Source organism: Solanum verrucosum, unplaced genomic scaffold, assembly GCF_900185275.1.
Source record: "Solanum verrucosum unplaced genomic scaffold, falcon-dt-bn FXZP01000199.1, whole genome shotgun sequence".
Lineage (NCBI taxonomy): Eukaryota > Viridiplantae > Streptophyta > Magnoliopsida > Solanales > Solanaceae > Solanum > Solanum verrucosum.
Window position 1 is genome coordinate 495,877 of NW_026020049.1, and position 72,089 is coordinate 567,965.

Genomic DNA, 72,089 nt, shown 5'->3' on the forward strand with positions numbered 1-72,089 from the left:
TCTTAAAATATTTTCTTAAAATAATCTATATATAATATAAAGTTAAATGTAGATAAGGCGATGTGACACCTCTCTAAGGCCTCTATTGCTATTTATCTTATTTTACCTTTTTGATACTTTTTTTCTATTTTATCTTATTTTTCAATTAAAAAATTAACCATATTCCATCTTATTTATGAAGTTGCATTAATTTTTTAATGACCATACTACTTTATTGTCTGTAATAAGCTATTACATTAATTGTTAATTATTATAAATTTTATTGAAGAATTGCAAAGGTCACCATGACTTCTCTTTGCTTAATTTCTTACAATTACTCCTTTTTACGTTTCCAACTCATCCTCTCTCTTTTTTCTCACTAGATTTTGCCTCTTTTTCCTTATTTTCTTGCCTAAATATTTTGTAGAAATTAAAGATAATTTTATTTATTTTATTCACCATTTCAGCACTATTAATCATTTTTTTCCTAAAATCTTTCTCTATTTCTTCTTAAAAGTATTACTAAATTACAATTAAGATACTAATTACCAATATAAGTTACAATTTTATTGATTACTACATTACTCTTTTAATTTATATTATTCAATAAGTTAAAAGTTTATTGATTACTATAAATACTAGAGCATGTCATCTTCACCAATGCAATGATTTCTTCGTTTTTTTCCTTTCTTCATTATATTTATACTAAAGTACATCACATTGGTTATGTCTAATTTTATAATATATAGATTATTTGTGACTAACTTCTATTGTTTACAGTGTGGAAGATAAGATAATTGAGCATATGACAATTTTGAGAATTCAAATTCAATCTTGACGAGTACAATATCTAGTTTATGTTACCAAAGTACATCACTTTGATTATGTCTAATTTTATAATATATATATTATTTGTGACTAACTTCTATTGTTTACCGTGTGAAAGATAAGATGAGTATATCATAATTTTGAGAATTCAAATCCAAATCCAAATTCAAATTCAATCTTGATGAGTACAATATTTAACTTATGTTACTCTTCTCATTTTAGTTTGTTTGATGTCTCTTATTTATAGTATTCTTTCTTTTTTTGTTGCTTTTTTCCTCATTATTGGTGATTTTACCGTACTTATTATTCTATGCATATTTTTTCTTTAAATAATCTTTATTGTTTATAGTGCAAGATAAGATGAACATATGACAATATTTGGGGATTTAAGTTTAAGTTTGATGAACCCACTAGGAAAAAGAATCCTTACGTTACTATTTTGTCCATTAATCTTCAATGGTGTAGCGAATATTGATCGTCTGTACAAATTAAATATTAGAGGCTAAGATAATTTTCTTTGGTATTCCTACAAATATTCTTTTATTTACTTGTTTAATTTTAATTTTCTTTGGTACTCCAACAAAGATTCTTTTATTTATTTATTTATTTAACTTTAAATTTATTCTTACACTAAATAATATTTTTAAAATTTCGGGTAACTGTAAAGGCTTGAATCGTTTTGTTCATTATCCTTCAAGATTTTTTTATTGTTTCAACATAGTATATGTTTTTTTTTCCTTCACAAAAGTGAAATTAATTCTTGTGTTCTTATGTAAAAATTGTGAATAATGACATCAATTTTGACAATTAGGAAATTCCACAATTTTTGTTTATGTTTATTTTTTAGAATAATTTAGAAATATTAACTAAAATATAGATAAATATAAAGGAATATTTTTAGTTAATACATATAAATAGTTTGAGTTTAATTTATTTGAATACTTTATATTCTTTGCGAAATTGAGACTATGTATTTTTCAATCTATTCATTTTTATATAAATAATAATAGGTGGTATATTATAATTGTAGTAAAAAATAGTCAAGATAGAAGGTGATTTATAAATATTTCATAAGCTAAAATTAGAAAAAAAATCAATTCATTACTAAAGAAAAGAATAATATATATATAGTTGATATCATAAAAATTTAAATCTTTGTTTAAAGGAACAAAAAACAGATATTAAAAAACACCATCTTTTCGTAAAAAAATTTATTAAATATATTTACATTAAGCTTATGTATATTTCAAAATAAATAAAAGAAAAAAATATGTATAGACAAACATATTCATAAAGAGTTCAACTTATTAAGTTAAACTTACTTTTCTTATTAAAAATAAGGAGAATAATTTTAGTGTAAATTTTTTTTTCATTAAGATCAAAATTCTTAAGTGATTTAAAATTACAAAAGGTATAAAATTTAAGTACTAATAATAAACTTAATGAAGTCTTAAAATTTGATATATTTGAATTAAACACTATAAAAAATCTTTAAAATATTTTTAGCACTCCATTATTCTAGAAATTAATTATTTGATAAATTTAACAAGTTATTTATGATCGCACAAAATGCGACTAAGTTCACAAGTGAGTATATTACTATACCTCAACAAGTCACTTATGAAGAGGAAATGGTACTAGTATGAGTGCATTAATTATGACAAGGAAAAGAAAGCAGGTAAGAAGCAATATATTGAAATTAGAATACGAAGAGTCAGAAATAGTAATAGAAAAACATAACACGTTAAATGAAAGTAAAAACTACAAGTTTAAATTAATAAATTTATTTATTTTCATACTTATCTATGGGGAAAAGCGATCTACGCAAGCAATGAGTCATGTGAGGTGCATGGTTGTAAATCAAATCAACGAAGGGAAATGATTTTGCTAAGCAGAGTGATTTATTTGTTCTAATTAAATGGAATTCCTTTTATCGTCCTAATTAATTCTAATAATTATGTTCTTCTTTATTGTTTCTACTTATTCAGTTTTAAAATTAGAAAAAAATATTATTTAAGTTTTTGATTTATTTTTATTATTAATTATAGTTATTTTTAAAATTAATAAATTTATTATATTCAAAAAGAAATATTATTATTTTATTAATTAGTACATATTAAATGGCGTATCAAATTAAATAGGGATAAAATGAAATTAAAAAAAAGTAAAGTAGCTTATCTTCATCACTCTTTGACAAATATGGCGCATTAGTAAAATTTTCAAACTGCTTTCATTTTTATTTTTTTCTTTTTCCTTCATATTTTAATCTTGTTAAAAAACAAAATATTGAAAATAAAAAAAACATAACGCTTAACATGATACAGAAAAACAAACTAAAGTAGGCATTTAAGTTTTTATAAGAATATGACCTCTAGACATTTTACATGTTTTCTCACTTCACGATTCTCATCAGTAATCAATTTAACAATTTTTTTATTAAAATTTTATGTTATTTATTAAGATAGATAAAAATGATCTAATAGTATAAAAGTTATTTAAACTGATTGTACATATTACTCCACTCTATTTAGACATTTAATGACAAAAATACTAATTAATTGCTTCCAACAAATTTATTTATATGATACGATTAAAGTTATTTTTTGTTGAATAGAGAAATACTGTGCAAACTATTTTAATTTAGGTATTCTCACATTTTTGTAAGAGAATTGTAGTTTATATCAGCGTTCTGAATATATTTTTAAAATATATAAATTTCTTTTCGAATTAAGGAATTAACATCCAAATTAAACGAAAACTCAGATGACTTAAAATATTTTCATTATTTTCTTTAGATAATTTTGTGAGAAACATCAGTCTTATGTATTTTTTCAAAATATACAAAGTTATTTTAAATGAAGGAATTATTATTCGAATTAAACTAAAAATTGAATGAGTTGATCTTCATGCTCTTAATTCCATTACTTTCTTTAAAAGAATGAACAATATTATCATATATTGTACATTTGTTTTTCCGTCATAAGATATTTATTATAAGATCATATATTTCAAAGTTCATGAACAAATTAAATATGAGTTAATATCTCAAAAGGTCACTCAACTTTGAGAATTTATCTAGTAAAATCATTGAACTTTGTTTTGTTTCAATAAAATCACTCAACTTAGACATTTGTATCAGTAAATCACACTTAATGCCTTTTGACTTGTCTACCACAATAAACCTCTAAATGTGAATTTCTTTCATCTTCCTCCTTCCCCCCCCCACAATTCTTGTCAAAGCTAATGAACTGACTAAATGAATCAACTTTTAACAAACGTTAAAAATCAAAACTATTCAATTCATACTAAATAAGGAATATTCAAGTTAATAATTTGACAATCTATGACGAGATCCCGAAATCCATCTACAAAGATCATCTCCAAGACAAGCCAAATAAAGCTCTTATATACTATTCTTAATTTTAATCTCAAACACATTTTAGCTGAACTTCACAACATCTTTTCTTTTCATTTTTGGGGTCTCTTAATTTTTTAATTTTTTTAAAATCTTTATAACTAAATTAATCATAAGCAAACCAAAAAAATATTAATTCCATGAGCGACTAAGTGAGCTAAAGTTCCAATCAAAATACAACAGTTAAGGTAATGATAGCTAATTACTTAATAGATGACTTACGTAAACAACGTAACAAATTCATGGGATTAACTAAAGAAAATTTATAATACTTCAATTCTAGAGGAAATGATATCTATATTGCAAAAGTTGTCAAGTCAGAGATTTCATTGAATTAAATAGGTTATCTGGCACTGTACTTGGAAGAAAGTAATTTATAAATTCACTCTTAATACTTAGTATTAAGAGTGATTTTACTGATAAAAAAATCTAATTGAGTGATTTTATTGATACAAAAATCTAAGTTGAGTGATTTTTTTTTATACAAAACAAAGTTCAATGACTTTACTAGATAAATTCTTAAAATTGAATGACATTTTGAGATATTAACTATACAACTACTTTGAATATCTTTTCCCACAGAAATATCTAACGTGGCCACATGATAAACACTGTATTTGCAAACTTTAACCCAAAGAGACTAAACAATATTTTTTAATTTTAAAAAATAATATAAAAAGTCACCCCTTAAAATTGTTTAATTAGGAAAGCTGATCCTAATTAGCCATTGACCAATAAATTAAATTATCATTCTGGTGCGTATTCCTAGTATTAGGTATACTTGCTTTAATTTGCATCTAGCGATTAGTGTTTGCATTGGGAAATGTGTATACCTAATTAAAATTTTAGCTAATGCTTCCAACTATATATTCCACCTTAATTATTTATTTGTAGTTGTACATCATGTGATTAAGTTACAGCGTGAATGGTTGTACTATTTAACAAGCATACGCAACTCTTGACTTCAATAATATATAAGACAAAGTATGGAATAATTTTCTACGAAAGGTATTAAAAATTGTCTGATCTCATAAATAACTACAATCTACAAATAACATTTTATAAAAATGTGAAATTAGCTAATTACCTGAAAACTAATAATATAACTATGCAAGTTACCTGCTACAACAATGTCTAGGTTGCAAATGATTTAAGGTATCAATATATACATTTGAGTTAAAACCTTATTTATTTTTGTTAAATTCATTCACTACCAAATAGTAGTATATATAATTGATGTAAGTGATACTTTATTTTTTCATAGTGAAATCTATTTACAATTAGTTAAAGGTTTTTGTAAGTTCAACTTAAAGAATGTTCTTGCAAGCTAAATTCTTGTTAAATTTTCATTTATAAAAACATTAGTAACTAGTTATAAATAATAATGTCTGCGAAATTCATTAGATTTTGTACTGCTTGTAGTTTGCCTCAAGATCATTTCAAAGTTAGGTTTTCAAAATTCTTACTATATAATTTACTCCTTTTTTTAAAAAAAAAAAACTATTCTCACATGTAGGTTAAGGTTACCTTACCAACGTTATCTTTTTTATTATACCCTTATTTATGTTAATTTCTTCATAAATGCAAACTAATAATTAGGATTTCTTCTTAAATGGGTTTTTTTTCTTCATAATGTTGTTTGGTGATACGTTAGAATTAATTTTTAATATGAATTTGTTTAAATTTGAAAAACTGGTTGAAACCTTTTCCATTCATGTAAAAAAGAAATTACTAATAATGTTTAGCATGCAAAGGCTATGTGAATCATTTGGCCTTTCATAATTTTTATATTTAGTAAGTTGATCCCATGAAAGTAAAGACGTGCACATAATTATGGAAAGGGCACTTGTGTAACTTCATCATCATGCGTGCCAACAGGACTACCCCGGTATGTCCATTGTGAATTCGACCAAATGTGAGGGGTATTTTTGTCATTGAATCAGCCGGCATCAAGGGCTATAGTTGAAATCAAGAAAAACGGATATTCGCATAACATATATAGAATAATTCCTTACGTGCAATGTGTATTTTTCTGATTGGCTGGACCCACACGATCTTACGTGGCAAATCTGGTGACATGTCAAGTGGATGACATGGAATTTCTCTTGGCTAGTGTTCTACGATAAAAAAATATATTTGACACACAGACATATTTTACTCTACCATGAATGGTGGATTTGTTTAATTAATCAAACGATTAGTTAATTTTATAATTGCACCACTTAGTTTAGCATGGTAGGTATTAGTGACATAAGAATCGGTGGAAAAAATATTCATGGGTACTATTACAAAATATCAATGAAATTACTTGTCTAAGATGCAAGGTAATCATTGTCAATATTTTATGTACAAAACCAACTTCACTTTGTCATATCTTTTTTGTCTCAATTTACCTGATACGTTTTGAATTTTAAGAGTTAAATAAATTTTTTTTTATGATCGTAGTATTCGGATCAGCTTTCGCGCTCCTCAACTAATTTTATGAGGTACCTGTCGGCTACCACCACCTTCGACCAGCAGATATTAGGTAACTTTGTCCACCAATGCTAAGATAGATGAGAAGAATCACCTAGTGTTTTTTTTTTTTTTATTGCTGTTGAGTTTTGAAAACCACAAATCAAAGATTTTCAACCACTTCATTGATCACTAGGACAAACCCTTGGGTACGACACAAACAATTATTTATTGATTGTTTTTTTAAAGTCTATTAATTAAATATTTAAATTAATAATTACTTTGGTCTATAGTAAATTTTATATAGCTTTTGAATATGTAAATTTTATTTTAAAAAATTTAAAAATTTCATATCCGAATTTATCGTTTAACTAAAACTTTAACTTTTGAAATTTTACAAATATCACATAAATTGAAATTGAATATCTACTATTATCTAGCTATTTTTATTTTTTTTTTGGTTTCCCACTTGGTGTCCGAAGTCCACATTGGAACTCCGACTAAATCCGGATCACACTCTCCAGGGTCCATTCAGCGGTGGCACTCCCAACATGATTTTTTTCATAGCCAAGGCTCGAACCCGAGACCTCTAGTTAAGGGTGAAACATTCCTACCAGTGCACCACAACCCATGTTGGTTTATCTAGCTATATATTCAAAAGTAAGTTAATTAAGAAAATTGAATAGGAATGTACTAAAATAATTTTTAATCTTGTGATTTTAAACATGTCGTATAACATGCATGTTTAAAATGTTATACGACATGTTTAAAATCACAAGATTAAAAATTATTTTAGTACATGTCGTATAAGTCCTTCGGGATGGCTCAGTTGGTTTGGAGGGTGGTTATTCACACGGATGACTCGAGATCGATCTCCCCCTCAATGCTTTCTAAGTCGAGCATGTCGCATAGGGCTTGCCTGGTGCGTTTTACATCCCCTGTGTGGTTTGCAGGCTATTACACAGTGGGGGGTTTATCCGGTGCGTATATAAAAAAGTAGAAATAAAAAGAGTTATTAAAAAATGAAAAATATTTTTTTTCAACGAATTAAAAAACAAAACAAATAAATTGAAATAAATTATCACACTTTATATTTGTTTCAGTTTGTGCTTTTCTCAGAGAACTTTCTTGTAACAAAATCTCCATGTCAATACATTATGGGCCTCAACAGCACTTTCTTGTCTTTTTAGGACAAGACAACTCTTTTTATGTGGGCATTTCCATCCATTCCAATCTCTATCTTGCTTAGATCTAGTGGGCATATCGTATATAAATTGAATGCAATTAGGAGTGTACATGATCGAGTTGGTTCGGGTATTTCAAATATCAAATTAAATTATTGTGTCGAATTTTTAAATTTATAAATCAAATCAAACTAATAAACCTCGGATTATTTCAGATTTTTGGATTTTTTCGGTAAAGTTTGCATACAAACATATAATTAACTTGTGCTCCAAATATTTCTTTAGTCCAACCAAAATACAATTATCTAAGGTGTTTCTTAAGAAAATAACACAAAATATGAGATGAGTATTGATGACACTAAAATATTCAATAAAAAGTAATGATGAAATCATCATATAAAATAAATATTGCAAAGTCATAATGAAAATGATCATAATTTAAAAGTACTAAATCATGCTAAAATAAGTTTAATAAGTATTAGTTACATTACTAAATATTTAAGAAAAAATAAAATTAGATTATGTATTTTAATTGTCTAAACCAATGTAAAACTAAAGAACAAATATTCAATATTATTGTCATTCTTAGTGTGAAATTGATTTTCTTTTTGCATTAGTACTAATTTGATTTTGATTTAAGTTTTATTATAATTATCAACATCTATGAACTATAATCTTTATTAGACCATTCTGAATTCTAAGTTTTAAACTTGAAATAATATATTAAAGATAAAAACTATGAAATAGTATAAGAAATATTTTAAAATTATATCAAAGTAAATATTTTTATGTATAAAATAAAATTTTAAAATTACATATATAATGTCGGGTTGGTTTGGTCTCGGGTTGGTTTTTTTTAGTTAAAACCAAACCAACCCAAATATAGTCGGGTTTTTTTTTTCAATACCAAGCCAAGTCAAACCAAACTACCAGTCGAGTTTTTTTTCGGTTTGACTCGATTTGCGATTTAGTTCGATTTTCGGTTCGATTTTGTACACCCTAAATGCAATTAACTCTTGGAGGACCAAAAAGTTTTTTAAATTAAAAAAAAAAACAATAAATAAAACTTAGATGGTACGCATCCATCCGTTCGATAAGTCAGCTAGTCATCATCTTATCTTGAACCAATATTTTCGTTGAGTTACTGGTTGTATTTACACATATTGGAATAATCACATTTGAAATTACGAGTAAAAGACGTGAATATTACGGATAAAATTATCTTGAAATTGAAATTCTAGAGCCACCTTGAATATCAAGATCTATATCCATAGATAATTTCCATTGATAATATAATTAACATGAAAAATCTATATCAATCGATAACAGCCCAGACTTATATCTGCATTTTTGTTCGTACATCAAATCGACCCCATAAAATTGCAATCAATTGTGGGTACATATCTATTAATTATATATTATGTGGTTTGTAGTCATTTATCAAAAATGTCCATGATATTGTCTCACGAAAAGGACATATATGTAATTTACTCCATTGCAATTCCGATAAAACTCGGGGTATTTTTGTCATTGAATCAGCCGGCATTTGAACCAATTAAAATTGAGAAACTGAGGGTCATGAGTGATTGCCAAATAGATATTTTTTTAATTACTATATTTATTCTGTGCGAAAACGGATATTCGCATCCACAAAATGCATAATTCCTTACGTATATTCTCTGATTCTTCTTCCAGCTTGGCCCACCTCACTGATCCTACGTGGCAAATTTGGTGGATGATGTGGCAAATCTGATGGATGACGTGGATGTTCTCTTGGACCAAATTTTATTTACCATCCTAGTGGAAAAACATAAATATAATAAAATAATAGTTAATGGTTGTCTAGTCAACAGATTCGTCAACTTTGTGTTTTTACTTTTAATTAGTGGACCAATTGAATAACAATGGTAGGTTATTGGTGGCTATAGAATCAATGAACCTAAAATACAAAGTTCATGGATTCTCTTTACAACAAATTGAAGTAGCACATTGAATAAGTGAACAAGGATCTCTTTACACCAACCTCAACTAGGATAGAAACCGACAATGAATTTACGAAGGCTTTGATAAGATCTATTAATAATGATAGAGTCAAAAATTTACACCAAAAAAAATATTATTTTACCCTATTTGTGTAGTGCATTTTGGTGTAGTAAGTTCAATAGAACTGCCTTGTCTCTCTTTAGGTCCACCACATATATATTTCTGAGGTTCAAATAATATACTTCATCCCTTCTTTTTTAGTTGTCATGTTGCACTTTTTGAGAGTTAATTTAACTAGTTTTCAAAGCTAAATTAGATTACATTAATTTGATATTTTTAAAAATAAATTTTAGATATTCAAAAACTATACGAAAAATACTATAAATTGCAACTTTTTTCATATCAATATGATGAAAAAATACATCTTAAAATGTTGGTCAAAATCCATATCGTTTGGCTTCCAAAAAGGAAACAATGACAATTAAAAAGGGACGGGGGGATTTATTACTCTCTGCATCCCAATTTATATGAGTTAGTTTGAATTGACACGAAATTTAAGAAAAAAAAACTTTTGAAATTTGTGGTCTAAAATGAGACTTGTATTTGTATGACTAGAAATCATTTCATTAATGATTAAAATGAATATATTAAAATTAAATCGTTACTAAATATAAGTCATTATTTTTTAGACGGACTATAAAGAAAGTATGTCATATAAATTGGGATAGAGGAGGTATAATTAATCATTTTTTTTGTCTGGTTTGAAATAATTGAATGGTATGGAGGAAAAGAAGTAGAAATTTCGTTAGCTTCAATCGCTTTCAGTTTGGGCTTTTGCCAGAGTTTTCCTTACTAATCCCAAAATCCCTACACCATTAAAAATCAGCAGGAAAATGGGCCTAAGAAGCAGTGGTAGTCCTTTCAGTACGAGTCGATATACTTCAACACAAAAAGAGAAATTTAGTGGCCAACATTCGGTGATGATTGAGTTAATGTCTTTGCGTTTAAAGTTGGTAAAATCTTTAATGATATATATATATATATAGGGCTGATTAAAAATATCTATTGTTATTATTGCCGCTAATTGCTAAATTTAATATATAGCAAAAATTACTATATTATTACAGCTAAATAATCGGTGCAAAATCCTTTTTTTGTTGGAGCGATTTGTGCGCAATATGAAAAGTTCTTTGTTGCAATCAAGTGGGGGACATTGTAACAACTTGCTTGTGGTTTGAACTAGAATATCCAAATACTTTCATTCACTTTCTTTGAAAACTTGGAATTACGACAAAAGGATGGAAAGAGATAACTCATTATTCATTACACTTGTTATCTTTTCCATATCAACCAATCCTAAGTAATGAATGAAATATATCATTAGAGGCCACACAACGTGTATTACCTTTATGAAAATCCAAGTTGTAACAGGGATGGCTGGAGAAGCACTTATTCAACATAATTCAATAACTTTTGATCCAAACATTGCACATATTTATTAAGAATTTACTAAATATGTACCTCTCATGTTACTAAGATCAAATAAAATAGGGGTGTACATGGCCAGGTTGGAACGGATTTTTCAAATATTAAACTAAACAATTTGTGTCAAATTTTTAAATCTATAAACCAAACCAAACCAATAAAACTCGGGTTTTTCAACTTCGGATTTTTTTGGTTTTTTCAAATTTTTCGGATTTTCGGGTTTTTTTCCGGAAAAGTATTCATATAAACACATAATATACTTGTACTTCAAGTATTTCTTTAGTCCTACCAAAATACAACTATCTAAGGTGTTTCTTAAGAAAATAACACAAAATATTATATGAGTAATGATACTAAAATATCCAACAAAAAATAATAATAATGAAATCGCATAAAACAAATATCGCAAATTAAGAAGTCATAATGAAAATGATCATAATTTAAAAGTACTAAATCATGCTAAAATAAGTTTAATAAGTATTAGTTACATGACTAAATATTAAAAGAAATTAAAATTAGATTATGTATTTGAATAAATCAATGTAAAACCATAGAACAAATATTCAATATTATTATCATTCTTAGTGTTGAATTGATTTTTTTTTTGCTTTAGTATTAATTTAATTTTGATTTAAGCTTTATTATAATAACCAATATCTGTGGACTATAATCTTTATTGAACCATTTAGAATTCTAAGTTTCAAACTTGAAATAATAATATATTAAAAGATAAAAACTATGAAAAAGTATAAGAAATATTTAAAAATTATATCAAAGTAAATATTTTATGTATAAAATAAAATTTTAAAATTATATATATAATGACGGATTGGTTTGGTCTCGGGTTGATTATTTTTAGTTAAAACCAAACCAACCCAAATATAGTCGATTTTTTTTTTCCAATACCAAACCAAGTCAAACCAACCACTAGTCGAGGTTTTTTTCTCGATTTGCAATTTAATTTGATTTTCGGTTCAATTTTGTACACCCCTAAAATAAAACATGAAAAACCTCTCATGTTACTGGTTGAGATGAGTAAGGTAAAAAGTTCATAGTGACGGACTTTGTCTAATCAATTAGGAAATAATGCGATCCAAAAAAACTCATCGTGCTTTAATTTTATAATGTTTTTATATAATGAAAACCTGCAACACCATAAATACTCATGTGACAAAATGGGAATCAATGTTAAAACTTGCATTCAAGTGATTGAAGATACACAACATGGTCAAATTTTGTGAACTTGTAGATAAATTCAAGGTGAAGAGCAAGGGGAAACGAGAAAAAACTATGAAAGGTCGCTAGATATGAAAAAGACTTTGTTTGCCTATTGAATTTTTATACCACTAAAGTCTTTATCAACATTAGTTAATTGTCCGTGGATTCAATGTCACTATAGGCTTACCTGAATTGCAAATTTATGTGGATATCTTCAATCCTGTAACCTGATTCAATCATATGGATTATAGTATTACTCAACCATTCCCAATAATTTCTCTATTCTTAAGACAAATAACAACCAGAGAGAATTTAGTATTTCTTCTCTTGATTATAGCTCTGAGAAAAAATATGATCAAACTTAGAGTCCAACCCCCAAAATGGACACTTTTTTAACTCTACAAATAAAAAATAAAAGATATTTCTCAAAAATATTTTTCATTCATAAATCAAACACTACAAATCTTTTCCAGGAAAACATTTTCTAGGAAAACATAAATTATTTTATATTGAAATGTTATAGGATTTTTTTTACTTTTATGATACAATAAAACTAAATGAAGCATTTTCAACATATTTCATCTAAAAAAAAGACTACAATATTATCTCCATGTTGAATTCTTAAGTAGAGTACTATTTACTCATGAAAATATGAGTAAAATATGGGTAAACTAGTATTTTACCCAACCCATTTGTTACCCAATCCATTTTTACCCATATCAAATATGGACGGGTTGAATTATTACCTATGACCCATTTCCAACCCGCCTAAATTTGACCCAACCCGCCCATTTGCCACCACTACCCACAATTAACACCCCCTCACTAACATGTTATAATTAAGCCAAATAAGGAAAAGGTTACACAACAACAAAGTGATCCATTGATGATAAACTAAGATTTAACAAGTTTGGCTCTTATGCTTGTCATCAATAGTGGCCTAGCTCTTACCATATCCAAACTAATTAATATTCGGATAACACACGTTAAATCTCTATCAAGTACCATACAGTTAAGTCTCAATCTTTATACCCTCCAAAGTCCAGAAACAACAAATTTTTACTCTAATGTAATTTTTCGAAAGGGATTCAATTAAACTCCTTCAAAAAAGATAGTTACGTCCCTCTTGCGTTATAAACTTTTCTTGATAGGTTTGACAAATTCATATCAAATAGGGTTGTTCTTTCTTAAACGGAGGTCTTAGGTTCGAAAAGTTATATCAAAAAATCTTTTTCAAGCTGAAATCAGAATAGTCTACTTTCAACTTTCTTTTCATGGAAATAAAAAAAAATCCATATCAAATGACAAGATAGGGTGACATGTTGCGTGCACTTCAGCTTATCTATTTTTATAAATATATATTATAGCATATAACTAAACTTATTACTAAAGTCAATGGAAGCCATAATAAACAATACTGTAACTCCGTCCCCACTAATTTGACACTTTTTTGGACACTTAGATTTGTTACGCCCCTCACGTGCGGGCCTAAATTTTTTTCATGGATCAAATATAAACATATTTTTATTATTTAATTATATTCTCAACATCATTATTATTTATTATGAAATAAAAATGCAGTAACAATTTTTTCCCCGAAATTGTATGTTTTTAGTTTTATTTCCAAGCTACGATTAATTTTTTGTATTTCAGCACGTGTCTTTCTTATAAGTTAAAACTGCCATAAATTACCATTGTGTATCAAAAAAGTTACGATTAATATTTACAAACTTTATTATTTTAACCTTTTCACTTAATAAAAACTCTTATTTCTGGTACATGTTATTGGTGGGAGGCGATAGATATTCAATATAATTAGTGAAGGTGTGTAAAAGTTGGCCCAAATACCACAGTCATAAAAAAAAAAACTCTATTAATTCTCTGGTCATTAACATTAGAAATGCAGCAAAAATACTTTCCAATTTAAGTTTTTTCGAATTTTCTACATTAGAACTTCACTTAATATTTTAAAATTTTAAACTAAACTAGTCAAATATTCGTATACCAACAAATTTTTTGACAACAAAAATCAATGTAATATATTGAAACAAATGATTAACATTTTGTTAATTTGAAGAAGCATTACCTAATATAATAACTATTACTATCAAATGTCTAACATGAAGCTATATATCATATCAAATTTGAAAATCAATGTAATATATTGAAACAAATGATTAACATTTTGTTAATTTGAAGAAATCATTACCTAATATAATAACTATTACTATCAAATATCTAACACGAAGCTATATATCATTTCAAATACGAATACTACAATTATAAACTATGAACCCTTCAACAACAATGGTTGTACTAATTTCTAATACGTACAACACATATATTAACTAGGAAGAAGAATTTTCTTATTAAGGAATTAAAGAATCAAATTAAGTTTACTCATTATTTCGTATTTTAAGACTTAGAATATGTTTTAAGCTCTTACTAGACAAATAAAATAATTATAATAAATAAAAAATGCATTTGTAAATCATGTGTATCATAACCATTCAATACTATCATAGCAATAAGTGATATGTTGATAAAAATAGCATTAGACAAAAGTTTAAGTCTAATTAATTATATTGGTGTCATAAATCTTGTAAGTTAGAATAAGCTTCAAAAGAAACAAGTAGACCATAGTCCTCGACTTTCACATCATTTATCTCCATCCCATTTATCTTTGTATCAATAATCACCAAATCAATCATCTTTATATTATTCATATTTTTGTAATTTTATCATCCAAAGCTTACCCAAATGAGATTCCATCTTCTTATTTGATACATTCTCAGCTTGTATGTGTTGTTTCCTTTACCCCTTTCAACAACACAACCCTAAAGAGATTTAAGATTGAGCCTAGCGTGATGCAATTTTTACTCTTTAAAAATAGAATACACATCACATAAAATTGTAATTCAGTTATTCTTAAGAATTCAAAATCAACTAAAATTTAGATTATTAAGTATTTCCTTATTTGAACTATGAAGTTTAAATATTTATGACTTTAAAATAAACCAAAAACTTATTTTATATAAATCTTTCTTTTATTTGACATTAATATTTCTGATAAAATTGATTAATATTTTCTAAAAATTCAACTATTGTTATTAGTTATTATTATTTTTGTTAGGAAGAGAAGTGAACGTTTTTCGTGAAAGAAGCTTTATAAAAGTAAAATTACAATTTGTTTTGTAATCCTATAAGAAAAATACAACATATAGAAAAGAAGGGAGTAGTCCGGATTTGAAAATACAAATATGAACTATCACATAATTTTGGGAAAATGCATAAGTACTCCCAACCTATGCCCGAAATCTCAGAGACACACTTATACTATACTAAGGTCCTCTTACCCCCCCCCCCCCCGAACTTATTTTATAAATAATTTTCTACCCCTTTTCGGCCTACGTGGCACTATCTTCTGGGTCCCGTGCATGTTGACAATTTTTTCATTGATAGTGCCACATAGACCGAAAAGGGGTAGAAAATTATTTATAAAATAAGTTCAGGGAGTAATAGGACCTTAATATAGTATAAGTGTGTCTCTGGGATTTCGGACATAGGTTAGGGATACTTATGCATTTTCCCCATAATTTTCAACAATTATTTTTTCTTTTCCATGACTCCGTTATAATATTGCATTACAGGGTCATTTTATTTGAGTATGGAAAGAATTAATTTCAATTTGATTGTCTGGGTGTTGGGGATAGATTATCATAAAGGTATCATAAATGTTTCTTAATTTTAAGGTATTTTAAGACTAAATGGTGGAAGGGGAAATATTCTTGAACCAAAAATAAAGTTTGGGTGTACTTTTAAATCAAAAGATGGAAGAAGGGATATTTTTGAGCTATGTTCAATAGATTTGAACCAAAAATAAAGTTTGGGTGTGCTTTTAAATCAAAAGATGGAAGAAGGGATATTTTTTTTTAGCTATGTTCAATAGATTTGAGCTATTCTTGAACCAAAAAAAATAAATTTTGAGTATTTTTAGACCAAAAGATAAAAAACAAGAGTATTTATGAGCATTTTCAGTATTTTTTATTGCTCATATTTTAATTATAGAAGTTATCTCAGATATTCTATCAATATTTTTTATTTTAGTCTTGAAAATAATATTTATATTCTTTTTTAAAAAATAGATTAAAAAAAATCATGATTTTAAAAAAAGTGAAAAGGAGAAAAAGATGATACTCTATGAGTAAAATAAGTCTTTAGAAAAGTCAATTAGAAAAAGGGAAGGAAAAAATCAATTATTCAAATTTGAGAGGAAGATGAAGGAGAAGAGTTCGATTTTCAAAGTAAAATTGAAGGATAAAAGTAATTTTAACCCATTAAATATTGCATGGATCAAACTATTCGAAAGACAAAAATGCCTTTTTAAATAATTAAATATTCATGTATAACATTTTATGAAGTATTATTTGCCACATAATAATCTTTATTGAGCTACTTAAATAGGATTACGATTCATCGTCATTTTTACGATTTTTTTAAATTAAAAATATTATATGATTCATATTATATTATTTAATAAAATATTGTACAATATTTTAAAAAGAATTATAATTGATTGACATAGCCCATAGGTACCCTTCTCCAGCTGTGCCACTCTTCAGAAAATTTTAAATTTAGTAATCATAAATTCATAATGTAAGCTAATTAATAATTTCTAAGAGTCAACAGACCAAAAATTGGCATTTAAAGCCAAGAATTATGCATTTCTCTTTCCTAATATGATTAGGAAATAACACTCACCAACAGGTTTTCTCATAAAATGCCAGTGGAGTTTATAACATTATGAGCCAAGAGTAGGAATCATATGTTAAGCTTAAGACATTGTGTATCGCTTGGTTCAGTTCAGTTTTAAGTTTTATTGTATTAGTTTTCGATTTTTAAATATGCTAAATCGATAACCAAATTAATAAGATATTTGTTATCGATTTTCGATTTATCAGTTAGCGAAAGTCATGGTAGTTTAGTTCTTAATAGTTGGTGAAGAATAGTCAATAAGTCATTCAACGGCTAATAAAGAGAAGCAAATGAGATGTTTTACAGACCACATCTCATATTACTGATTGAGCTGAGCAACGTAACAAGTCCCTGACCGCAGACTTCGTCTAATCAATCAGGCGATAATGCGACCCAAAGAGCGCATCATGCTCAACACTTAAGGGTTATTTGGGGTAAGGGATAAGAATAAATAGTCCTGGAATAAAAAAAGTAGTCCTGGGATAAAAATTTGGTGTCTTGTTTGATTGTCATGTTTGGGATAACTTGTCCCACCATTTATATCATAGTGATGGGATAAGTTATCCCATATACATAGTGAGACAAGTTATCCCAGGATAACTTGTTCCCAACCAAACGACTTTGGTTTTTTTATAATGACAACCTGAAACACCATAAACATTCCATGGGAATCAATGGTAAATTTGCACTCAAGTGAAAGAAGATGCACAACAGCTTGGTCAAAATTTTGAAACGGGGAAATAAACAAATATTTAGAAGGTTGCTAGACATAACAAAGGACAGAATGACTTTGTTTGCCTTTGTCTACTTTATGTTATGACTCTTCTGCAATGTCACTGCTCAAGACACTGATGACATAACAAAATACATCCCTCATGGTTTTTTTTTTTTTGCTATCTTACATACCAAAGAACATTAGATCACTACTATGTAAAATAATTCACCTCTGCACTTTATTATAATTCATAAAAGGCTAAAATTTAAGAAAGTCATATCAGAATCTATTATCTTACAAGAACGATCCATGTTAGATTGCGCTAAACTTGAATATTGTGTTTCCCTTGTTTCTTCGGCATAATGAAGTAATCAAACTACTACTAGAACACATTCTTATTTTTTCATAGTAATATCTTCCATGAATTACAAAATTCTATTGATATCTTCTGTCGAAGAGATTATAGAATTACTCAAACCTTCCCAATAATTTCTCTTTCTTAACACAAATGACACGCATCTCTCTTCATGAGATTCCTACGTTCCTTTCACCGGAGAGTTTAGATGAACAGCTCCTGTAGCAAGTGGAAACAAAGATAGAATCTGCGCTCTGACTAAAGGACAAGGTCAAGCTATTGGCTACAAGAGTTTTGGACAAATCAGAACATGCATGGTCCAGAGAAACAAGGGTTTTGGACAAATCAGAACATGCATGATCCAGAGAAGGGTAGTAAAACAAAGAAAAAAGGAAAAATCTCAGGAAGAAGATACAGGGAACATGAGGAAAGCAGGGCTATAATGTACACCCAATTTCAGAAAGAAAACCAAGGTTTGTAAAACTTGAGCTAACATTTGTATTCCAGTAGCTTAGAGAAAAAATACGATCGAATTTTATACATTACAAAATTAGTCACAGATACATTGATATAAAAAGGATTACAAAATAGACAACCAGAGAGGCAGAGAAACAAGAGCTCATCTTAAAAAGACAGATAAGGTAAAGACAAGAAAAGAAACCCAACAGATACGGCAATTATTAGAAGAGAGAAAGCAGAATAACAAAAAAGAGAGTTGAAGAAAGACGAGAATGTTGGGGGAAGCGAAGGAACAGATGAGTGGTACCGCAAAGCAACCAATGAACTGCTGGGAAGAACATAAAGTGATAAATGAGAATTTGGTCACTCAAAATTTAGTAAATCCCAGAAGAACCTTCTCCGTCCTCCAAACTCACACTTATTATATAGTTAATGCCAAAATAAAAGACTAAGCGTGTGAAATTTATGATACAAATATTAATCTCATTATCCTTCCATATGCAAAAGTTAATAGAACAGCAAGTACATACATATTCTCTCAAAAGTGAGTTTTAGATCAAAATCTAGACCTGTTCACAAGCAAACAAGATGAACAAATTTGATTTTAAACTTGGCACAAGGAAAAATTGCATTTTATCTAAGCTTATTTTTACAAATAAAAGAACATAAAAGCAGCAATGAGTTTACCTCGTATTCCCCATGTGAGAAAGCATCCTTTAATCATAGTTTTTAGGCCTTTCACGAAAGTAATGTCCTTTTCCTGCAAGAAAAGGCGGAGGAAAGGAATCGAGCCATTGTGTTCTTCAACTTTAGGACTTAAGATAGTCAGACAGAAAAAACCACAACAATTTTGCAATTTTTGGGAAGACTTCTCAGGAACCTGTTTATGACAATGATGCATTCACTGATGTGAAACATGAATGCAGTAATTAGGAAACTCCCTTGACAAGAAGAGGGTGCTGGTAGTGAACTAACAGGCATGGACCACAACCAAGAAGTCTTTTATATAAATGAGAAACACACTGCAGAAAATATCACATCATAGATACCACTTATCATGAAAATCTAACATAAATTAATTAGATGAGGAGGAAAATCTGGTGTGCTTAAGCTCGGTTTCCAGATTAAGACTACATAACACGGAAAGAATAATTTGATAGTATCACCATCAAAAGGTTTTCTTTAAAACCCATTTCACCAAGAGACTAATCAAGGAAAGCCAGAGTGAAGCAAACAACATTAATCTTTCTCAGAGGTAAAAAAAAATAACTTAATGGGATTATGCATACCTCAAACTGCAAATCATGCTCTAAAAATTTATAAACTAAGTTATTTGGAGAAAGCAAACCTCAACGCCACAAAAGGTTGTTTATTGATGTTGAGGGATTCAATATCCAGTTTAGTATACAACTGGTTTACAAAAAGTAGAGAACTCATTGGTCTCAAATAATACCCAGTTGCCTTTGTTAGCAGGAACCTAATTGGTGCACCAAATTGACTAGGAACAGACACCAGACTTTCATCTACACAAGATTATTTTCTCTCCCAAAGAAGGTTCTATTTCCTTCGTTCCAAAGTAAAGGAGCGACATAAAGTCCAGCTAAATCATACATTTTCAGCACAGTCCACCACAGCTACTAGGACCTGGGATGCAATAATAGGTCATTCAAAATCATTACAGTTTCAGAAACTGGATCCATTTTGATGAGGAAAATAAACCTGCTACTCACGTTTTGGGAATGCCACCTGCTGAGATTTTCCTTTCAGCTGCTGTGTTCAACTACAGCGCCCGGATTGTGCCAAACGGGAATGGCATTGGTGCCACGTGTCTTATCTATAGCACTTTCAGAGGCCATAAATACCACAACTTGCACCTTCCTCTAGGCTCTAACTCACTCTTTAAAACATCAGCATCAATGTAGAGGTGTTTCTGTGGTCTGTGGATACGTTCGCAGCAAACTGATGGGAAGATGAAGAAAAACAAATAAAATTCTATTACAAGGTAACAGCTTGTTCATGAAGTGCACTTTCTCCCGCTCCATGACCTGTTTAATGCCAAAAAGTCAACCACATCACATTATACTACCACGAGTAAGATAAATACAGGGACCATTAAAAAAGGAAGCAGCTTTCTTTCATTGTTACAACATATAAAACTACAAGAAAAAAAACTTTTAACGAACGGACATTCAGTCACTTGAAGTCCAGATCTGATCGATATCAATCAATTAAGACTGAAAAAATGTAATTGTCACCGGTCGCAAAAAGCCCTGCTTTTGCTTCAGTAAATGTTAATGTTATCCAGTCATTATAAACTTTTTGATGGCTGTTTCCTTAAACTAATTGTGTGAACTTTCAATGACCACACATTTAAGGGTAAAATTTCTCTTCGCTAATTGCCCATTTAGACATTTGATCATCCTGGTTGATATAGAGTTTGAAAACACATTTCTCCTTGTTAATATGAAACTCTAACAAAAAGGGAGTCCCAATTTATGTGATGTTGTTTGGTTTGGCAAGGGGTTTAAGTAAGAAAAAGACTTTTGAAGCCTGTAGTCTAAAATAAGTCATAGATGTTTGTGTAGCTAGCTATAAATCATTTCCATCAAGGATAAAATACGCATTTTAAAGTTAAATTGTTACTAAATATAGAAATGTGTAATTCTTTTTGGAATCAACTAAAAAGGAAAGTCAGTCATATAAATTGATATAAATTGGGACAGAGGGAGTACACTGTAGATTCAAAATATTGGAATATTTACTGATACAAAATACTTTGGAATAATTACACCAATCAACCAAATGTAGCTTAAAGAAACTTTTTAAGCTATAGATGCACATTAATACACCAATTAGAAACATAAATTTAGCTTAAATACGTTTTTACACTAACAAAGATTTCTTCACAAAAGAATCAAACACCAAAATAGGAAGTTTCACTTCATATGACAGCAGTAGTAGCATTTCACTTCATCTTCTGGTAACCATCAGCAATTCTGTAATCAACCATAAAAGCAACAAAAGAAGTCCCACCGAGAGAAGTAATAACAGCCATAAGCAACCATACCCAAAAAGGAGCAGCAACAGCATAAAAATAAAATCAAAAGCAGCACTACTTGACAGCAGAAGATCACACATCAGAAAAAGAGAAGCAATAGCATCTAAACCCAAAAAAGCATGGCTGCCCTTAAAACAGAAAAATCCACAACATATCATTTTGCTCATTGAAAGCTTCAAAGATCAATGATAGAAAACAAGGGGCCAAATTCAGCATTAACCATTGCATCAAGATAATACAAGAACAAGCAAAAAGGTGTAAAACGAACTAACACTGAGCTAGAAGTATCCTATAAGTATGACATGGCTCAATAATAAAGAAATGATACAGATAAGATGATTGCAAATGTTCTCAATCTGGTAGAGATACAAACATGCAACTCACGGTTAACTGAACTAATGTAAAGCAAGCAACCAACCATCTTCTCTTTTCTGAATTGTAGTCCAAAGATCAACAACCTTCAGATTCATCTCTTTGCACAGCTCTATAGAAGCCTCTGAATACTATCAACAGAACGCATTTGTTTGGATCAGTTCACTGCTATATGAACTGTTTGTCTAAGAGATGAAACACTTGTCTCAGTAATAAAAAAGGAAATGCAATTCAGTGACAAGGAAAATTGGAAACAAGTACATCCAAAAAATAAAAAACTTGACGCAGATGATAGGCATTGAGTTACCTTGTATTTTCATGAATTTAGCCTAATCAGCTGGTGGGCATCTGAGAAGATAATGTGATTATTCTCTGCACACCACCTCAAAAAGAAAAAGGAAGGTCAAAGACAAATTGACATACAACAAACAAGTTTGTTTATCAATGTGAAAACCAAGACAAATAAGTGACACAAGTCCAAGGTTTTTGGATCATTATGTATCTTTCCAAATCATTATGTACCTTAATGTCTATATGTAATCTTGAGCCAGCTATAAAAATTCCAGCTGGTCATAACCATATATTTTCAAACTAGGGTAGAGGGTCAAATGCCCCTAAACTCCGCGAAATGGTCTAGATATGTGTGTTAGCATGATGGACAGCTCATAGATCATGAATTAATAGTGAATAATTGTATATATTAATGTAACTATATAGTATTGTATATTAGTGTGATCATAGAGATTTGCTGTAGTAATCAAAGAGAATAAATATTGTGATAAAATTGCAGATTTGGAGGAATGATATAACAGATTTACAGGGATAGAATAGTTGATCTTAAGAAATATAATTTGTATACTTTCTATTTAATTGCAAGATTCTCAATTTGAGAGGCATTCAGCAGAAATTTGACATGGTATTAGAGCCTTCTCTTGGCTGTCTTGTTTCATAGAATCCATGTTCCTTCCAAAAAAAATAATTAAAATCTTGGTTTTGTTGACTGTTCGTCGACAATCAGTCTTTAACACCTAAAACTTCTGGTCTTCGTCATTCTAGTTGTTTTCTTGAGTCATATTGTTTCTAGTTGTCATAGCTTTTTTTTATTATGATGTTTGCATAGCTATTTAGGAGCATGATGAATTCACATCACTTTTGGTCCTTCAGTGTTTGTTTCACTGAAAAATTATTCTTCCTGGGGATTTCAATTTCAGTTATTTGTCACCGGAAAAGAACTATGGGGTCATACAGATGGAGGTGATCCTGCTCCAACTGATCCTGCTCCAACTGATCCTACAAAGTTAAGTAAATGGAAGACTAAAGATGCTCGGGGACACATCAGTTTCTAGTAGAAAAAATGATGCATCTTGATACACCAACATCAATTTGAGGGGATGTTAGCATGATGGACAGCTCATAGATCATGAATTAATAGTGGATAAATAGTATAATTAACATAACTATATAGTGTTGTATATAAGTGTAATCATAGAGATTTGTTGTAGTAATCAAAGAGAATAAATATTGTGATAGAATAGCAGATTTGGAGGGATAATAAAAGCAGATTTAGAGGGATAAAATAGCTGATATTTAGGGATAGGAATAACGGATCTTTAGGGATGTAATTTGTCTACTCTCTATTTAATGGCAAGGCTCTCAATTTGAGAGCCATTCAACAAAAAATTGACAATACACTCTGTTAATAGTTGGAGTCAATCATGCTCTTGATGCTATATACTAACACACATTTGACCGTATTTTCCAATCCAACAAACGGAATCGTTAAGAAAATAATAAAATCCAATAAAACAAAAATGAAAATAAAAAATGAAATAAGAAAAAAAAATAAAAAAATGCCTAGGTGTGGGAAGAAGACTAGGTTTTTCAATCTGGAGCGATTTTTAGTTTGTCCATGACAAAAATTATTGCCGTTCCACCATAACATTAAAAAACAGTTTATAACTATACAAATACAGGGGTTAAAGTTTAGTGACCACACGTGAAACTAACATGTTAATATAACTAATAACTCATCTGCCAGCGGAGCAATTAAATTAAACAAAAAAAAAGGAAGAGAAAATTACAGAATGTACCAGAATTCAGTAGTCCACACAGTTATTTCTTCAAATATTTGCTTATACTTTATCGAAGTTGGATATTCACTGTCAGGTGATGGTGCATACAGTAAGATGTCCAGCAACAAGTCTGACAGGACCTGTTGATTTTCACTTAGACACCATAGACTATTAATGGCTTAATTTCCTCTGAAATATTCCGGATAATACATTCAGTGAGCAATAACATCACCTTGGCCAACAACAGCATTCTATTACACTCCCAAGAAAAATTCTTCTTTCTCAATGGTCAGCGAACCATCCTCAATGTTTTCCACAGCAACATTCAAGTGATCTTAGACATCTGCCTCCCACAAGCAGCACTTGTCTCTAGATACTGCTTCTGGCTTTCTGTCAAATATGAGGCCTCCAACAATGAGTTTGTAAAGCACATACCATCCAGAGGATTCTTTATTTACTGACAAATGGATGCCAACTCTTTCATCCGAGATTGACACTTCTTTTTCTGTTGCCTCTGAACTCGTAGAGCTTTGCTGCAATTCAGGATCAGGAAAAAAATAAACGTGACAACTGAAAATGATGAAAATAAGATAAGGAGACTCCTCTTTTCGAAAAGAAAAACAAATCAAATTAATTAAGCATTAATATACCCTCTATAAGATTTACATTTTGTTCAGTATCTAGTCTTCTTCCCAATGGCAGAATTGATCCACTAACTTGTGTTAACCTATTTGGGTACCTATGTAGTTTATCCAAAAATCTAAACATGAATAATTAGGAGAACACACATATCCAGGATTACCTAAAGGTTGTCAACTGCGCATAGCATACAATCACCTCACAAATTAGACATGACCAGTACATAGGAGCCGCTTATCATATTCCTGAAAAAGGAATAACAAATAGGATTATGTACACCTGAGAATCTCCAGGTCAATAGGTCATCAGAGAATAATATACTAACTAGAACTGTACGCAAAAAAACTAGAGTTAAGAAATACAGAGAGCCGGTGGCTTACAACAAATAACAAATGGAATTCTGAGTGGACACAAGCTACAATGTGCAGCTCCATACAAAAGTCCATATTCTGTTGATACACACGGACAAGGGAAGGAAGCCCAACAATATCAGAGAGATCATACCCAGCCTCTAAGCTTGTGTTCATCATAAATTTTCTTTCTTAAGAAGCAAATCATACATAAAACGAGCTTCGTGCCACTTATTTTCTTCACCCAGTATACAAATCAACAATTTAAGATTATGGCCACAAGGGACATATTTATTGGCAAGCATATCGTGACATATCTTCAGTGCATGAACTCTCCAATTACTAGCACAAAGAGAACTGAGAAGACTTTCATATGATGCCTTAGAAGGGGCCAATCCTTTTTTGAGCATAGTGTATGAGAGTGATAGAGCATCCATGAGCCTTCCGTGCTTGCATAGACCTCTAATTAAAGTGTTGTAGACGATGTTATCTGGAGGACAACCCTGTGCATTCATTCTGTTGAAAAGACTAACAGCACAATTAATTTCACCACTTCGGAAATGCCCATCAATTAGAATGGTAAAAGTAACTTGATTTGGTTGGATGCCTTCATTTTGCATCGTATGAAGGTGCTTGTATGCATCTTCCATACTCTCTGCCCAGCAAAACCCAGAAATTATGCCATTATATAAGTACAAATTTGGCATTAGGGGAGTGGCCTTCACTTTATTTATCAGCCGAAGTGCAAGAAATTTTATTTGTTCCTGAGAGCTAATTGAGATTTTCAAACATTTTTCCTTAGGCAACATAGCACTCTGATGAAGTAGGCGGAACAACATTTCCTTAGATTCTTCATACCGTCTCTGTGGAACAAGCCCTTTCCCATCGACTGACCTAATATTTCTAGAAACGCCACTGACCAATGTAATATAAGTTACCAAGTCTCGCTCAATCTCACTTCTTTCCATCAAATCAACCAACTTAAATGCGAATTCAAACTCTCTCTTCCTTAAGAATTGTTTTATAAGAGAAGTATAAAGAACAGTATTTGGCATGAAACCCTCTTCTATCATTTGCTTGAGGTATACACAGCCCTTTTCTATCATGTTTTTCTTAACTAACCCATTTATAAGAGCAGTATAAGCATAGTGGCTTGGTTGAACTCTATCTTCCAACATTGTAATGAAGAGCTCATGGGCCTGAATAGCTCGCCCATTTCTTGATAGAGCATTAATCATTGTCACAAACAAAATTTTATCAGGATAAATTCCAGCCTCGAGCATTCTCCGGAAAACTCCAAGGGCCTCGTCTATTCTCTTTTCTCTACCCAAACACCCAATGACAGAGTCATATATAGCAACAGTAGGCTTCAATCCACTCTCTTCCATTTGGTCCAGAACTTCTAATGCTGATTGTATGTCACCCTGTTTACAGTATTCATTTACCATAATCAAGAATGTTGCTTGATTTGGAACTTGACCTTGATCTTGCATAACTTCAACAAGGAACTTGGCATCCTCATGTAGTCCCTTTTGGTAAAGGCACTTGATCATGGAATTATAAGCTGACAGTGAAGGCTGAAGAGAAAGGCTTGACATCTTATCCATGCAAAGCTGAGCAGAATCAAGTTCTCCTCCTAGACACAAAGCAATCATATATATATTGAAAGCAACACTAGCCAGAGGTAAGTTTCTTGCCACAATTTCTCCCAAGAGACGATCAATATCAAGCATGATATCTGTAGTAACTTTACGACTGGTAGGGCTAGGGATGTAAGAGAGGTCAATACCACAACCGTTCTTGGCAATAGCCCGCAAAAATGTGCACGCTAGACTAATCTCTGACCCTCTTGGATGATTGCTGATCAAGGTAAAAAACAGAACATGGTCAGGAACCAATCCAGTGTACAACATCTTCCTGTATAAGTCATCTACTTCAGCTAACCGATTCTCTTTATAAAGTGCAGAGATCAAAGCAGTATAAGAGTGAACACTGGGAGGAACGTTGCACTGATTAATGTCATCCAATAGCGTCAATGCGCAATCAACTTTATGGTCCTTGCAATACTTGGCAATCATGATTTGGTAACTTACCGCATCAGGTTCTAATCCAAATTCAACCATCTGCTGATTCAGCATCCAACCCTTGTCGAACATGCCCAAGTTTATAAACCCATTGATCAGCGTGTTGTAAGTATACTTATCCGGTTCACAGCCTAACTTACGCATTCTGAGAAATAACATCATAGCCGTTTTCATTTTCTGGATCTTGGAATAACCGTTGATGAGAGTCGTGTACATGACTTTATCCAAAACAAAACCATAAGATTCCATATCCATGCTCAACAATTGCGCTTCCTCAACTCTGCCTCTCTTAGACAACGAAAGAATCAATGTTTTAAACAAATGAACTGTGGGTGGTACCCCTCTATCACACATTTCGTCAAACACATAGAGTGCTTCATCTAAGTACCCACGGAAGCACAAACCATCCACTAACTTATTGTAACAACTGAAAGCCAGTAATACCTCTGAATTAATAGCTTCAACAAAAACATCAAATCCATCCAAGATTCTATCTTGGCCACAAAATCCCTTAATAAGCTCATTACACGTGCTACTACAAGGCATGAACTTCATATCCACAAGTTTATCAAAAAGCAACTTAGCTTCCTCCAATTTACCTAAATTACAATAACAAATCGCCATGGAATTCAATACAGAATGGTTCGTCTCAATACCTCTGTTCAAAATGCAATCTACATAGAGAGCCTCAGCCTTCAGGGTTTCTCCAGATGTCACAAGTTGCCGAAAGAGAAAAGCATAGCTAGTTGCATCAGGCTCAACTCCACGAGAAATAGAAAATTCAACAGCAGAGATAGCTTCAGAAACTGATGAGGAATGTTTGATGATTCTCCGAATTACTTTCTGAGCTGAATCGAACAACCCACGAACTATTAAACTCTCTGCAAGTGAAAAACACAAGGTCTTGTGATTAACTGGGGAAGTGTGAACACATGATATTGCTTCCGAAGGTAAAGGGGAAGTAGTTAAAGGTCTCTTTGTCCTTGAAAGATGGAAGCACGAGCGAGTGTGCAGTCCAAGTCTATGCTTGGTCATTCTAGAGTGGAGAATGGCGTTGTCAGGAACTGAGAGGACCACCGGCGGCAGGTCCTTATGATTGTATTTTTGAGCATATGACGGTAGACAGAGAGCTAACAGCCTCTTCAATTTCAGTCTTCCTTTTGTCTGCGGGGCAGCAAATCATTCAAACCGGTGCCCTCTGCACAAATGCCTTTTTTTAGGTCACTCTTTTAAATCAATTGGTTAAATTTGTAAGCTACAAGAAAAAACTTACTCCATTCAGCAACTGTTTTTTAAGGGTGAAATTTAAGTTAATTAGTCAGCATAGTTATAGTTTTAGTTAATTATCACCCTAGATCAATATTCAGTAATAATTATTTGGACTGGGGTTTCGAGTTTGTATAATTCGCACATTTATATAATATAATTTGTATAACTTTTGTATAATGTAATTTTGTTTAATATAATTTATATAATTGTTTAAAGTTTAGATGTTTGTGTTTGTATAAATTCATTATTTCGAGTTTATACAAAAATAGTTCAGTTATACAAATGTACTCGTGAATTATACAAACGATGTAGTTTAAACTGTAACTACAGCTCGTAAATATTCAAACTATAATTATAGAACATAATTAAGTTTATAACGATGGCTATTTAAAAAATTTCCCCAAATTTAACTCATTAGATTAACAGGGAGAGTTTAAAGAGGTCCACAAAAAAGGCCTTGGCACAACGGAACTGTTTTCTTGTAGGCCTCCGCAATATGTAGAGGCTTGACAATCGGACTAAGAAAATTTGGCATGGTGTACCAATTAAGAGAAGAGATTGGTAATATTATTTATTAGCTTAATTTTGAAAAAATGACATAAAATGACTCTTTTTTTTAGCCAATAAAAGCAATAACTAATGATTCATATTTTTTTTTCCCTTTCTCCTAAAATATCTCTTCTTTCACCTTTTAATCTCTCCTCGTAAAATCTCTCTATTTTAATTTGTAAATTTCTCAAATTAATTCACAAAGAGTCTCTACATTGTCCATATCTTGGTTAACCATATGAGATTTTATAAAGAAAAAACAATTATTTTCAAAAAGAATTCTAGGGCTTTTAAAAAGATTTTTTTAAAAAAATAATTATCAAAAATCAAGCTAGTGATTCCGATTTTTAAAGATTTCACATCCAAAATTTCAAATTCATCACATGCATGATCTTCTCAGACCTAAAATCGAAGTAAAATGAGAGGAAATTGAACAAATTATTTTTCATAACCAAGCATTGAAGTTTAAATCACAAATAGAGTTTTGAATTACTTTTTTTAGGAAATTTCATTTCGAATTTATTTACTGTCTCTATCTTTTATTGATTGAATAATAATGTTTATATCTTTGTAGATTGTTTTAATATTCTATAATTCTGTTGATTTCGAATTTTTAAATACCTCATGGCTTGATATACTTTTGCTTATTGAAATTTCTATCAATTAATCATCAATATAGTTGTTGACAAGTATGATGGTGAATATTTATGATATACGGGGATGAATTTGAATGTAATACTGAGTGTTTTGGGACAGAAGGAGTACCGCAATTTGAGTTAATACACCTAATGTATATAGTACTGATTGTTGAATTTTCTTGCAATCTAGATTTGTATACATATTTATTGTTGTTGCATGCATTTTGTTTTTCTATTTTTACTATGGAAGTCATTTTCCTTATTTTTAAGGATAATATTTTTTCAAGAATTTTGATCAATCGAGCATAGAAAAATTGGAAAACATTTTTCAAACTCCATACAAAACACACTCTGAATGGTGGTTTGAAACAAACTAATAGAGCATTTTAAAAACCAAACGAAATATGTTATGATATGCAACAATGAATAAATATTGAAAAATCACGTAACGCTCCAAGGATTTCTGTTTTAACATGTTTATTAGATATTCTCGCGAAGGGTAAAGTTAATTCTTCAGTGACATAGTGTGGGAGGAATCACCAGCTCTTGAAATTGTTGGGTAAACCTAAATATAAAAATAACTTTTGCCCAAAAAAAAGTTCGCCAAAATATTTTATTTATTATGTTGTGACTATTTCTTCAAAAGGTATTAAAAAAAACAAAAAAACTGCGTATATAACACCTAAAGTTATGGCAAGGCTAATTTTTCCTTTTAAAAATCAAGAATAAATTTATGTGTTGATTATTGAATCAAATTCTATTATTGGAACTTTATTATTTTTATCTAAAATTTGTCAATCAATTGCTTATAAAATTATGTTAACAAAATTCTTTTATAATTGCTTTAGCAAAAGAATGTTTTTCAACATCGAAATTTATAAACTTTTACCTAAAATTAACAATAGAGAAAAATTATTCAAACAAATCAATAATAAAAATATTATTCAAATAAATCAATATATATAAATTTATTTGTTTAGATCATGCAAACTCACGCTCCAAAACCTTTAAAAGGTTTGCTCTGGAAGATTTAAGCCAACTCCGTCTTCTCGGAAATCCTCCAAAAAAAAAAAAAAAGAAAAAAGCTTTCTAGCCCAAAACTCCTGAAAAAAAAGTAGTACGCTGAACTTCATGCTTGATCTCCGTTACTCTTGTTGAAGGACTCCAAAGGAGATGCTCATATTGGGTTTGTGCTCAGCACGGACCTTAGCCTATCTAGTCTAGACACAGTTTCCATAGTTTCACCGACAGACATTTCTAGAACTTAGTCAGAGCTGAAGATTCCCATCTTATGTAGATACCTATACATGAATGAAGCCTGCAGGTACTAACCCAAAGTGGACAAATATGCATGTGTTGATGACAGTTATTACCTATTGAATGATCGGTTGTTGATTGCACATTAGAATCATTAGCTGCCTTATGTCCACAATGGTGCCTGCATGAATACAGCTCTATACACAAGAGGGTAGAGGGACGGTAAGTAAGTCAAAATAGAGGGTTACCTATTAGAGCTTGGATGATACACAAACTACATGGAGCCTTTCATATATATTCATAAGCTCATTGACACGCCAAATATGCAATAACAATTAACACTAGAGCCATCTGAATAACCAAATGAAAAAGATTCTGTTTTATCATCTGAATGACCAAAAGATAAAAGGAACTAAACCAACCATGGTCAGCAACTCATTCCGCAATCCGGAATTAATAAAATTTGTTACCTCACTTAAGGAGTAACCATCCAACGATCTCCCTCTAGCAGCATTATCCATGCATAACTAATGAATCTGTTTTTTTAACTTCATGAGAATAGGTGACCCCAGATGAGCGGGGATCAGAACCTCTGACAACGTTAAACCAAAATAGATCATTAAAGAGTCACGACAATGAAGTTATACCTACCGCTAATTATAGTGAAGATAGAGAGATGATATAGTCTCAAAAAAACATTTTCACACATGATGACAATGGCACTTCGGACTCCAACACATACATTCATGAATTTGGTGAGTTATAAAAAAGTCTACCTCTTCAAATTTCAAAGTTCAGACATCTACGTTTTATAATCCTCTAGTACTTGTGAACTGGACTCCTGGACCTCTTGGAACCATGTCTAATAGGAGACCGTGACCGGCTTCTAACACGTTCCCGGTATCTCTCCCTGCTTCTGTTTCTCCCATTTCTGGAAGTCCCATGTTTCCAACCTGAACCCCTATCAAAATCACGCCCTACTCTGCCATTTCTGTCAAGGGACCTGTCAGGGTCACGATCTCTTCCCCGGTAGCGATCCTGTTCCCTGTCATGATCTCGATCTTTGTGCTTGTCCCTGTCAGATGAGTCACTTCTTCGTCGTCTGCTATCATGTTCTTTCTCCCTCAGCTTTTTCCTTTCTTCTGCTTCTTTCTCCCTGGCTAACCTTTCCTCTTCCCTAGCTTTCTCTTTAGCAGCCTGGAAGCAACATTTACAGTCCATTGCATAGAATATCATTTGTAACTAAAAGGCAGAAAAACAAAGTTGCATTCTGTGGTTTTATAAGGAAACAAAAAGGAAAATTTGGTGAGAAAATACCTTGAACTCGGATAAGAAATCTCGAACCATCCCATAACCAACATGCTGCTTACCAGTGACGTGAGACTGAGTTCTCTCTGCAGCATCATTTGCGACAAGAAAGGAACCACATGTCTCGCACAGAGCCATCTTTTTCTCTGGTGCAATCATTAGTGCACTGTTCTGCAGGGATTGCTGAGTCAAGGCAGTCTTTTCAACGTTAAGCATTTCCACCTACATAAATATCAAGAAGTTCAGATACTGTCAGAAGACTATACCATCACGATATTGCAAAATTCAAGACAAAAATGAATAGTAGGCCCCTCAGCCAAACCTTTCTCATGAGAGCTTCAGCTTCATCAACTTTCCCAGCTTCACCAAGAGACTCCACTTGTTCTAGCAAGTTCTTAATCTTCTCCTCCAAGACAGATAGCTGCTCAGATTTTTCTGCTGATATTGGAGGAGGTGGGGGAACTTCAACCTCCTGAGCAAGGCGTTCTCGACCACGCCTCACTTTCTTATCCAAGTCCATCACCTATAAAAACCACAAATTAACTATATGGCATATTTATTCAGAGAACACGTTGAAACAGCACTTTGAAACTCGTCAGTCAATAACCTACCAATTTCTCACAAAAATGGGCTAGTTCTGCTTCAAACTTGGGAACATAAGAATCATGTCTTGGAGATTTCTCAAAACTGAAGAAGAAACAAAAAACTTTTAGAACAATGAAATAGTAGTGCACAAATGAGAAATCATAATGCACAAAAAAATGAGATAAAGCGACTTTTGGAGAGGCAGGTAAAACCACTCAAGCTACAGCACTAGAAGATCTCCATACAAACAGGGAAGACTAGTACACCAGCAAATGATTTAACGGGTCGTTTGGTTGGGAACAAGTTATAATTATCCTGGGTTTAGCTATCCTGAGATAACTTATCCCACCATGTATATGGGATAAATTATCCCATCACTATGGTATAAATAGTGGGATAAGTTATCCTAAACATGGCAACCAAACAAGACACCAAAATTTTATCCCAAGACTATTTATTTTTATCCCTCGCACCAAACGACCCCTAAGAGATGAAATTGTGATGAAGTACCAACTGATAATATATGTGGTATAAGCTGGTACTTCCATCATAAAGGAGACCAGTGATCAAAATCTGCCAAAATGCCTTGTGGTCAAGTAAAATGTCAAGGTCATGCTTCACGATGAGCCGGCAGTCAAAACACGCAGCTGCATCAATACCAAAGCTGTAGCATAAAATAAAAAATGCTGGATTTGCTGATTGTCCTTGATACAGAGCAACAAACAAGGAAGTCATTGAGATTGGCAATACACTGGAACCTAAAGGAAATTACTACTCTTTCAAACAAGAAATAGCATTGGAACCTAAAGGATGCTGCTCATTTAGTCATACAGGACTCATATAATCCTATATCAGTTTGCACTGGTCTTTGACCTTTCCATTGTACTATCCTTTTCAGGTATGCTAACTGATGAGCGTGAACAAGTTCAAGCTCTATGAGGAACCTTTTCAACACTTAAAGAATTCTAACTGCTGCTCTCAGTTACCTACAAAAAAAACTAGCTTTGAGGCTTTCATTTCACTCTTTCCAGCTCAAGTACAGCTACTGTAATGCGAGTATCATAATTCCAACATAACTCACAGATTATGGTTGTTAACATGAAAATGTAAAACTTATGGTATGATGATCTTACCAGTAACCACACACAAAAACTAATCTGAAACTAGATGTACAAGAAGTTCAACCTGCTTATGCTAATTACCACAAGATTGAAATCTTGTTTGTCTGTACATAATTTGCAGCTTCATTAAGTTAAGCTCTGAGAACTAGCAATCCTTTTAAAGGAAGTAGCAGAGCATAACTTCACATTATTTATTTTGAATCAAAATATCATATAACAGTCATATCCATTAAATGTTGCATCAGAATTTGGTAATCAATCATCTAAGAAAGGAACTTAGTCTCTATGAATTTCAGGCAGACAGCCAATTGACAGTAGATTTCACCAGCCATGTGAACCATACTGAGAAAAGAGAAGAGTATCAAGCTCCAAGAATCTTGGAACCATCTGGCTGAACTGTAGTTCAAGAGTTCCAACTTGGAGAAGCATATACAAGCTGGAAGCCTGGAACCTATGGGAAGTTGACAAGATCATCAAGAACTCTGGGTGATGATACCAGCAGTTATTTTTTTGGTGTTTGTGGACTAAACGGAATCGGATACGTTTGATGGAATCTCAACTCTGGACCATTCTAGATGTTTGCTTATCTTTTTTTTGTTGGACTAAGATTACCCCTCTAATTACATTGACCATTTTTTGGACTTCGTTAGTTCCTTGGTATTAGATTGACACATAGTAAAGGGGCTGACAATTCTGTGCTTTTGGTCTTTCGTAATTTGCATCTCCTTGATGCCTTTTGAATGAATAGTCTGTTAGATCAAGCTACCAAAATCTGCTTATTTTGAAAAGTACTTCACAAACCACAAGTACATTTCAAAAAAGTAATTTTGGAGAGTTGCAGTTTCTCTTTGGCTAATCAATTTGAAAAAAATTATTTCGCCAATATTAGAGCAACAAATTATGCTTGACCAAGCTTTCAGAAAATGCTGCTGTAGAGAAGCTACTTTTCTTTCCAGCTTCCTGGAAAACTACTTCTGTTATTACTCAAACACACTTATTTTTCCCTCAAAGCTTGTCCAAGCACCTCGATTCTCTAAAATAAGCATTTTTTAAAAAAAAAAAAAAAACTTTTGCCTTCCCAGAAGTTTTAGCCTAACAGGCAAGAAATACCTTAATTCATGAATAAAAAAGTTCCAGCTAGGAGAAAATTTCAAGACTAGGCAGTAAACAACCTTGGTAAATTAAGACAAGTGGTATCTCTATGGTTAAAGACCCCAGTCTCTTTTCTCTCTTACGAAAAAGTGTCCACGAGACTAGGGATAAGTAGCACTCAGCCACCCACTATTGTTCCATTTCCTCAACCCTTCTTAAAAAGTTTGGACGTGCCAGGAACAGCGGCGGATCCAGGATTTGGAGGCAGTGGATGGTCACTTTATTTAACATAAAATTGCTAGTGATCACAAAGTATAAATGTATAGCAACTTGAGCACATCAATGAAAAGTACATGATAAAACAACGATTAATTTATCATCACCAAAAATAACTTATAAGCACAAGTTACGCTAAAGAAAAAGAGACCAAAAGTTTTTAAAAATAGAAAAGACTAAAAAGGTAAGTGACACTGCATAAAATCAAAAAATAAAAAGGAGAGAAAAAGAACGGAAATTTTTTAATTGAAATAAGAAAAGGTGCATAAAATATGCTGCTAGAGATATTCGAACTCGTGACTAGTAGGCACTTACACGCCTTAACATTAAAGCCAGAACCAAAGCAGCCACTACTTTTCTTTGTTTAATGGGTGCTTATTTATTTTTTATACCCATTTTTTCATATTTCTCTATAGGTATAGAATTTTTTTGTCGGAGTCAGTGTGTTCTCGAGCACCCAGAATGCTCCATGTAGATCCACCCCTGGCCAGGAGTACCCACCAAGTGAAGTTCAAGCTTTCAACATTTATTTCTTCATCCATCATGTTTAGACACTTCGTAATAAAAACTACTCTTTTCATCCTAAAACCAACGAGAAGATTTGACTATAGGGTTAAACAATCTTCTTCTTCGACAAGGTGAATTCATAAATTACTCTAATTCTATTTAAAATAAAACTTTCATTTGTAGAAACTATATAAAAAGAAATATAAAGCACAAACTTTTAGGATTAAAAATATTTTGAAAATGTTCGCAAAAATAGTAGTCAATCAAAAGACCATTTAACTCTTACAATAATGGTAGTAACATATAAAATCGGATACATCGAGTAACTTTTTTTCATTCCTGTGTCTTGATGAACTTATTTGACCCAATTAAGTTAATATAACAAATAACCATTTCATCATGTGCTTCGCGTAGAAAAGTAGAGGTAGAAACCTCAGAAGTCGTACTGGCAGATAACAGTATATCAATGTTCTTTTTAAAATTTGGTTGGGGGAAGAAGTGTTGCAAGGAAAACTAACTAATCTTATGCATGAAGGCCTGAAATATATCTCAGTTTGAACAAAAAAAATGCACAAGCATTGCATGCCCCAGGGAGATTCAGTCTTACCTTTCCTTCAACTTCGCTTCATGAATTTTCGAGCAGGGTCCTGTATAAAACAACAAGTAAAAACAATCAGGAGTAGTTTCAAGATTACCATATCCATGATTAAAGAAACAATTTTTTTCAAACACAACAAAAGATTTTTTTTCTTTCATCAACCAAATACAGGATTAGGATTTCGGAACTGACCCAAATCACTACGAGTATTCACGAACAGATCGTGGGGGCAAAATCGAACCATATAGTATGCACAGACCTCCTTGTCATCCCATTTCACTTCCTTGAACCCTCTCCTCTCGTCTTCAGTTAAATTCCGAGCTACATATTCAAAAATAATAACATATCAAAATTGGTACTTTTCTGTATATAAACTATCTCTACACAGCAAATCAAAGATAACTAAGCTTAAAACTAAACAAATGATTAAAAAATAACTCATTCTATGGGACACCGATTTCTTCAATTAAGGTTGAACAAAGCATACCTGAGCCCATCAGTTCATCCAACAAAGCTCTCTGAGCGTCCATGGCTGAAAAATCTGCAAAATCTTGGGGCTAACTGCAATCAATTGAAAGACTTTAGATCAATTGGATGTAATTCTTCTTCGTTTATATGTTGGGAGTATAAATTAGGGTTTCAGAGTAGAGTTTGATGACAAGTCGGAGCCGACAGAGGACAAAGGTAATGTTTCTCCGAGGAGGGCCTAATTGGGATTTGCTTGCTTTTTTATTATTTTCTACTTTGCTCCTCCAACTACAACTGAAAAATTACACTACTCCCCTTCTATTTTAGATTTAGGGAAAATATACTCTTAAATTTGCAATTTAGAGTTGATATACATGATTTTTTTTTCCCTGATATTCACGTATGACATTTGTTTTCTATAATCTTTATTATTTATCATATAGGGGAGATGTACTAGACAAGTCTCGTGCAATGAATTTGATCAAGTAAGCATACAGAGGATTTTAAACCTGAAAATTTCTCCATCTTTTATCAAGAGATTTTAAGCTCGGCCTCTGCATATATTTTCTTAACTAGAAGCGTCACCCTTAGAAAAGGTCATACAATGCGAGTTTAAACTAGTCGAGCTTCAGTGTTGATATTGCACACCAGCTGAAAGACAAATCAAATATCAACTAGGGCTATGAGATGATTGGGATCCCTTCATCTCTAACCAAGGGTATGTGGTTGGGATTTGAATTTTAGGTATGGAAATATTATTGTTTGGAGCGTCAATCTCAAAAATAGATCTTGTAATATGTGAATTCAAATAAATGCTAAAAAGCAATTGCAATTAAAATAAAATAAAAGGTAATTTCATTGATTAATTTTGTTAAGTATAATTTTATTGCAGTTCAACATACTAATCAAATTGTAAAATGATCCAAACCTCATAGAGATGTATTTTGATTGCTTGAAATGTGGAGTAGCGCTTCATCATTCCAGATTGATCTCCAGAAGAACTCCATTGACCACTCATTTGAAGAACCATGCAGTCGATGATGATATTTGCTCCAACGTTTGTTGAATTCATAGAAATTTATGTAATCTTTAATTGATAGTTACAAGGAGTGTGCAATTTTAAGTGTGAACAAACTTTCTTCTCTTAGTCAGATTAGTTCATGTGTATCGTCAAATTTATCATAAATGTTATATGCTCAAGTTGCCCTTGATTGGTTAAGACAATTCATTTTGAACACTTGGCGGCTTGTGATAGGTCATTAGTTTGACTTAAAATTGCCGCATCATTTGAACACGTGGAATCCTCTTATCAGGGTCGGAGCTAACTTTACCCGAGGGATGTCAAGCGACACCCCTTCGTCGAAAAATTCCATTATATATAGATCAAATTTGATTAGATTTAGTGTAATGATTAAGGGGTTATAAATTTTACTTAAGATCATGAGTTCTACCCTTGCTAGCATCATAATAGTACTTTTTGGCAGCAACTATTTTTTCCTTTTTAAAAATTTAGTGTATTAGCTTTCTTGTATATTTACTTCTTTATATTTTGACACTTCTTTATTACACTGCCTAGTAATTACGCTGATATGTTTGTTTGTCACAGTGTAATTACAAATGTACTGTTTGGATGTACAATTGCAATCATAAGATTATTTTAAATTTTAAAAATAAAAGTTACTTATTTAAAATTTATATTAGACAAATAAGAAACTTTATAAATGACATTAAATTAAATATTTAAGATATATATTGTCTTTTGAAAATATGTTAATTAATAAACATATGTTGTTAACTAATATTATGAAAAAATAATTAATTTATATTTTTCAAATTAGTATATTTCAATTGAATTAATCATAAAAACTAAATGTACAAGATTTCTATGAACATCATGAAATGCATGTTTGACAAAAAGATTAGTATTATAAATAAAATATCACAAATTATTAAAATATTGACAAAAAAATAATCTGTCAAGTCTAACTAAAAAATAAATAACTTGTGAAGTGTCAAATCAATACTACTAGAACAATGAAACTGAAAATATAACATAAGTTCTAAATTCAAAACAAAAAATTTAACATAATACTCTTATGTCAAATTTCAACATAACATACATAAATATAATTTAAAATAAAATAAAAATGTAAGTCTATAACCTTACTCAAGAATGAATTCTACTTTAATCTAAAAAAAATAGAATACTAACGAAATTATGCTAATGAAAAAAATACACATGGCATAAAAATAGATAATACGAAAAATTGCATGGAATCACATGAAGTAAAGGTTAAAATGAGAAAGAAATGAAATATAAAAAATAAAATTAAAAATTATTTTTTTAGTAAAAAAACAAAAAATATTTTCTTGATGAAAATAATAATTAAAATAATAGAAATAAATTAAGATGAAAAATTAAAATAGAAATAAAAAGAAAAAATTAAAAAGTAATCATCTTATAATTACATCAGGTAATTACCAGCAATTCACTGCCCCTCCCTGAGAATAAGAGAGTGTAATTACCCTCTGCCAACTACACTCAATTACATGTTGACCAAGTAATTAGCCAACCAAACACGTCAAACAGTTTAATTACACTCAATTACACAAAATCTAATTACTAGGGTGGCTTTCCAAATAGACCATTAATGAAAATCTTGATTCCGCCATTACCTTTTATTAGGCTTGAACTTTACTGACTGAAATGCCACATTATTTTGATATGTGGTATGAATTTACGCCTCAAAATGAAATGAACTTTGTACTTGAATTTAATAAAGAAAAAATTATACCGTATAATATATGGGAGAACATATTTACCAGTTTTAGCCCATATATGATTTTGTTATCTAATTTAGTCAATATTTTAACAATTTGAGAAGCTGGCATCCTAGATGTCACTTGTTATTCACCGTTGATGTTAGCTAGTGACATAATCTTCAAAATTATTTACAACAAATATGACATTCGATAGGAAGAAAACAAAAATAGATTTACTAAAATTTAATTAAGAAATATTAAATATTTTATCGTAGAGTCTCAAATCAAATTGTACTATCCAGTATCCACATATTTCAACTTTGACAATTATAAAATCGGGCAAGAGCAAGAAGTAGAGTCTTTTCAAGTGAACACAAACTGCACATTTTATATTGCATTCAGATACACAATATTAAATGTGACCAAGCATATAATATTGTTACAGATAAACAGAAGAAATAAAGAAAAATGGGATCAAGCAGATAAAAATAAATTATAGTACATTGTAATGGAATAAATAAATATAATTGAAAGAGTATATATTATTTTTCTCTTATATAGAAGAGACGGTTTTTCAACTTTCAACATGACTGTTTTTTGCCATATTTAGGAAGCTTAAGGGTAATTTGGTCCAATTTTTAATACTTTTCTAATGAACAATATTGTACTTCACTTTTTTGTAGTTGTATTTTTAAAATTTGGGACATAAAAGCCTTTCCACATTTTACTTTTCAGCTACAAAATTTTTTTGCCTACTTTCCCTACATGTAGGCCATTCTTTTTCTCCACTTTCCTTCTATTAATTAATGCATATAATATAGGTCCCACTTCTTATTTCCTTTTCTTTATTTATACCTCATAACTTCTTTCATTTTATTTTTTATGGCAAAATCATTTTTTAAAATCCTAATTGCTTTATTTGTTTACCAAATATGGAAAAATTATGTCTTTTTTTTAGTTTGTTATATACCTAAAAATTGTATAAATATAAATAACACTATAAATCATAATAATTAACAACTTAAATATTTAAAAGTTATATAAAAAATTTAATTGACTCTAGAAATTCTATTGGTATCAATTTATAAATCACAATAATTAACAATTTAAAAAGTATAAAATACATATAAAAAATCACTTGACTCTAAAAAAATCTTATCAGTGCTACATAAATTGGGACAAAAAGAAGTAACATATATGATCTGAAAATTACGTTAAATATACATATAAAAAATGATTAATTTTTGAAATTCTATATATGCCACGTAAATTGAAACAAAGAGAGTAATATATATTATTTTTAAAATTATATAAAAAGTACTAACAATTTAAAATCTTTTTAAAATTATATAAAAATTTGGCTAACTTTTCAAGTTCTATGACACTCCCTTCGTCCCATATTAATTGACTATTATTCTAAAAATAGTTGTCTCATATTAGTTGATCATCTTACTAAACCAACAAAACATTATTTAAAATTTTCCTATATTATTACTCTTGCCGTTAATTCCTTTTGAAAGTGTCACATTTGTTTGTAAAATTCTCACAAAGTTTTTTAAGGGTTGAATTAGTAAAGTTATTTTCTTATTTATAATTTCTTCAGTACCGTGTAAAATGAAAAGTAATCAATTAATATGAGACGAACGGATATTGTGCCCCGTGCTGGCACAGGGTCGTGTATCTAGTTTTAATAGATGAAGAAGTTTGTATAATGTAATATAGTTTTTGTATAACACTATAAAAATATAAAAGTATGTATAAACACCTCTTATATACTAATATATATTTTAACAAGATTGATATATACATGATGGATAATGTTATGTCATATTATAAAAATGAATGATTTCTATCTTTAAAAGTAAGTTAAGACTTAAGCTTGTTTACTAGGCCGGGACGGATACATCGAATCGGGCTGGACCCAGTACTCCAATAATGATTCAGGCCGATATCTGGCGGAACAGTAAATTGTGGAGGAAAAAACCGGCTTGTGTCCGTTTAAGCATTTTTACTAGTTTGATGGGCCGGGTTCGGGTTTCGGCTCATCGGCTGGGCCTGATCACCATTTTTTAAAATCACCGTTTATTAATTATTAAGTCAAAAGTTTGAGTCAATTATCAATATAGCGATTGTTATCTATAGATTGATTACATTTTATTATTTATATGTACTTATAACATAATTAAAAAATACACACAATATACTATCTAAATAATAAAATAGTTACATTATATATATATATATATATATATATATATATATACTTATATTATAACTAAATATACTTATAATGTATACCAAATATACGCACTATATACTATATCTATTAAAGTAGAATACTTATATTATATATACTTATAATGTGTACTAAATATACTACTTAATAGGGTAGAATACCGACATTATATTATACATATGCTTCTAATATATATTAAATATAAACATAATATACTATCTATCATAGTAGAATACTTACATCATATTATATATATACTTCTAATATGTACGAAATATACGCACAAGATGTAACACCCCGACTTTTCAAAACGTCTAAATTAACTCATATCTTCGTGAAAAGACAAGGAGGGTGGGTAATAAATTAAGAATGATGTGGTATGTCATATTTTAAGTGTTCAAGGGTTGTATCTCAAGTTTTGAAGTTAGGTAAGAGGCAAAATAAAAGTTAGCGAAAGTTATCGTAAGTTCCTTTTTAAAGATTTCTCTGAAATTTGGGTCAAATGTCTTGGATATTTTCTCCCAATATATAAAGAGTTAGAAGGCCTATCACCCATTAGAATTCGGGTCGAGTAAAAAATATGGTATGTCGGCTTACTCAACATTTTAAGCCATGAAAACATTTCTTTTCACTTCCAAACCAGAGAGAAAGCTTAAGAGAGGGTTCCTATGGAGTTCTTGCATGATGAAGGTTAGTTTTTGACGATTTCTACCATTAAACGTTGCCCCAGTGCCTAGAAACGTGATCTCTACATGTGGCAATCGTTTTTCCCTTCTATTAGCTGCGTTTGGAGCTGGTTTTTAAAGATATAAATTTGTAGTTATTGGTTTTTCTTCAATGTTTAAACTTGGTTAACTAAGGTAATCATCTCAGGACTCTTTTATGATTGTTTTTATGAATTTCTACGGACGTTTCGACAAGTTGGGGCAATATGGCAAATCTGCCGATTTAAGATTAATTATGAATTGTTTATAGGTGCGTACCAGTTGTGTATATATAGTGTTTGTGAAGCTTAGGACATAAGGTACAACTTTCATAAAGGAACTATGGTCTTTCAAGCGTTCATTGGAAAGGTATGCTAAGGTTATTCCCTTCATTCGACACATTTCTTTAGAGGTAGTTAATGTTGGTGATCTTGTAGATATAATTGTGAGTGGCTGACTGATTGAGTGGTTATAAACCCTCATTTTAGGGACTCATAATCTGTTAAGAACGACCCTTAAGTTAGGAACGACTTGGAGATTATTCATATATATTGTTTATAGCTAAATTGCTTGCCTTTAGCCTATTCAATTGTTTGTTGTCGCCCTTGAGGTATTGGTGGTTAGTTGTTGAGCTATAAACTGCCTATGGGGGCTATGATGTTGTCTAATAAGACTATGTTATTTCCAAAGAGGGCTATGTGTTTCCCACGGGGCTATATTGATGTCAAAGAGTGTTATGTGTTGCCTACGGGGCTATTTTGACACTAAAGAGGGCTATGTGTTGCCTACAAGGCTATATTGATGCAAAAAAAGGCTATATGCAGCCCATAAAGCTATGATGTTTCCTAAGAGGTCTATGTGCTGCCTACGGGGCTATATCGTTGCCAAAAAAGACTATGTGACTTCTTACAAAGACAAGGGGCTACCGATAGGGGTATGTAGATTGATTTGGCACCTTCTGGGCTTATGGGGGCCTAGGTAGGTGGTATGTTGTTTGTACCTACCGAGCTTATGGGGGCTTGGTTAGGTTGATGTTTGATCATTTTTGTATTTTTTAGATTCAATAACGGGTTAGCATGCTTATCTAAAATTTTGATTTCCTTACGTGATTGCTTTTGGTATATTATGATACTTGCTCACTTAGTCTATAACCTTTCATACTCTGTACATTATTTTGTCCTGACGCCCCATTGCCTTGGGGGAGCTGCATTAATGCATGCAGGTCCCGACAGACGACCCAGTAGACCTCCTCAGTAGCATGATTGACTTTTATCCGATTGGCTGGCCCTTTTCCTTCGGAGCTGCCAGAGTTGGGAGGTTTGTTACCTTTTGTTGTATATAATTTTATGGGTAGGCTGGGGCCCTGTCCCGCCAATCTTTACTACTCTTAGAGGCTTGCAGACTAGTGTGTGGGATGTATAGCTAGTGTGGACCAGTTTTTGAACCTCCGACAGGGCAGCATGAGTGTCTGAGAGTACGAGCTGAGATTTGATTCATTGGCTAGATATGCACCAGCATTTTTTGATACGATGCATGATAGGGTGCGTAGATTTGTGGGAGGGCTCGACTCAGACTATATCAATGTTTGTTCTACCACTGCACTAAATAATAATATGGATATCTCATGAATTTAGGCTTTTGCACTAGGCATAGAGGATCGCCGACATTTACAGTATATAAGTGAGAAAGTTGAGAAATAGACAGAAGAGGGCTAGGCCCGCTGGTTCACTCGGAGATTTTTAAGGTGGTCCCAAACCCCGATATTCTATTAGGCCACCTAGACCTCCAACACAGCAGTTCTAGGGTAGTAGATTTCATCGTCAGGGACAGTCAGGCCCAGGTGAGGGTTAACGAGCATCAGGCTCTCAACAACAGAGGGGTTCAGGCCAGGCTAGGACATTCATGCCGCATTGCGCTACTTGCAGTATGATGCATTTCGGGAGGTGCAGACAGGGTTTCACATGTTGTTATTCTTGTATACAGGAGGGGCATGAGTGGAGAAACTGCCCAACCATATGTCAGGGTGGTATAGGTCTATCGACCAGGTCAGTAGTAGGTTCCTTCTCATCAGCACAGTGTATAGGGCGTGGACCCCAAACTTCAGCAAGTAGAGGTAGAGGCGGAGGCAGAGAGGGAGCATCATTGCCAAAAAGGGCTAGTGACTTCTTACAAATACAAGGGGCTATCAATAGGGGTATGTAGATTGATTTGGAACTTTCTGGGCTTATGGGGGCCTAGGTAGATGGTATGTTGTTTGTACCTACCGAGCTTATGAGGGCTTGGTTAGGTTGATGTTTGATCATTTTTGTATTTTTTAGATTCAGTAGCAGGTTAACATGTTTATCTAAAATTTTGATTTCCTTACGTGATTGCTTTTGGTATATTATGATACTTGCTCACTTAGTCTATAGCCTTTCATACACTGTACATTATTTTGTACTTACGCCCCATTACCTTAGGGATGCTGCATTCATGCATACAGGTCTCGATAGACGATCCAGGAGACCTCCTCAGTAGTAGGATTGACTTCTATCCGATTGGTTGGCCCCTTTCCTCCGGAGGTGCCAGAGTTGGGAGGTTTGTTACCTTTTGTTGTATATATCTTTATGGGTAGGCTGGGGCCCTGTCCCACCAATCTTTACTACTCTTAGAGGCTTGCATGCTAGTGTGGGGGGTGTATAGCTACGTTATGGCCATACTAACTTAGTTTGTTGGTTTACTGAAACTTGTGAATTGTTTGATGTATTGTCTTGATATATACATGCTTTCAGTTTTGGTATAGATATCATAGTGGCCTCGACGGCCCAATCAGGACTTATGTGCTAGTTGGCTATTTATTTATATGATCTCCTGGGAGTAGCTGTTTCTTTATAAGATCAGTTGACAGGGGCCTTGTCGGCCGACAGCTTAGTTTTAAGCTGAGATATACTTGTTTGTTTTCTTGATTGCGTGTGGCTGCCATGCGCTAGTAGCAAACGGTTCAGCACGATCGGCTCGGGCCTGAGTTTTGGCATTAGGAGCCAGTTGTGCCCCTCGAGTTTGGGGTGTGACAAATATACTACTTAATTTAATAGAATACTTATATATATATATATATATACACTAAACATACACACAAAATACTATCTAATATAGTAGAATACTTACATTATATTATACATATACTTATAATATATACTAAATATACTGCTTAATATAATAAAATACTTACATTATAATATAATGCTTAAAGTATATAATATATTTAGGGTACATCGGTGGGCCGTCTACCAGCCTCTTACCGGGCCAAGGCAAAAAAAAATTCGAACCAGCTCAGTCTACAAAGTAAGGGGGTCGGGTGCCTGTTCGGGCCTAATCGGACACGAATCGTTACCAGGCCGACCTTAGTGGGTCGAAGTTGGACGAACAACCCATTTGACAACTTTAAACTAAGTTCAATGATGTTTTAATGATCTCATATGATTATGAACTATGCAATCACCTTAAATGTAATGATATCACAATATGTTTGTTTTTACTATGCATGAACTATGATATTGTATATGTTTCCCATGAATGCAAGTTATGATACTTGAACTATAAATTTTATGACACGACATGAACTCAAGTTATGAGTTACAATTCTTGAAACTTATGAACATGTGCCTTCAGGATAATTTATGGTCACATGAGCTTAAGTGAGTTAAATGTTAGATCGAGAAGGCACAAGTCTAAGTGATAAATGTCTGAAACTACGTGTGTTGATGTAGGTTATAGAGAAATTCTTCTTTTGTATTTCACTGTGTGTCCAATATTCTGTACAACGCGATATATATAATAAAACAATTGTAACTGCCTATACATTTGCTCCTATTCTATTGGTTCCTGTATAATATAATTATTCTACAAAAATAAATGAAAAGTAAAATGTATATACAAGGAAAGATCTGGAATGTAGGTTTTGTAGATGCTCTTTGTTGATATGTATAACATGGGCCTCCGAGACGTAACAACTCAAGGCACAAAAGATTGTAGGCCCAATCTGCTCAGAGACCCAAATTAGAATAACAAAAGCAAGTCAAACAGTAGTGGTCCTTATGCATTTGTACCGATAACCTCACTTTTACCTTCATTTTCTTTATATCTATCTGAAACTGAATCACCGAAAATAATGTCGTTAGAAAAATACTTTTCACCAACACCGCCCCTCAAGTTGGAGGGGACGGCACGAACACCTAACTTGCCCAAAAGACTTCGGTGAGAAAGACCAGATAAAGGTTTAGTAAAGAGATCCGCAAGCTGGGAAGAAGAAGAAACAAATGAAAGAGAAATTAAACCGGCCATATATTGTTGACGCACAAAATAGCAATCAAGATCCACATGTTTGGTACGCTCGTGAAAGATCGGATTTTTAGCTATATGAATTGTCGTCTGGCTGTCGGAGTGAAGGGAAGCAGGCAAAGAAGGGGGAACTGATAAATCCTCAAGCAATCGAACTAACCATATGAGTTCCGCAACTACTCGTCTCATAGAACGGTATTCTATTTTGCAGAAGAAAGAGACACAGAAGGTTGTTTCTTTGATTTCCAGGAGATAGGACTGCCACCTAAACTTATGAAGAAGCCACTGACTGAACAACGAGTCTCAGGGCAAGATGCCCAATCTGCGTCACAAAAAGCAAGTAGCTGAACGGAGGGATTGGAGGACATAAAGAGGCACAAACCTGGAGTACCAAGTAAGTAGCGTAAGACATGAATTGCAGCAGAGTAGTGTGAAGTACGAGGAAGCTGCATATATTGGCTTAGGTGTTGAATGAAGAAAGCAAGGTCGGGACGAGTGTGAGTCATGTAGTTCAACTGATCAATCAACCTCCGATATGAGGTTGGATCTGATAAAAGTTCACCATCATCTGCTTTCAATATCAAGGACGGATCCAAATGTGAACTTACAGGTGTGAGTTCAAGGCAATTATACTCAGAGAGGACCTCAAGAATGAATTTTCGTTGATTGAGGATCAAACCAATAGATTCACGTAGCACCTCTATCCCCAAAAAATAATGTAAGCTTCCCAAATCTTTAATTTAGAATTCAGAGTGCAAAAAAGATTTCAAAGCTTGTAATTCTTCAATGTCATCCCAGTCAGCACAATATCATCCATATAGACTATTAACAGGGAAATAAGAGCACCATTGCGTTTATAAAAAAGAGAGTAATCATTTAACGAATGAGCATAACCTTTGAACTCAAGTGCAACGGTTAACCTTGCATACCATTGGCGGGAAGCCTATTTCAAACCATAAGAGATTTTCTCAAATGACAAACATGATGAGGAGAAAGAGACTCTATGCCAGGAGAGAATTTTATATACACTTCTTCCTCCAAATAACCGTGTAGAAATGCGTTGTTTACATCTAATTGGAACAAATTCCATCCTTTTTTAACTGCGATGGCAAGAACACATCTGATAGTGGTAATCTTAACGACTGGACTGAATGTTTCTGTAAAATCAACTCTCTCCTGCTGCATATCCCCCCTAATAACAAGGTGAGCTTTCAACCGCTCAACTGATCTATCAGATCGTAATTGCACCTTATAAACCCACTTACAAGGTAAGGCTTTATGACCTGGAGGAAGACGGACCACATCCCAAAGTATTATTGGCTAACAAAGCATCTAATTCTTTTGCCATAGCATCTTGCCAACCGGGGTGTAAAACTGCCTGGGAATAACTATTGGGCTCATGAATGTTAGATAGAGAATTAAGAAAATGTTGGTTAGGGGAAGAGAGGGCATTGAAAGAGAAAAAAGGGGCTTGAACAGAAGATAAAAAACAAAAATTAGAAACATCTGCTAGATGTACAGTGCTGCAAACATAATTTTCCAAATAGGCAGGAGTTTTGAGAGATCTGGTAGACCTCCTTAGGATAACAGGATCAAGAGATGGAGATAGAGAAATGTCTACAGGAGATGGACCAAGATCAGAAGATAGGGAAGAAGTAGATAGAAGAGTACTTGGATTCGAAAAAACTAGAAAATATAAACTGGAAGGTAACGAGTGATCAGGGGAAGTGGGATTAGAGACACTGGAAACTTCAAGGTTCATAGGAGAAGGAGAAGTAATAGGAAAAATAGGAACTGAACTATTGATAGCTGTGAAGGGAAAATTGTTCTCATGGAAGATAACATTCCGACTAACAAAAAATTTATGATTCTTGAAATCAAACAACTTATATCCTTTCTTTCCATGAGGACATCCAAGAAAAACACAAAGGGTAGCTCTAGGATCTAACTTAGTTCTTCCTTGAGGCAAAACACAAACATCCAAACACCCTTAAGTGATGGTAGGAAGGGGGTTTTCCAAACAAAATATCATATGGGGTTTTAAATTTTAGAAGCTTTGTGGGACATCTATTGATTAAATAGGCAGCTGTTAGAATAGAATCACCCCAAAATTTTAATGGTAAATGAGACTGAAACAACAAAGATCTAACCACCTCTAGCAAATGCCTATGTTTTCTTTCAACGACACCATTTTGTTGTGGTGTAGCTACACAAGAAGTTTGATGGATAATCCCTTTAGATAAAAAGAATGAAGAACCTTCTTGACTGGAACCAAGTTCCATAGCATTGTTAGATCTAATGATTTTAACCTTTTTGTCAAATTGTCTTTTTACCATAGCTAGAAAATTTTGTAAAGTTGGAAAGGCATTGCTCTTGGTAGATAATCGGAAAACCCAAGTTCCCCTACTATAATCATCAACAATGGTAAGGAAATATCTATATCCATTATAAGTAGGAGTGTGGAATGGTCCCCAAGTATCAATGTGTATAAGATCAAAAATTTGCTTCCTAGAAATATCACTATTCGAAAATGGAAGCTTGGTTTGTTTAGCTAAAGGACAGATATCACAAGGCTCAACAAACTTAGATAAAACAGGAAAAGGAATTTCATTGATATTCTTCATATTGGACAAAGGTATGTGGCCTAGCCTATCATGCCACAACCTAATGATTACATCAGGCTGAGAAACACTAGATAGAGCAGCCGAAGTGTTGTGTTTTGATTGAAAAACTGAATTGGAAATCCTAGTACAAGACCTACTAAGACTAGAAATTGGAGGTTGATCATGTTGCATCACATATAGTCCATTTCTGGATTCACCAAGCACCATTGGGCTCTTCATTGAAGGGTCCTGCCTGAGACAGTGAGAAGAAGAAAAAATTAATAGATGTTGGAACTACTCAGATAACTTATGAACAGAGAGTAGATTAAAGTGAAAACTTGGAACAAACAGGACATTAGAAATGACAAAGTTAGAAAAGAGTCTCACTGATCCTACATGTGCTACTTTAATAGTTTGAGAATTGGGAAGTTTGACAAATGTTGCTTTAGGCAACAGATCAAAAGAGATAAAATATCATTTGTTGAAAGCCATATGTTGACTTGCTCCTGAATCAATAATCCATGAATTTGGGCTAACAAGGCTGTGATTTGTTTTAGAATAGAAAGAAAAAAGAAGTAGGTTTATACCAGCACAGTTGGCATTAGCTATGACCTCAGAATTGGTGCTTTGTTTCCCAATTTTTTTCTTGTTGAAGCAATGACATGATCTACTTTAGTTGGTCCTGTGATAAAAGATTTCCTGACTCTGGTAGATCCACATTATAATAGAACTGGTTTCCTGCTGCCTCACCTGTCATAGTTACATTACCGTGAACAGAATTAAGGGGATTTTTGTTCTTAGAAAACTTAAAATTAGGAGGAAACCCATGAATTTTGTAGCTTTGCTCGATGGTTTGCCCTATTTTCTTGCAATATCTGCATGTTGGAGCAGACTTCTTATTCTCATAATAGTTTCCTCTTGCAGGTTTGTACTCGGGTGCTCCAGGTCTCTGTCCAGAGGTATTTTGTCCAAATGCCACAAAGGAAGAATTCTCCCCAGGGAATTTGGGGTTCATATTCATCTCCCTTTGCTTTTCCTCTTGAATCAACAAAGCATAGGCATTAGACGTAGAGGGTAAATGAGAAATCATCAAGATATTACCTCTGGCTGCACAGTAAGAATCGTTTAGACCTATGAGAAATTGCACCAGACGTACATCATGTTTTGCTTTCACATTCTTTTCTTTTGCTCCACAGGAGCAAGCACATCCACATACTGTGAAGGTATCAAGTGTGTCGAGCTCATCCCACAACCCCTTCATCTTTGTGTAGTAAGAAGCAATGTTAGAGGTCCCTTGAACAAGCTCATTGAGCTCTTTTTGCAGCTGAAACAACTTCGCTCCACTACTTTGCCCAAATCTAGTCTCTAAATCAGCGCAGAGTTCATTGGCCGTGGAGGAATATATTACACTATCTGAGATCTCTCGTGAGAGAGAGAGTTGAGAAGCCGGGAGATCACCATATTATTAGCTCTGCTCCAAGCTTTGTGGTGATCGGTGCCTTTTGCAGGTTCACTCGTGGATCCATCAATGAAACCAGATTTGTTCTTTGCAGTCAAGGCAATCATTATGCCCATTTTCCATCCTGCAAAGCTTTTTCCATCAAAAGGAGTATTCACTAGCAAAGTACCTGGGGAATCAGTTTGAGAGATGAAATAAGGATAAGAATATAAAGAAAAATCAGCAATTACTGTAGCTGTTTGGACTGCAATGGTAGAATTATCACCCATGATTGAAAAAAAGAGAACCACAGTGAAGAGAGAAAACAAGATTTGAAAAAGAGAAGAATCAAGGATTTAAAACCTTGCTCTTGACACCATGAAAGAATTATAGAGAAAATCTTCTTTTGTATTTCACTGTGTGTCCAATATTCTATACAACGCGGTATATATAATAAAACAATTGTAACTGCCTATACACTTGCTCCTATTCTATTGGTTCCTGTGTAACAGAATTATTCTACAAAAATAAATGAAAAGTAAAATGTATATACAAGGAAAGATCTGGAATGTAGGTTTTGTAGATGCTCTTTGTTGATATGTATAACATGGGCCTCCGAGACGTAACAGCCCAAGGCACAAAAGACTGTAGGCCCAATCTGCTCATAGACCCAAATTAGAATAACAAAAGCAAGTCAAACAGTAGTGGTCCTTATGCATTTGTACCGATAACCTCATATTTACCTTCATTTTCTTTATATCTATCTAAAACTGAATCACCAGAAATAATGTCATTAGAAAAATGCTTCTCACCAACAAGGATCGTACCGTTGATTAGGGAGGCTCCTCAAATAAGAGCTAATTATGGATTCACATGACATGTACGTATGTCTCATATCCGACAAGATATGAGATGGTTTAGCTAATCAGGTCGAGATTAGCCTTTATGCTCTCATATGACGATTTATATCAATTATACTATTAGACTCTCACAATAAATTAGAATATGATGAAAGACTTAATACTAAGACAACCTAAATGAGTTGAATCTCTTAGCCCTTATATGTTATGAATATAACTCTATTGGTTGTTTATACGTACATTCATGTTTCATTCTGCCATTTTACATATTCTACTATTTTATATGTACTTTCGTCCTTTTTATCGGGAACACTACATTTACAGTTTTTACTTATGCAGACTCAGGTACCAAAATAGACTGCTCGCTTGGATCTATATCTTCTGCTATTAATGATCCCTCTCTATTTTTAGAGGCTTAGTATGCAGATTTTCTAGTATTTTATGACTATTTACTTAAGGTCTATTGAGAGGCCTATCCCGATTGACATTTCTCCATTATGTTTAGAGGCTTCATAGACTTACAATTAGCTATATTCAGTTTTGGGTCTTTGTGTCCCTTTTCATAGATTTCAATATTATGACACATCTTTATGATAAGTATTTCTTTTACAAGGCTTGTCTCTTCAAATACTTTTAAAAATTATGTTTTCGTCCATGTCTAGATGTATGCTCATATTTCATGTCATGTTAGAGTACGCTTGGGCCAACAATGACATCAAAGTTGGTCTCGCCTAGAGCGTGATAAGTGTCTGTGTGTCTTTTTGGTTCAAGGTTAGAAGAAATTTTGGTGTTTCTTTCGATTGGTAATCAAACACTCTTATGTCCCTTAGATAGGACAAAACACCCATTTGGTGGTAGCGATAGTTCCGCTTGTGGTCTTTTAAGCCATTGATCTAACATCGCCATTTTCTATTTTATTACGACTTCCAAAGGATATACAAAATACAAATAATTATGGTTTGCACCAAGTATTACTAGAACTAGAAGGCAAAAAAATAATGTCCAAACAAAAATTCTTGGATAAAACTTCAATTTGTGGCCATCCTTTAATATTCCCAAAATGTAACAATAACAACTCTTCTATCGATAGAAAGAAGATAGCACACTTAACTCTCTGTCCAAGCAGAGCAACCAACAACAACAACAAAAAACTTCATCTAATCTCCCTACCTCTATCTTATTACAATGAATGACACAGTGGACAAGCTGGTAATTTTCTTAGCAAAGAGAGATGGAATCGACAAGCTTGTCAAGACTTTCCAGTACGTCTCCAAGCTCGTAAATTGGCACGTCGAGACGACGTACCCCGACATAGCCACTAGAGCCAAGCAATGGGAAGTGGCCTCTGGCCTCAGCCGAAAAGCCTTTAGGACAGGTCGATCCCTCACAGGATTCAACGCTCTCCGAAGAAGCCCCGGGACTTCCCCGGGTTTCAGGTTGCTAGCAGTTCTCGCCAATTCAGGGGAAATGGTTTATTTCTTCTTCGACCATTTCCTCTGGCTGGCGAGAATTGGGGTAATCGACCCCAAATATGCAAAAAGGATGAGCTTTATTTCAGCGTTTGGTGAGTCTGTTGGATACGTGTTTTTCGTTATTTCGGATTTTATTCTCATTACAAGGGGATTAAAAGCAGAGAGGAGGTTATTGATTGAAGAGAAGGATTCTAAAGAAACAGAAGGGGAAATTAAGAAAATTAGAATGGATAGAATAATGAGATTGATGGGTGTGGCTGCTAATATTGCTGACCTTATAATAGCCATAGCTGAAATTGAACCAAATCCATTCTGCAACCATACAGTTACTTTAGGCATTAGTGGTTTAGTTTCTGCATGGGCTGGTTGGTATAGAAACTGGCCCTCCTGAACATAAATATGATGAAAATTTTCAAAAAAGTTATTATATGAATGTAACAAACTTCAGTTATTATATGATGAAACGCTGCAATTTACTATTCGAAAATTTTGTTGCATGACTTTATATTCATTGCTTAAGATTTTTTACATTATCAGATCGTTTAAACCATCAATAATTAAGAGGAGTGGTCTATATTACGCATCATCGTGAGCAGTGGCGTAGCCACCCTTATTGGACACCCTTCGTCAGAAAATTATATACTTAGTATATACAAGTAAAATGATAAATAAAGTGGCTAAATAACATATTTTGGACACCCTTGACACAACAATATGATGTAGCTTGGTAATTTTAGGCGCCTTGAAAAGTAAAAATACACGAACTTAAATTCGAAGCACATTCACATGGATTTATACACTTTGTTTTTGGCCTTTCTTGTTTATTTAAACATACAGAGGACCAACAACCAAAACCTATGTATAATAAGCAATTTTAACTAAAAGTTTACACATCCACTACAAAAATATGACATACACGGCTCTTTTAAAAAAAAAACATGTGTGGAAGAAGAAAAAGGCCTCATTTTCCTAATTTACATAATTTTTCTCCTAATTGAGATTTGGGAGAAGAAAAAAGGCTCCCTTTTCCTAATTTTATTCGGTCACACAAATACTATTAAAGTAGAATTTTCACAATTTCCTAATTTGACATTGTTTATGCAAAACAGATTTTCCCATCAACTCTTTTTTTTTTCCTTTTTTACTTCCTACTTCAACTAGAACAGTAAAAACCTAAGCTTTATAAATTAAGCCCTTCAAACCTCTCCAATATTATAATTATTCAAATCTCTTTTCAATAATAATCTCAACAAAACAAATTAACATCTCTTATTCAAATATATATTGATCATCATGTCTTCTTCAACAAAGTTTTTAACTCTAAAGACCTGTGATGGTAAGGAATTTGTACTCGACGAGACAATAGTTGTAAGGTCACAAACTATCAAGAATATGGTTGAAGACAATTGTGTTTCAAACGTCATTCCCCTGCCTAATGTCGATAGCAAAACAATGACCAAAGTGATTGAATACTGGAAGAAACATTCAGAGGAAGACGTCTCCAAAGACATGTTGATGGAGTTTGACAAGGCTTTTGTGAAGGTGCACCACTTGATTTTGCATGCTCTTATCTTAGCTGCTAATTTTCTTAACGATAAGGAGATATTGGATATGATGTGTCAAGAAGTTGCCAATAGGATTAAAGGAAAAACACCAGAAGAAATACGTAAAGAATTTGATATCAAGAATGATTTTACTCCAGAGGAAGAAGAGGAGATCCGTAAAGAGAATGCTTGGGCTTTTGAATGATTTTATAACATTACTGTTATTTTTTGTTCTTTTTTTATTATTATTTTAGAATTAAAACGGTCTAGTTAGCTATATCTTATTTTATTTTATTTAGTTCTATATTTTGTTGTTCATTTTTATAGAATTGTTCTTTGAATTTGATTGATTTATAAATTATGTTGAAAAGAAATTAAAGCTATTTAAACAAACAACTTAGTGACTGAACATAGAGTCTAACTATTGAACTTATAAGCAAACAAATTATTGATTATGCTAGAAAAATCAATAAAATATCTATTAGCTAATTTTACCTAACCATTAAATTAAGGAAAAATTATGCGGTTAAGCAAACTTATACTATTTAATTACTCATCATAGCTATAATTTGCTATAATTATCACTCGCGATTAACATTATACATTAATTATGTGGGCTGACTTCGAGTTTGTATAATTAGTCACGTTTGTATATGTATAATTCCCCACATTTGTATAATTCACAACTAACAATTCTTTGTTTGATTTGTATTTGTATATGACGATGATTTTCTTTGGTTTTTCAGTTTTGTCATCATATACATTCAATCTTTTTGTGTATAACTTTTTAAAGTTTGTATAAACGTGTAGTTTTTGGATTTTGTATAATATAATTTATATAATGTAATTTGTATAATATATTTTGTATAATTGTTTAAGTTCATACGTTTATGTTTGTTTCAATTCGTTATTTCGAGTTTTATTATATTTGTATAATTTCAGACTTTATATTACCCAATTATACAAAAACACGTGAATTATTCAAACGTACCAGCGAATTATACAAATTATTGTCCTCTCTCGCTCGCCTCTCTCCTCCCTCTCTCAATCTCGCTCGCATCTCTCCTCCCTCTCCTAATCTTGCTCGCCTCTCTCCTCCCTTTCCCAATCTCTCTCGCCAGAATATACAAATACATATGTATAATATACAATTATCTAACCGATATACATATACAATTCACCTCTCTTCCACTCTCTGCCCTCTCTCACTCGCCTCTCTCCTCCCTCTCCCAGTCTCGCTCACCACTCCCCTCCTTATAACATGTAGCTACAAATCGTAATTAGCAAACTATAGCTATGAAGTGTAATTAGGCTATTTTTGAGTGGTTATATGCGAAAGTTCCTCTTAAATTAATAGTTCTTGCTCTCTCACAGTTACAAGAAAATTAAATTGAATATTGATTCAAGATTCGAATTGCAAAAAAATGCTTTTGAAGGAATTTTTTAAAAAGATTATTAAGAAATAAACATTGAGATACTCGATTTTTTTTAAAGATAATTAAGAAATAAATACTGAGCTAATCAAACAAGATAGAAATAATCTATCTCAATCCCAATTATAAAATAAAATAATAGAGTATAAGCCACATATATGTATAATTTTCTGTGTTGGCTTTACTTTGGACATTCTTCACGATTTTCTACCTACGCTACTAATCGTGAATAGAAAAGGCGCAAAATAATGCAAAATAACTTGTTACTACTATTATAAAGTAAAAGGTCTTTTATATTGTTCGTTATATAAGTAAAATTCATTTGCAGTTACTCAACGAAAGGCGATTTATTCAGATTTTGAGAGGAATTGTTTATAAGAACGTACACCTGCACTGCTAGACTGCTTCATGGTTGCTTTCTTCCTCCTTTCTTTGTTCTTTTTATAATTCTTGCACTTATTGATAGGGGTGGCAGGGGGACCGGGTCGGCCCGCCCCGGCCCGCCGGACCCGGTCCCGTTTGAAGATGGCGGGATGGGGGCTTTCGGGATAGGGGACCGGTACGGTCCGGTTCACCCGTTGGTCCCGGTCGACCCGGCCCGGTCCCGTCCCGGATGAACCGGCCGGTTCGTGGGATCCCCTAACAATTTTTTATTTTATTTTTATTTTTTAAATTCTATCCGTTGGGCAACAGCTAGTGGGCCCCCCCAACGGATATTTTGGCAGTTTTTTCCCCCAACCAACACCCCCTACCACCCCTACTTTTAATAATTTACTTTAAACCCTCAAGTTATTATAAATACACTTTAACCCACTTTTAATATTATAAATACCCCTCTATCCCTTATTATTTCTTACAAAATTATATATTCTCTCATCTATTTTTTATATTCTTTCAAGTCTCAACTCTCAATCTTAAGTCTCAAATCTCAATATTTTATTTCATTTTAAGTCTCATATTATATCATAATACATATATTTCAATTCTAAGTTTTCATATTATATATCATAATATATATATCTAAGTTTTCATATTATATTTGCTATCAAATATTGGAGTTCCAAATTACAAGTTACAAGTTACAACAAACTACAAGCTTCAAGAATTGGTTATAACGTCTGCTATTAACGCAGACGTTTGGTACATTCGTTTCATAATATTTATATTTTATTTTTCGTCATTAATTTTTGTGTTATTATTATTTTTATATTATACTTTACATATAATTAAATATGAGTTCTAACAAAAAAGATACCGGTAAAGGAAAAGAGAAGGAACCAAGTGGCATTAGTAGATTATTTAATTTTACTAAAAAAAGTAGTAAGGAAAAAAATAAGAGTAAATGTGGTGGTACTTCTAGAGTTAGATTTAATACAAATGATTCTACTTATGTTGATGATACTTCTTATGATATTGATTCAAATGCTCAACTCGATCATGAACTTTTACAACAAATTTATGGTGATATTAATCCTTATCTTGATGAAAATTCAGGTGAAGAAGTAGAAGTTGGTTCGGGAGAAGATGAATTAGAAGATACACCTACTAGTCCGGTGACAAATGTTCCAAATGAAACTACGAATTCAACGGAGCAAAATTCTGGACGCCCACCCCTTATACCTCCTACAAGGGAGAAGGTGAAGTATCAACGCCCTAAAACTTCTGTTGTGTGGCAATTTATGACTTTAGATAAGGAAAATTCTATTGCTATTTGTAATAAATGTAAGCAACCTTTTAAACATAAACAAGGTGGAGGTCAAGGTGGGACGGGGGGGTTAAATAGACATTTGTTATCTTGTGTGCCGATTCAATATAAAGAAGCTAAATCATTAGCCGATAGAAAAAAAGGAATTCCAGTTAATGATTTTGATATTAATGTTAATGAATCGGTAGGGGCTTCTAACATGGTTCAAGGAACATTAGATCCTTCTAACCCCGGTGGTCCACTAACACAACGTAAATATAATAAGGAAAGAGATCGTGAAAATTTAGCTAAAATGATTTCTGTTTGTGGTTTACCTTATAGTTTTCCTTCACATCCCGGTTTTATTGAATATATTCAACAAACTTATAATCCTAATTATAGAGGTTTTTCAAGAAATACTATTAAATCTGATGTTTTTGTATATCAAGGTAAACATTGTCAATATCTTCGTTGTGTGTTTAGCATATTAGATTGTAAAGTGTCTATAACTTCGGACATGGGTCGTAGTGTTAATGGACGTGATTATTTAACTGTTACAGCACATTAGATTGATCATAACTGGAATTTGCAAAAAAGAATCTTAAGTTATAAAGAATGTGTACAGAAAAAAACTGGTGCATATTTAGCTTCAAATATTTTGAGTGTTATAGATTATTACATGCTTATAGATAAAGTAATGTCTGTCGCATTAGATAATGCATCTAATAATGTAAACGCTGCTAGTATGTTAAAAACTAGATTATGTCCAATTGATGATAATTCTTTTCATGTTAGATGTGTTGCACATGTATTAAATTTAGTTGTACAAGATGGTATTTCATTATTTGAATGTGGTTGTATGAAAATTGAATATGCTGTTGCCTGGATTTTTATGCTAATAGAGTTGCTAGAATTAGGGAATTTAATGAGCGTTGTGTACTATGTGATTTGCCACCAAGAAAAATTCCAAGACATATTAAAACAAAGTGGAATTCGTTTTACGAAATGCTTTCAATTGCTTACGAATATAGAGGATCCATACAAATGGTGTTTAATGCTCATAATGCTGACCCATTAGACAGAATTTGTAAAGAAGATTGGGAAGAAAGTAATGAACTATTAGAATTTTTAAGACTTTTTTATGATGCAACAACCATGTTTTCTGGAATTTATTATCCTACTATTTCATCAGTATTAATAAATATTTGTGCTATTTCAATTCAATTTTCTAAATACAAAAATATTGAAAAATTTAGAGTTGCAATTGAAGGTATGATTGAAAAATTTTAAAAATATTTTTTTCCTATTCCTCAAATTTTTTTAACTGCTACTTTACTTCATCCTGACTATAAATTACAAGGTGTGTAAGGACTTGTTGACACTTTTTATGATACCTTAGAAATTTCACTTGAAATAAATCCAACTAGTCAAATGTGTAAGTGTAGCATAAAAGTAGAAGTAAAAGTTTTGTATGAAAAATATAGAACTACAGGAAATATTCAAGAAGTTGGTCAAACTTCTAATCCTCAGAGTAAAGCTCGAATTTCAAGTTATATGCGAGATTTTCTTGGTCTTAATTCTACTAACCGTGATGATTTTGAAGAATATCTTAATCAATCTTTAGAAACAGTGGAAGACGAAGATGGCAATGAAGATTTATTAGCATGGTGGAGGAGGCGGAGCGTTGCATTTCCAATTTTAAGCAAAATGGTTCGTGATGTTCTAGCTATTCAAGCTTCATCAGTTGCATCAGAGACTGCTTTTAGTGCGGCAAGGTTTCAACTTGGCGATCATAGACATTCATTGGCGGAAGACAGTTTGGAAATATCAATTTTATTTAGAGATTGGGTCAACGCCGAAAGGAGAAGTGATAATTTGCCAAAGTTAAGTTCCAAACAAGAAGCTTGAATTAATGCGGTACTTGGATCTAGTGATGATGAATTAGAGTCACAAGAGTTTCTAGCAAGTTTGCCAACACCGGAGGATGTTACCGTCGATATGATGCGACAATTTGAATTGAATTTTAAAGGAAAATACAAATATTAGATTACATCAGAGAACTAATTGAAACAGAACCCTTCCTAGAAGGTGCCTGCGTAAATTAGTTACTCATCTAATATTTGTAACAAATATTAGTTTTACATATGAGAACTTATTGAAACAGAGCCCTTCCTAGAAGGTGGCTGCGTAGATTAGTTACTCCACTAATATTTGTAAATTGTAACTTCTAAGTTCTAAGTTGCAATTAGATTTTATTGAATAAATTTGAAGGCTTTATTAAGTCTTTTTTATATAACTATTGTCTTGCATTTTAATTTTAATATATTCATACATATTTACATATATACTAATTTGTTTGAAAATAGTTGAACATAATAAAAAGAGAACTAGCTATTACAAAATTTTATAATAAGGAACAAATGTTAAAAAATGGAACTTTAATACATCAACTAACACCAAGATTATTTTTTAAAAAAAAAAAAGAAGGAAAATTCAAAGTATTGCACATACCGTCCTTTTTTGGGGCCTTTTCTTCAAAATCAAAATTTCAAGTTTAAATTACTTTAAAATATTTAAAAGACAAATTTAAACTTCTCAAATTTGTAATTTCAAAATTGAAAATTGAAAATTGAAGTTTGAAATTTGAAATTTGAATTTGAAATTTGAAATTTGAAATTTGAAATTTGAAATTTGAAATTTGAAGTTTGAAATTTGAAGTTTGAAATTTGAAGTTTGAAATTGAAATTTGAATTTTGAAATTTGAAAACTTAAGCATTATTTATTAGTTAAAAATGTTATTGAAAAAAAATCAAATAAACTAAAAATGTTATTCAATAACATATAATTTCAATACAAATAAATAAGTATATAAAAAATAAAAAATCCCCCGTCCCGTCCCATCCCGTATATATAGTGGGACGAGATGGGACTTATTTTTGTCCCCCCAATCCCGGTCCCCCCAAAATCCCCCCAGAACCATCCCCCGTCCCGTCCCGTCCCCCAGTCCCCGTCCCCGTCCCCTTGCCAGCCTTACTTATTGATAGGGCGAAGTCAAGAATTTTATTGAGGGGTGTCTAAAAATTAAAAAATAAACTATCGAAGAAATTAAGAGGAATCAACATACAGTGTATATACACACAAAAAACATGTTTATCTAGCTATACAATAGTAATTTTCTAACAACTATGTCAATTGACACTTAACACCCCTTGAATAAATGGGTCACTACGACAAAAACAAATAAATATGCAATGTTAACAAAGAGTATTAAAATCTTTATCGATATTAGTTATGTGTCATTGGATCCAATGTCGCTGTAGGGAGTAAGGCTGGCAAACGGACAGGACCGGGTCAACAGGACCGGTTTTACCGGAATCGGTCCTCGTTACCGGATTTCGTTACCGGAACCGGGTCTTACCGGAACCGGTTTTACTGGAAATTTCCAACGGCTTCGTCCGGTCCCTTAGTTACCGGATTGGAACCGGACCGGTACCGGTTCTTACCGGATCATTTTGTACCGGTAATTTTTTTTTATTTTTTTATTAACTTTAATTATTATATAATATTATATTATTAATTAATAAAATTATATTATTAAAAAACTTCAATTTAAAACTTTAAACTTTAAAGTTACTTTAAAGTTTCAATTGAATTTAAGTTTAAACTTTAAACTTAAAGTTTAAAATTGACTTTAAAATTTAAATTTTAAAGTTTATAACTTTATATTGAATTTAAAGTTTATATTGAATTTAAAGTTTAAATCTTAAAATTCAATTTTATATTAAAGTTTAAACTTTAAACTAATATTAAAATAGTTGAAAATTAAATTTCTAAAATGACTTGGATTAAATATAAGAAACTATTTTAAAAGAAAATCAAGGCGAATAGCCGTATATTTATTCAAATAAATAAATTGTACAATACAAATATTAGAAAGAGACAAATAGTACATAATCTAGGTATTGAATATTAATTATTGTACTAACAATTGAAACTCTTTTTAAAATCTTTTCGTAACTTTTGTATCATTTCAAAAGAAACATTTTTTGGAACTTGTATTTGTCGTTCTTCTTCCATTGCTTCCATACCATCATCACTATTATCACCAAATATTTCATCTATTTCGTCTTCTATTTGGCTATTTAATTGTGGTAGTCCGGTATTTCTTCTTTCGGCATTGACCCAATCTCGAAACAACACCGATATTTCCAAACTATCTTTTGCTAATGAATATCGATGATCTCCAATCATAAATCTCGCCGCACTAAAGGCTTGCTCCGAAGCGACCGATGATGCTTGAATCGCTAGCACATCTCGAACAATCCTAGCAAGGGTCGGAAATTGATTTTCACGATTCTTCCACCATACTAATATTGGAGCTTGAAGTTGTCCTTCTTCATGCCTAATTTTTTCTCGTGCCTGATTGAAATATAAATCAAAATCATTATTAGTAGATGATTCAAGCTCAAGATAATCATCCATCCAATCATCCGTATCATCGCTTCTAGGTTTACAAGATGGAGGTTCAACTATTGGAATATTTTTTTCCATAGATTTATATGTATTATATAACTCTCTAGCTTTTATATATATGCTACTTTTACAATCTTCAACACTAGGAGTTTCATCATCTCTAATTTCTAAATTTGCATAAATCTTTTCAACCATTCTTTCAACACCTTTTAATTTGTAATTTGGGTTGAAAGTAGTAGCAGTCAAATAGATTTGAGGAATAGGAAAAAAATATTTTTTGAATTTTTCAATCATAAAAGCAAGGGAATTTTCAAATCGATCTTTTCCTTTATATTTTGCAAATTCAGATGAAATAGCACAAATATTTACTAAAACAGAAGAAATAGTTGGATAATATTGACCAGAAGCAGCATTTGTTGCTTTATAAAAAACACTTAAAAATTCAATAAGTTCTTTTGTATTTTCCCAATCTTCATAGCCAATTCTCAAATTCGGGTCCGCATTATGAGCATTAAAAACTAATTGTACCGGCTCTTGATAAATATAAGCAACTTGAAGCATTTCAAATAAAGAATTCCATCTAGTGCATACTTCTTTTGGAACTTTTCTATATTCAAGTCCACATTCTTTACAACGATTTTTAAATTCTGTAATTCTAGCTTTTATTTTAGCTTTAAAAATCCAATTACAAGCAAGTCTAATTTTTTCACAAGAAATTCCAAATTGAGAAACACCATCTTTTACTATCAAATTATACACATGTGCGGCACACTTAATATGAAAAGAATCATTATCAATTGGACAAAGTCTACATTTTAAATAATCAATTGCTTTCAAATTATTAGAAGCATTATCTAAAGTGACACTCATTATTTTATCACATATTCCATAAAATTGTAAAACAAGGCCTATTTTTGTTGCTATATAAGCACCGGTTTTAGTTTCTTCAACATATTTATATCCTAATATTCGTTTTTGCATGTTCCATTCATGGTCAATCCAATGGACAGTAATTGTAAAATAATCATTACCATTAGGACTACGTCCCATATCAGAAGTAATAGATAATCTACCATCATAATAAACAAATAAACAACGAAGAAAATGACAATATTCTTTTTGATATTTAAAAAGATCACTTTTAATTGTACTTCTTGGAATACCTTCATAATCTGGGTTATACAATTCTCGAATATACTGAATAAAACCAGGATGTGAAGGAAATGAAAAAGGCAAACCACAAACAGCAACCATTTTAGCTAATTCTCTACGATCTTTTTCTTTACTATATGTGCGGTGTGTGCTTCGGCTAGCCGGGTTAGTCATATTTAATACACTTTGAACCATATTAGAACTTCCAGCTCCCATAGAATTTTCAGGTTGAGGTATTCCATTTCTATTAGCCCTTTCTATATCATCTAGGCGAGTAAATTCTTTATTACACTTTCTCAAATGTGTTCTTAGTCGTCCCGTTCCCCCTTGTGTACCCGTAGTTACATGTTTCATGATCAATTTACATTTCGTGCAAGTAACAGTAGTTTTTTCCTCATTTTGTACCAAAAATTTCCATGCTAAAGATCTTTTAACACGTACAACGGTCTTTGAAAAAGTAGGTAAAGAGGGGACTTCATCTTGTTCCGGTATTCGGTAGCCGGACTAGTAGGGGTAGGGGTCTCATCATCTTCCTCATTTATTTCTACTTCCTCATCTAATTCTTCCTCAAAATTAGTAAAACATCTATTTAAAGTTTCATGATCTACTTCATTTTCGGAATTAAATTCAATAGGTCGTGAGTCTCGTGTAAAAGAAGTTTCATCAACATGAGTATAATCATTAGTATTAATTCTAAATCTAGGAGGTGGCAAATTTTTAGAATTAGAACTACTTCCTCCTCCCCTATTATTTTTTCTTTCTGACATTGGTCTTTTACCACTATATTTTTCAAAATTCATGTTCAAGTTTAAAATAATTAATATTATGAAAAACAAGCAAAGATAATATAACAAAAAAATAAAATAACTTAATTAATAAACAAATAAAAATTAAAGTTGGAACGAATGTATCGAACGTCTACGTAAAAGTAGACGTATAACCAAAGCCGGAATTGAGAGATGCCAATTGAAGCTTCCGATTTACTTCAAATAAATCTCCGAAATTCGAACTCCAAATCAATATCACAAAATAATAATTATGAATTTATGAGAGATTGAAAATTAAGAGATTTTATAAGATATTTATAGTTTGTGAATTTGTGATTTAAATGAAAAAATGTGATATATTTATAGTGTTAAGGGGTAGAGAGGGGTGGGGGGGCTGTTTGGAGCCGTTTTGGGCCCCAGCCCAACGGCTCCTTTAACGTTCACATTTTAAAATAAAAAAAATAATTCAAATTGACCGTTGAACCGGACCGGAACCGGTTCTTACCAGACCGGATCAACCGGATAAAAATCCGGGTTCCGTTTCGGTACCGGTTCCGGTACCTATAAGACCGGTTCCTTACCGGTTCAACCGGTACCGGTCTTACCGGTACGGGAACCGGACCAGAACCGGACCGGACCGGATAAAAACCGGTCCGTTTGCCACCCTTAGTAGGGAGTGAAGGTATTTTGACAAAAAAACATGTTTACCTAGCTATACAACTGTAATTTTCTAACAACTATGTCAATTGACACTTAACACCCTTTGAATAAATGGGTCACTACGACAAAAACAAATAAATAAGCAATGTTAACAAAGAGTGTTAAAGTCTTTATCGTTATTAGTTATGTGTTATTGGATCCAATATCGCTATAGGGAGTGAAGGTATTTTGACAAAAAATATTCTGCTATTTGAGGTTCAAACACAAAACTTCTTGATTCAAATGGACACCCATTATCACTGTGTCAAAGGCATAACTTTTGTCAAAGGTGTCCAACTTTAAATATATATCTTTAAATGCAGGATTTGACATATATATAATGTAATTTTTCGACAAAGAATGTCTAGTTGGACACTTTGAATGGCTATAGCTTTGCCCCTGACTATAGGCTTTACAGACATTTACAAAGAGTATTAATTATCTCTAAAAAGACATACATTAAAATAAGCTATTGCACAATATGAGAGTTTACCGTATGGTTTATCTTTTAGTTACGAGGTGACTTTTAAACAGACCTTTACCGTATGCTATGAATAAAATTTAATCCTAAATGAATTGTTTTGAAAATTGGTTAAGTTTGTGGGGACACTAAAATAAGTGAAGAAAATTAAATAAAAAATTAATATATCAAAATTAAAACATTAAAATAAAGGACACTTTCAAAAAAATTGTTATTATTTTTTTTTAAAAAAAATACACGTAACTTTTTCAAATTAATTAAAAGTGAAAAAGATAAAAGAAAATAATTAATGAAAGAGAAAAAATAAAAAGCTAAAAGTAAGGAGGACAATAAATATTTCACAAAGAAACAAAGAAAAATTATTAAATATAGATAAATTTTAATGTTAATAATTATGCGTATTAATTTAATTATAAAATGTTTAATTAAAAATATATATGTGTATATATGTGTCCAATATTGACCAAATGCTTATCTTATTTTTTTCTTCTCACTTGCTTTGAAGAGAGTAACATGCTCTCTATGCCACCTCAACATCAAAAGATATAGGTTTAAGTCATCTACGACCTCTTAAAATTATCCGCATATTTTACTTAGACACCTCAACTAAGGCTGATATCTATTGAACACCTTACATATTCAAAAATGATTCATATTTGACACAAAAGGCTGACATGGCAAAAAGGGTGTACTTCACCTTCTTTAAGCGCGTAAAGGAATTCGAAAGTGTATTTTTTCTTTTCTTCTCAACTTATACACTTAATTAATAAATAATAATAATAATAATTAATTAATTAAAAAAACACAGGAACGTTTTCTGTCTTCTCCGGTTCTCCCCCATCTTCCTGTAACTATTCATCATTCTTTACACACACCCTACCCCCTCCACCTTTCTCTCTCACCTTCTCCAATTCTTTTCTGCTTTTTCCTTCTTCTTTTTTTCCAAATAATCAGGTGAAGCTCCATTATTTCCGTTGAAAAAAATATTCCAGCGAGGTTAATTATTTTTTTCAGACAAAAGTTTTTTTTCTTGTAAGTGTGATAAATGATTACTAGTGGAAAGAAGATGAAGACAATGGGAGAAATTTTAACGCTATTAGAATGAAAGGTGAATGAGAAGTTAACTTAGATAGGGATCAATGGTATATTATCGGCGTTGAAAGGGATAAGATTCAAGAAAGGGATGGAGGCGATGATTTACAGGCGGTTGAAGCGCAACAGCCCGGTAGAAAGGAAAGCAGGATCCGACGGAGAAGAAGGAGGGTAGAGGCAATGATTTACTGGTAGGCGCAGCGAAAAGGAAAATAAGTTTACCAGAAAAGAAAAGAAAAAAACGAAGAAGGGTGGAGTGGGGTGGGGTGGGGTGGGGGTGGGTTAACATAATAAACATAATATTTTGTTTTCTAAAAATTCCTTTGGGATTATTTGAATCGAGTATACATTTTTTTAATTCAATTGTCACGTGTCAATATTGTATTGGTTTATTTTTTATGTATATGCGTGCATCTTGTTTGTGTTTTTATTAATTATCATTTTGTGTTAAATAAGTAAAAATTTGTTAAGATTTAAGTGTTCAATAGGTACAAGGCTAAATTGAGGTGTTTAAGTGAAATATGCGGACAACTTTAAGGGGCCGTATATGACTTAAGCTTTATATTTATTACACTTCAAAATAGTTTAGGGGAAATAGGACCCCCAAAAATAAAACGTGTATTTTTGAAATTTCGATCATAATTTAACGATATTTATGCTTATGTGTTAGCTAAACAATACTTTTCCCCAAAAAGTAATGTTCTAGAAACGTTTTTAAAAATGTGAGCCGACTTTTAAAAAAAATAATCACGTGAATAAAAAATCTACACGGAAGGAGATATATATATTACTTTATTACTCCTATATAGAAGAGGGAGTTGATGGGACTAACACAACACAAGCGGATGGTACCAAAAGCAGTTTATATGGTACTATATGACGGAAGGAGTTATGTGTGAAGAGGCAACAGTAAATGCTCCTTTGAAATGGGTCCACTAATGGATAAAATATCCCATGATCAGCTTTTGCTTTAGAACCCACCAAGGGCATATTTGGAAATCTAACTTTAATTATAAGAATAATATTATAATTTAGAATAAAATTATATATATATATATATATATATATATATATATATATATTACTTTACTTTACTTTACTCCTTATTAGAAGTGAGACTTTAGAGGACGAACATGGCACAACAAAATTATACACAAAGCATTTCAAATTGTACTATAAAATTCATTGTCGCTCATTAATTGTACACATGTCTTTCTACATATACAACAACCCACATGAATAATTACTTTTCTTACTTTTTTTCCTCAGTTTCTCTCTCTATATATTCATTTTTTTCCTTTTTTTCTACTTTCCATTCTCCCCTTTTACTCTCTTTAGTTTATCTTTGATCTTAAATTTTTCATAGATCTTTAAAATATTTTGAATTATTAATTATAATATTTTGATTTTTATGTAGTTTACAAATATATAAATTTCATTTTTAAAAAATTGAAGATACCATACGCAAATTTACGATCAAACTTAAACTATTTGATTCTCGAGAAATAAAAAGTGTCACATAAAATGGGACAGACGAAGGATAACTCTCAATTAAATTTATTTCACTTTTTATTTTCCATTTTTAACATAATTTTTCAAGTTGGATTTCTAGGAATTCTATTGTAGACCCATTTAAATTTTACCTTTTTGTTTTAAACTAGAGAATTTGGTCGCACTTCGCGCGATCATTAAAAATTAAATATTTTTGATTAATTTTATATCTACTATGTTGTTTAATCGTAATATTATTGTTTGTTTTAGTACTATGAAGATTGTGAAAAAAATAAAGCTTTTAAAATTTTACATCTATTAAATGAGGAAGAATATATTTTTTATCAATTAAGTTAAAATATATTTGCTAATAACAAATTCTTCCATTGCATGAAGTTGATCCTTTAATATATAATATATATTTCGGTGTACCATTCTCCTTAAATGTCTAAGAAATATCTCGTAATGTGAAATAACACTGTAATACTCCCTCTGTCCCTAATTACTTGTCCACTTTTAAATTGACACATTTATTAATAAATCAATTAATCACACAGTGACTTTATCATTTTTACCCCTATTAATTATGAAGTAGATGAAAAGTTCTGCAATTTTCAAAGCAATTAGTGATTTAATTGAGGGTATAATAGGTAAAAAAATTTGTTCTTTCTTGATTTGTCAAAATGGACAAGTAATTAGGGACAACTATAAAGGAAAAGTGAACAAGTAATTAGGGACAGAGGGAGTACTAAACAAATGCATCAGCAAATGGAATTTATATTAAAAATATATTGAATAATGACGTAATAATACCTTAATAGAATTTCCTATCTATTTTTTTGAAAAAAAAACTTCACCCTTTCAATTTTGTTATATCTTCTTATTTAGTAGAAGAATAATCATTTATTATATTCTGCTCCACCTTAATTTGTACCATCAGAGTTTTATGAATAAACATTAAATTTTAAAATCGAAATAAAAAATCATTGAAAAATGACAGAAAAAATAATAATAGTATATGAAAATTAAAATAAGGTGCAACAAAAGCCTTTTCACGATAATTTTTTCAAATATATTGATAACAATTAAAATGGAGCTGTTATTTTATCTTTAAAATTAAGTTTGAGTGAATTGAATTAGTAGAATGAGAAAAAATATTAAACTCATAACTTTTTAATGTTATTAAATGCATTTTCTTTTTAATTGAGTAGTAGATTAAAAGTTCTGAATTAGGATATTAAAATAATATCTTACTCTCTCCTTAATTATTATGGTATTGCAAACATTTATTTTCCTTAAATGGTGATTCATTTTTCATTTACAGTTATATCCAATTAATTTCTAATGTATTGAATGCGGTTATGGAATATTGAAATAATATCTTTATCTTTCCTGAATCATAATAAAATTATAATTTAACATTTATTTTTCTGAAATGATAATTTTGTTTTAATTCCTAGAACATATTGTTTACTATATTGAATGTAATTATAATAAAACATATTGTATTTAGTATGATAAAAGAACTCAAAAATTTGAGAAATTAGATAAATAGTAATCTTAGCTTCTAAGAAATGTCACATCATCATTTACATATCCAACTTATATATATATATATATATATAAAGAGTTAAAAAGAAAAAAATAAGTGATTTAACAAAATTATATAAATAACATTACTGATGAGATGAAGATTTAGAAAAAACGTCAAATAAAGTAGTAGTATTGATGATGATAAAAGTTAAATAAATCATTTTTTCTATTATTTAAATTTTTAACATAAAATTTCCAATCTTATAAAATTAAAAATAAATGTTAAAAATAAAAATAAAAATCGAGGCAATAATTACTTTAAAGAAAAATATAATCAAAATTGTCAGAAAAAATTGATAAGAATAAATAAGTATCTATTACTAAGAATGGTGTCACTACATTTTCTATTTTAACTTTATTGTTACATATGGATAGAAACTTTTAGAAGAAGAAATGATCCAAAAATTTAAAAATAATGATTCCTTAAATGGTGATTCCTTTTCCATTTACAACTTTTCAATTAATTTTTAATGTATTAAATATGGTTATGGATATTGGAATAATATTTTTATCTTTCCTTAATCATAATAAATTATATTTTAACCTTTGTTTTTGTGAAATGATAATTTTCTTTTCATTCATACAACATATTGATTAATATATTGAATGTAATTATAATAAAACATGCTGTATTTAGTATGACAAAAGAATTCAATTTTTTTAAAAATTAAATAAATAGTAATCCTAACTTCTAAGAAATGTCACAAAATAATAATATATATATATATATATATCTAAGAAAATGATATAAATTACATTAATGATGAAATGAAGATAAAGGAAAGAAGTAAAAGAAATTAATAATAATATTGATGATGATAGGAGTTAAATAAATCATTTTTTATATTTTATAAATTTTCAATATGAATTTTTCAGTCTTTTAAAATTAGAAAATGCTAAAAAAAAATAAAACTAAAACTAAAATCGAGGCAACAATTATTTGAAGGAAAAAATAACAAAAAATGTCAGAAACATTGATAAGAATAAATAAATATTTATTGCTAAGAAGGTGTCACCTCACATTTTCTATTTTAGCTTTATTGTTACATATAGATAGAAACTTTAAGATGAAGAATGATCCAAAAATTTTAAAAATGACAAATCAATTATGTAAAAATACATGTGTAATTCTTATAAAGTTATAATAACTAATTTCTTCAAATAAATAATTAAATAAAGAAAAAAAATTAATTAAGAAAATAATATAAATAACACTAATTATGAGATTAATAGCATTGATGAGGAAAGGAACTAAATATGATCATCTTTTTAAATTCTTTTTTAAGAAAATATATATAAACTTTAGTTAAAGATAAATAACAAAAAAAAACTTTAATTAAAGATACAAAAAATCAACGCAAAATAAAAGAAGAAAGAAATTAGAAGAATAATGAGGTTTAAAGAAATAATATCTAATTTTCTCTCTTTTCAAATCACAAAATAAATTTTTGCTTGTTCTCCTCCTAATTTGATAAGAATTCCATAAATAGAATGATTTTTTCTCCAAATAATTTTTCTTACCCTTTGAAACACTAATCTGCCTTCTTATAAATTTCTCAACCATAATGAATTTTCTCTCCTTGTAGGAGGAATAAATATTTTTTCAAAAAGTCTTTTATTTTGAGGAAAAACTTTTGTTACATGATTTCTTTCTTTACATTAATGTCTTCACAAGAATCATGAGATATTTTCTCTTTCTCTTTTGTTAAAAAAGTCACATGACCTAGAAATTTGATGGACATCTTAGCGACATAAGTTGATACCGTATATTCATCATCATCGTCAGAAGAAGAAGAGCCAAAGTGAAGAAATTTGTTCTTATTTGTTACAAATGCTCAACTATTTTTATTTTATTTTATAGGCTAAATAATTATAAATAGTTATGAAAAATGAATAGTTTTTATCTTTTCATCTTCCATTTCCATTTACTTAAATCTATATTAGTGTAATGAATGTTATAAATGGCATAATTAATTAGGTATGACATAAATACTTTCAGTTTTTTTTTTACAATACAAATAAAAAATACAAAACAAAGATAAAATGTCAAAAAAGGAGAAAAAAAATGAATAGAAATGTTGGTCATAGAGAGGTGCCACATCATATTGTCTATATTCAGCTTTATATATATATATATATAGGTTCATGCCCTTAGATGTTATTTTATTACTTTAGCTGGCATCGACATTTTTGTAAATCTGATATCTACTT

General features: G+C 31.5%; 4 protein-coding genes across 5 annotated transcripts; 2 read left to right on the forward strand and 2 right to left on the reverse strand.

Annotated features, from left to right (window-relative positions):
* Window positions 1-24,492: 24,492 nt before the first annotated feature.
* On the reverse strand, window positions 24,493-28,491 carry LOC125823091 (pentatricopeptide repeat-containing protein At5g62370). The gene is made up of 3 exons (XM_049502511.1): window positions 25,352-28,491; window positions 25,135-25,216; window positions 24,493-24,865 (listed from the first exon to the last, which is right to left on the reverse strand). Exon 1 carries the CDS (start codon window positions 28,438-28,440, stop codon window positions 25,498-25,500), a length of 2,943 nt encoding a protein of 980 aa, XP_049358468.1. The 5' UTR covers window positions 28,441-28,491; the 3' UTR covers window positions 24,493-24,865; window positions 25,135-25,216; window positions 25,352-25,497.
* Window positions 28,492-31,440: 2,949 nt separating this feature from the next.
* Window positions 31,441-37,363, reverse strand: LOC125823097 (uncharacterized). Of its 2 annotated transcripts, XM_049502518.1 has the most exons (8): window positions 37,093-37,329; window positions 36,798-36,926; window positions 36,615-36,654; window positions 33,038-33,113; window positions 32,749-32,949; window positions 32,436-32,648; window positions 31,895-32,315; window positions 31,441-31,710 (listed from the first exon to the last, which is right to left on the reverse strand). In XM_049502518.1, the coding sequence occupies exons 1-7, from the start codon at window positions 37,133-37,135 to the stop codon at window positions 31,938-31,940; spliced, it is 1,080 nt and encodes a 359-aa protein (XP_049358475.1). In that variant the 5' UTR covers window positions 37,136-37,329; the 3' UTR covers window positions 31,441-31,710; window positions 31,895-31,937. The 2 variants fall into 2 exon arrangements, with proteins under 2 accessions (XP_049358475.1, XP_049358474.1); XM_049502517.1 differs by lacking the exon at window positions 31,441-31,710 and having other exon boundaries at window positions 31,808-32,315; window positions 37,093-37,363.
* A 15,729-nt stretch (window positions 37,364-53,092) lies between these two features.
* Window positions 53,093-53,950, forward strand: LOC125823098 (peroxisomal membrane protein 11B). Its single transcript, XM_049502519.1, has one exon. The coding sequence runs from the start codon at window positions 53,183-53,185 to the stop codon at window positions 53,858-53,860; it is 678 nt and encodes a 225-aa protein (XP_049358476.1). The 5' UTR covers window positions 53,093-53,182; the 3' UTR covers window positions 53,861-53,950.
* Window positions 53,951-54,762: 812 nt separating this feature from the next.
* LOC125823137 (SKP1-like protein 1A) lies at window positions 54,763-55,218 on the forward strand. The gene has a single exon (XM_049502557.1). The coding sequence runs from the start codon at window positions 54,763-54,765 to the stop codon at window positions 55,216-55,218; it is 456 nt and encodes a 151-aa protein (XP_049358514.1).
* Window positions 55,219-72,089: the final 16,871 nt, after the last annotated feature.

Coding starts and splice junctions, on each gene's coding strand:
- LOC125823091 (XM_049502511.1), bottom strand. CDS start 28,440: ATGACCAAGCATAGACTTGGACTGCACACTCGCTCGTGCTTCCATCTT.
- LOC125823097 (XM_049502518.1), bottom strand. CDS start 37,135: ATGGACGCTCAGAGAGCTTTGTTGGATGAACTGATGGGCTCAG. Junction 36,927..37,092: donor GGATGAACTGATGGGCTCAG/GTATGCTTTGTT, acceptor TTGAATATGTAG/CTCGGAATTTAACTGAAGAC. Junction 32,950..33,037: donor CCCATTTTTGTGAGAAATTG/GTAGGTTATTGA, acceptor TGGTTTTTATAG/GTGATGGACTTGGATAAGAA.
- LOC125823098 (XM_049502519.1), top strand. CDS start 53,183: ATGAATGACACAGTGGACAAGCTGGTAATTTTCTTAGCAAAGAGAGAT.
- LOC125823137 (XM_049502557.1), top strand. CDS start 54,763: ATGTCTTCTTCAACAAAGTTTTTAACTCTAAAGACCTGTGATGGTAAG.